General features: G+C 41.5%; 1 long non-coding RNA gene across 1 annotated transcript; it reads right to left on the minus strand.

The window, feature by feature from the left end:
• Nucleotides 1-23782: 23782 nt before the first annotated feature.
• On the minus strand, nt 23783-37015 carry LOC117520772. The gene is made up of 3 exons (XR_004563758.1): nt 37005-37015; nt 33210-33218; nt 23783-23862 (listed from the first exon to the last, which is right to left on the minus strand). It is a non-coding gene; the product is annotated as an uncharacterized LOC117520772 (long non-coding RNA).
• Nucleotides 37016-72089: the final 35074 nt, after the last annotated feature.

The following is a 72089-nucleotide window of genomic DNA, read 5'->3' on the forward strand; positions in this document are numbered from 1 at the left end:
TGATACAACGCTGTTTTACTCTGGATCAGATATACAGGAAGTAGCACAAGTGATAAAAACAGAATTGGAAAAGGTTAAGCATTGGTTTGATATAAACAGACTGTCACTAAATATTAATAAGACAAATTTCATATTGTTTAATGACAGAGCAAAAAAAAAAATAACGTGTCATTACAAATAGATGGAATGGATATACAAAGGGTAAAAGAAATGAAATTTTTAGGAGTCATAATTGATGAAGATCTTACATGGAAGTCACACATAAATTACATAAAAGGAAAAATAGCGAAAGCCATTGCTGTTTTGCATAAAGTAAAATATTCATTAAATAGTTATGGTTTATTAACATTGTACAATTCATTGATTTTCCCATATTTAACTTATTGTGTAGAAATCTGGGGATCAACATATACAACTTATATACAACCTTTGTTTATTCTGCAGAAAAGGGCTTTAAGGGTGATTAGCAACAGTGGTTTTAGAGATCCATCTAATCCATTGTTCATTAAGTACAGGGTACTTAAATTTCGTGATTTGGTCAATTTGAAAATATTACAAACAATGTACCAAGCTAATAAAAATGCTTTACCAACAAACATTCAAAATATGTTTGAGAAAAGAGTAAGTAGTTATAAACTGAAAGGAATAGAAGTCTTTAGAAAACCAAGATACAGAACCAAAGTAAAAGAACGGGGTATTGCAGTAAATGGTGTAAAATTATGGAACAATCTCAACAAAGAAATTAAAGAATTAAGGTCGCTTAAATTATTTAAAAAACGTATTAAACTAGATGTATTAAGTAAGTATGAAACTATAAAATAAGTAAAATGTAATTTGTTAATAATGTATAAAATGTTTTAAGTTTAAAAATGTAACCTGTCAGAGATGTAATCTATTTAATAATGGTCATAATTATGAAATAAGTCAGTGGTATGTGACAAGTTAAAGAAATACAATCTGTTAAATAATGTTGAAAAATGACGCTGGATATTGAAAGATTGTATTGTAAAAAGGGCAGAAAATATAAGACTTGTTCTTCTCTCTGCTCCTTTTCATTCTGGTAATGGAGATGCTTTATTTCTGCTTTTCTGTTTTTTTTCTTTTCTTTTAAATGAATGAAATAAATAAATAAATGAAATGAATGAAGTTGCAATAAACTGTGATGCCAAGTGCTAAGGATACATGCTATCCAGTCACAGCAGATGAAACTTTTTTACTACTGAGCAAACATCATTGTTAGACGTTTTTAGGTTCAATGATTCCACGGCGTGTAGATGTTATGGCGTCAGTGACCCCATGGCCTTGGTGGAGGTTTGCACTCTCTGAGTGCTTCTAGTTGATAACTGATTCCTAGTCAAATACATATTTTTGTTTTTTCATTTTTGAAGGTCAGTTGAAAACCGAATGAAAGATGACACAAGGATTCATTTGGCCCTCAATGTTTTGTACTTCTCAATAAGATAACTGTTCACATGTTTTGAATTTAGAAGTTCACAGTGAGAATTTATTAGTGAATGTAGTGTAATGTTTCAAATGAACCTAGATATGTTTAATCTTCCCAAAAGCTTTTTTTTTCCAAAACAGACCTTTTCTTAATTTTATGTGGGCTTCAAATGTGAAAGGCAGAGTGATTTAGGTTCAGAATTATTTGTGTTCTGTGTGAAGAAATGAAAAGCATGCCGTCTGCACATTTTCACCTCACCAAATCTGGCCCTCTTTGCACAAAGTTTGAACACCCCTGATCTATGGAGTATTCTCAAGATGAAACAGGTGAGCTGCAGGCCACGATCAAAGCAAAGTAACGTGCCATGACACCTCAGCAGTGCCACGGGCTGATCGCCGCCACGCCATGACGCACTGATGCAATTCATGCAAAAGGAGCTCCAAGTACTGAGTGCATAAATAAACACACTTTTCAGACATTTGGCATTTTTGTATATAAAATCTTCTTTTTAAATTGATCTTATGAAATATTCTAATATTTTGAGATATGGGGTTTTTTGTTTTTGTTTTTTGGAGTTGTAGAGGCCATAATGATAAAAATTCTAAAAATACTTGAAACATTTATATGTAATGTGTCTAGAACCAGTGTTGCCATAGTTACTTTGAAAAAGTAATCCAATTACTGATTACTCCTTGAAAAAGTAACTTAGTTACTTTACTGATTATTCAGTTGTAAAGGTAACTAAGTTAGATTACTAGTTACTTTTTAGTTACTTTCCCCAGCTGCCGACAACAACCCTCTGCCACCTCAACATGACAGTGATACCTGTTTTGCTAAAACTCACTTTATATAGTCATATAGGCTTGCCTCTACTGGTGGTTGGCTCTCACTGCGGTATTGTATCACTTCCTGTTCCGGAGCACAGCGGTGTTTTTCTGTATCTGTTAGCTGTTTAATCTGCGCAGTTAGATTGATCTAGTTATCTAGATTACGATTTGTTTCCCAGTGTAATCTTTACGTGCCTTAACTAAGCACTCCTTCTGCTGAATCACCTCTAAATTATTTACACATTATTCACTTTGCGTGTTTTTAGGAATCCGCTAGCTTAGCGTAGCTACTAGCTCTTAGCCGATTTAGCATGGCGGCTTCTCCTGTCTCTCCCGCACTTTTCTGCTCTGGGTGTGAAATGTTTAGTTATTCCTCGGCCTCCTTTAGCAGTAATGGTACTTGTAATAATTGTAGCTTATTCGTAGCTTTGGAGGCCAGGCTGGGCGAATTGGAGACTCGGCTCCGCACCGTGGAAAATTCTACAGCTAGCCAGGCCCCTGTAGTCGGTGCGGACCAAGGTAGCTTAGCCGCCGTTAGTTCCCCCCTGGCAGATCCCGAGCAGCCGGGAAAGCAGGCCGACTGGGTGACTGTGAGGAGGAAGCGTAGCCCTAAACAGAAGCCCCGTGTACACCGCCAACCCGTTCACATCTCTAACCGTTTTTTCCCACTCGACGACACACCCGCCGAGGATCAAACTCTGGTTATTGGCGACTCTGTTTTGAGAAATGTGAAGTTAGCGACACCAGCAACCATAGTCAATTGTCTTCCGGGGGCCAGAGCAGGCGACATTGAAGAAATTTGAAACTGCTGGCTAAGGCTAAGCGTAAATTTGGTAAGATTGTAATTCACGTCGGCAGTAATGACACCCGGTTACGCCAATCGGAGGTCACTAAAATTAACATTAAATCGGTGTGTAACTTTGCAAAAACAATGTCGGACTCTGTAGTTTTCTCTGGGCCCCTCCCCAATCGGACCGGGAGTGACATGTTTAGCCGCATGTTCTCCTTGAATTGCTGGCTGTCTGAGTGGTGTCCAAAAAATGAGGTGGGCTTCATAGATAATTGACAAAGCTTCTGGGGAAAACCTGGTCTTGTTAGGAGAGACGGCATCCATCCCACTTTGGATGGAGCAGCTCTCATTTCTAGAAATCTGGCCAATTTTCTTAAATCCTCCAAACCGTGACTATCCAGGGTTGGGACCAGGAAGCAGAGTTGTAGTCTTACACACCTCTCTGCAGCTTCTCTCCCCCTGCCATCCCTCATTACCCCATCCCCGTAGAGACGGTGCCTGCTCCCAGACTACCAATAACCAGCAAAAATCTATTTAAGCATAAAAATTCAAAAGAAAAAATAATATAGCACCTTCAACTGCACCACAGACTAAAACAGTTAAATGTGGTCTATTAAACATTAGGTCTCTCTCTTCTAAGTCCCTGTTGGTAAATGATATAATAATTGATCAACATATTGATTTATTCTGCCTAACAGAAACCTGGTTACAGCAGGATGAATATGTTAGTTAAATGAGTCAACACCCCCGAGTCACACTAACTGTCAGAATGCTCGTAGCACGGGCCGGGGTGGAGGATTAGCAGCAATCTTCCATTCCAGCTTATTAATTAATCCAAAACCCAGACAGAGCTTTAATTCATTTGAAAGCTTGTCTCTTAGTCTTGTCCATCCAAATTGGAAGTCCCAAAAACCAGTTTTATTTGTTATTATCTATCGTCCACCTGGTCGTTACTGTGAGTTTCTCTGTGAATTTTCAGACCTTTTGTCTGACTTAGTGCTTAGCTCAGATAAGATAATTATAGTGGGCGATTTTAACATCCACACAGATGCTGAGAATGACAGCCTCAACACTGCATTTAATCTATTATTAGACTCTATTGGCTTTGCTCAAAAGTAAATGAGTCCACCCACCACTTTAATCATATCTTAGATCTTGTTCTGACTTATGGTATGGAAATAGAAGACTTAACAGTATTCCCTGAAAACTCCCTTCTGTCTGATCATTTCTTAATAACATTTACATTTACTCTGATGGACTACCCAGCAGTGGGGAATAAGTTTCATTACACTAGAAGTCTTTCAGAAAGCGCTGTAACTAGGTTTAAGGATATGATTCCTTCTTTATGTTCTCTAATGCCATATACCAACACAGTGCAGAGTAGCTACCTAAACTCTGTAAGGGAGATAGAGTATCTCGTCAATAGTTTTACATCCTCATTGAAGACAACTTTGGATGCTGTAGCTCCTCTGAAAAAGAGAGCTTTAAATCAGAAGTGTCTGACTCCGTGGTATAACTCACAAACTCGTAGCTTAAAGCAGATAACCCGTAAGTTGGAGAGGAAATGGCGTCTCACTAATTTAGAAGATCTTCACTTAGCCTGGAAAAAGAGTCTGTTGCTCTATAAAAAAGCCCTCCGTAAAGCTAGGACATCTTTCTACTCATCACTAATTGAAGAAAATAAGAACAACCCCAGGTTTCTTTTCAGCACTGTAGCCAGGCTGACAAAGAGTCAGAGCTCTATTGAGCTGAGTATTCCATTAACTTTAACTAGTAATGACTTCATGACTTTCTTTGCTAACAAAATTTTAACTATTAGAGAAAAAATTACTCATAACCATCCCAAAGACGTATCGTTATCTTTGGCTGCTTTCAGTGATGCCGGTATTTGGTTAGACTCTTTCTCTCCGATTGTTCTGTCTGAGTTATTCTCATTAGTTACTTCATCCAAACCATCAACATGTTTATTAGACCCCATTCCTACCAGGCTGCTCAAGGAAGCCCTACCATTATTTAATGCTTCGATCTTAAATATGATCAATCTATCTTTGTTAGTTGGCTATGTACCACAGGCTTTTAAGGTGGCAGTAATTAAACCATTACTTAAAAAGCCATCACTTGACCCAGCTATCTTAGCTAATTATAGGCCAATCTCCAACCTTCCTTTTCTCTCAAAAATTCTTGAAAGGGTAGTTGTAAAACAGCTAACTGATCATCTGCAGAGGAATGGTCTATTTGAAGAGTTTCAGTCAGGTTTTAGAATTCATCATAGTACAGAAACAGCATTAGTGAAGGTTACAAATGATCTTCTTATGGCCTCGGACAGTGGACTCATCTCTGTGCTTGTTCTGTTAGACCTCAGTGCTGCTTTGATACTGTTGACCATAAAATTTTATTACAGAGATTAGAGCATGCCATAGGTATTAAAGGCACTGCGCTGCGGTGGTTTGAATCATATTTGTCTAATAGATTACAATTTGTTCATGTAAATGGGGAATCTTCTTCACAGACTAAAGTTAATTATGGAGTTCCACAAGGTTCTGTGCTAGGACCAATTTTATTTACTTTATACATGCTTCCCTTAGGCAGTATTATTAGACGGTATTGCTTAAATTTTCATTGTTACGCAGATGATACCCAGCTTTATCTATCCATGAAGCCAGAGGACACACACCAATTAGCTAAACTGCAGGATTGTCTTACAGACATAAAGACATGGATGACCTCTAATTTCCTGCTTTTAAACTCAGATAAAACTGAAGTTATTGTACTTGGCCCCACAAATCTTAGAAACATGGTGTCTAACCAGATCCTTACTCTGGATGGCATTACCCTGACCTCTAGTAATACTGTGAGAAATCTTGGAGTCATTTTTGATCAGGATATGTCATTCAAAGCGCATATTAAACAAATATGTAGGACTGCTTTTTTGCATTTACGCAATATCTCTAAAATCAGAAAGGTCTTGTCTCAGAGTGATGCTGAAAAACTAATTCATGCATTTATTTCCTCTAGGCTGGACTATTGTAATTCATTATTATCAGGTTGTCCTAAAAGTTCCCTAAAAGCCTTCAGTTAATTCAAAATGCTGCAGCTAGAGTACTGACGGGGACTAGAAGGAGAGAGCATATCTCACCATATTGGCCTCTCTTCATTGGCTTCCTGTTAATTCTAGAATAGAATTTAAAATTCTTCTTCTTACTTATAAGGTTTTGAATAATCAGGTCCCATCTTATCTTAGGGACCTCGTAGTACCATATCACCCCAATAGAGCGCTTCGCTCTCAGACTGCAGGCTTACTTGTAGTTCCTAGGGTTTGTAAGAGTAGAATGGGAGGCAGAGCCTTCAGCTTTCAGGCTCCTCTCCTGTGGAACCAGCTCCCAATTCAGATCAGGGAGACAGACACCCTCTCTACTTTTAAGATTAGGCTTAAAACTTTCCTTTTTGCTAAAGCTTATAGTTAGGGCTGGATCAGGTGACCCTGAACCATCCCTTAGTTATGCTGCTATAGACGTAGACTGCTGGGGGGTTCCCATGATGCACTGTTTCTTTCTCTTTTTGCTCTGTATGCACCACTCTGCATTTAATCATTAGTGATCGATCTCTGCTCCCCTCCACAGCATGTCTTTTTCTTGGTTCTCTCCCTCAGCCCCAACCAGTCCCAGCAGAAGACTGCCCCTCCCTGAGCCTGGTTCTGCTGGAGGTTTCTTCCTGTTAAAAGGGAGTTTTTCCTTCCCACTGTAGCCAAGTGCTTGCTCACAGGGGGTCGTTTTGACCGTTGGGGTTTTACATAATTATTGTATGGCCTTGCCTTACAATATAAAGCGCCTTGGGGCAACTGTTTGTTGTGATTTGGCGCTATATAAAAAAATTGATTGATTGATTGATTGACCCTTTCTTGACTTCAATGAAAATAAATACTTGTTTTATAAAAAGTAAAATAAAGACCTCTTTCTTGACCTCATATTTAACTGTTGACAGCACTGTAACAGTAAAACAGTAAAACTTGCAATTTGTAACCTACATTGTTTATAAATGTAACTATTAAATTCTTTTTTACATTTTTCTAACGTTTAAATTCTATGTAAACATTTTACTTGTCAAAATTATTAAAATTATTATTATAAGTAGTATTAGTAGTTGTAGTAAAAAAAAAAAAAAAAACAGCTTCAAAACTGGACCTTTAATCTAGGGGTGTTGTGGGGGGGGGGGGGCACATCCCTGCCCCATGCCCCCATTCCATCTGAATTCGCCCCTGCTTTGGCGTTTGAGCACAAAGAATGGATAACATTTATTTACACAGAAAACATGACCAGATTTACAGGAAAGAAATTTTTATTGTGTTTTCACATCATGTGGTCCTCAGAAAGAGAGTTTAGGTGCATTTGAGTGGAAAATAGTGTTAGTTGTTGGCGCGTCATGGAGGATCAGCTGTTTTTAGTGAGCAGATACGGAGCGGCTCAGCTCAGAATTCTAAATAAAGGAGAAAAAAAAGCATAAAATGTCTTTGTAAAGCTCAGTGCAGGTGTGCTGTTGTCACCGCGCTTTAAGAGGTGAGGACGAGCTGCTGCAGAAAACTGCGGCTGAAAAGCTCACAGCTCATTTAAAGTGGGCAGGTCAGTCAAACCCCGACCTCCTGCCCACGGACCAAGTTTAATGCTGTTGTCGACCCACAATGCAAAAATAATAGTAACACACAGTGACTTGGAGAAGTAACTTTAATCTGATTACTGATTTAAAAAGATTAACGCATTTGTTTGTTACTAAAAACGTGGTCAGATTAGAGTAAGGTGTAAGTAACGCGTTACCGGCATCACTGTCTCGAACATATAAAATGTTCACTTTCTGACATAGCTGATAAAAACATCGAAGGATTCATGACATTGTAATTTCTTATATCCAGCACACTCAGAGTTCCTGGTGTTTGGAAGCAGTCGTCCGGCCAAGTACTGTCAGGACTCTGCTCCAATTCTGAGGTGTGATGGGATTTGCTGAGCGCAGCGGTCGCAGAACACTTCTCTCCCTTTTATTAATCGTAAATTCTTCAGTTTCAGTGTGTGTCGTCGTCCTGGTCCACTGACTGTCGCGGTTTGATCATCACACACTATTTGTTTAATGGATTGGGTTTTGTGCTGACTCACTTCTGATTCATCACCTGTGGCATTCACATAACGTAGTGCCCTGCTGAAGGCAGCTGCCAACAATGATTTTGTTGTGTTTTTTTTGTTTTTTTTTCTGGAGATGGGTATGCCAAAGGTAGCATTTGTTTAGGGCGCGGTGCCTGGATGTTTTGACCGTCTCACTCAACGGCTGTTACCAGCTGTTGCAGTGAAACAGGTGTTTTGCTCTGTTTCAGTACACTGTGATTTTTATATGCAGATTAAACTAATTTTGCAGCACAACATCAATCTCTAAGATGGGGGATTAATTGCACATATCATTTATGAGCTCTGACACTGTAATTGGACAAACACCTGAATGCTTTTCTGAAAAGATATTTTTGGATGATATTAGTGGCTGTGATGCCTCTTGCACATTAACCATGACATCATAATGACTGCGGATCTAATTATCAGCGCTGCCTTCAAACAGAGACGTCTTGACCTGATCGACGACCTGGAATCCATCTCATTTCTCCAAGTCACGATGCAAAAGCTGCCTGAGTTCCATCTGTTGTGCTCAAAACAAGTGCAGTAGAGTGATGGAAGCAATTAAGATCAAACATTCAGAGAGGAAAAAAATGAAACCAAACCAAAAGGGACGACTGCAGCTGAGTTATTACGTCTGCCAAGGATGTAATAAAATCATCAGTGTTTATTCATTTATTTATTTGTCTGTCTGTTTGCCGGATTCCGTCAAAACTACTGCACGGATTTTGATAAAAATTTTCACCAAGGAAGACTCCATTAAAATTTGATGAATTTGGTGATGTTTCATCTTTGCCAGCTGATAACTGTGAGTATAACTTGTACAGTACATTTACATTTAATGTCAAGGTCTAATGTACATTTAATGTCAAGGTCTAATGCCAAGTTTCTGTTTTTTTCTTCTTCTTTTTATAATTATTGAATTATTATTGAATTATTATTATTGAAATGGTGAAAAATTCATGTGTTTGTAACTTCACTATTTGTAACTTGTGAAAAAAAACTCTATACTATTTACAATTAGTTGGTGATTTATTAAAATAACGAAAAACCAAATTTGGTGAATTTCTGTTGCGGGGGGGCAGTGAATTTCTGCTTGGAGCCCCAACAGACCCTAGAATCGCCTCTGGTCGCAGCCCAGTGAGATTCTACCTAAGAAGGCACCTGGAAGACTTGAGCCAAGATTTGATTTGTTTTCCTTCTCTGCTCCAGTGAATCATGGACTGATGATACAACAGGCAACAGTTTAGCTGCACCATCCACAAACATGAGCCGAAGCCTAGAACTCCTTCAGAGTTGTCCTGATTGTCTTGATGGCTTTCCTCAGCAGCGTCTTCTTGCATGTTCAACTCAGTTGTACCTCCTCCAGACTGACTTATCATACAGGTCCATAATGTTTGCATTTTGGTAGCATGGTGACTTAGTGCTTAGCACTGTTGCCTTACACCAAGAAGGTCTGGGGTTTGATTCCACCCATGTCCAGTTGCTTTTTTTGTGTGGACTTTTCCATGTTATCATTGTGTCTGCATGGGTTTCCTCTTTCTGCAAGGATGCGCTGTGAGCACAGCACAAAGTCAGGTGGGAAATATAACCTCATGCTCTCAGATCATGCCAAACTCTGCTCCAAAGCTTCCCCCAGCAGGAGGAAAGCAGGTCTGCATCTGTTTTTCACACTTCTTTATCTTTCAGCTCTGCTATTTCAAGAAAGCCAGGCTAGCGAGGTGTGTGACCCCTCGTTCTGTCAGCCTGTTTTTCCCATCCTCTCTTCTTCTGACAGCAGTTTTGTTTGTTTTTTCTTGTTTGTTTGTTTTTGTTTTATTTTTACTGGGTCTGCCATGATTATGAACATATAAGAAATAAAGTCAGTGGCTTGTTCTTATAGCCACTAGCTACAGGGGTGTGTGTATGCTCTGTTGTGCTATAAAGCAGTTTGTATTTCTTATGAGACCCGAGATTCTCGTTCACATGACACTAGGTCAGTGTCTCTGTTGCAAGGCTGGTTTTTTGCTATGAGACACCTGGTGGGGCAAAAAGAGTCCCCAGTCTCCCCAAAACAAGTCATTTACCCATTACAATTACTTCCGAACTGTAAAATTAAGGTGAAAACTTAGTTCCCCTTTCAAGCCAAATCGTAAACAATACGTTTTCTTCCCTCAAAATATTCACATGAAATATGACAGTTGTCACTCTGTCACTTTCAAAAAATGAGCTGAAAATATGTGAGCTGAATTTCTACCTGACATGGCTGAAACTGTTAACTAGCCTTATTTTCCACAGGATAAGTCACACCTTTTATCTGTATGTGCAACTCTCTTTGTGATTTTTAGTGCAGCATTTCCCTGAGTTTAACAATAGACAGGAACTCAGTGCAGCTAATGTGCACATCTCAGTGTGTGTTGTTACTTAACACAATCACTTTTAAACTAAAAAATAAATGAGATGGACAAATAAAAGTGTGATAGAAAACATATTAGATGTTACTTTCTTGTTACTTACTTGTTAAGATCACAGAACAGCTAATCATGGAGCTGCTCTTCGCAGATGACTGCGCCCTCGTCGCCCATACGGAGCAAGCCTTGCAGCACACTGTCAACTGTTTTGCTGAAGCAGCAAGAGCCTTCGGCCTCACCATCAGCCTGAGAAAGACAGAAGTGCTATATAAACCGGTCCCCCATACAGCATATACCCCATCCCAAATCAACATCGAGGGTACCAGCCTGAATGTAGTAGAGCACTTCACGTATCTCGGTAGTGTTATCTCAAACGACGCATCTGTTGCCAAGGACCTAGACAGTCGCTTGCCAAGGCCAGCAGTTCTTTTGGTCGACTCTCAAAGAAAGTCTGGCAGAATCATGCACTGCGCCTTTCCACAAAAGTGCAGGTCTACAGAGCCATTTGTGGTCCCTATCCTCCTGTATGGAGCTGAAACCTGGGTTCTGTATCGCCAGCAGATCAGATTACTGGAACGCTTTCATCAGCGTTGTCTCCGAAACATCTTCGGGATCAAGTGGCAGGACTACGTCTCAAATGAGGACATCCTTACCAGAGCCAAATTGCCAGCATGGAGTCTATTATACTCAAAACAACAGCTTCGTTGGGCAGGCCACGTAGCCAGGATGGATGATACACGCATGCCGAATTAATTCTCTTTGGCGAGCTCAAGGAAGGGAGACGAAACCAAGGGGCCCCCAAAAGCGCTATAAGGACCAGCTGAAGAAACAGCTCTCTCCCTTGCAGGCATTCAGCATCAGTCATGGCAGCATCTAGCTACAGATAGACTCAGCTGGCGTTCCAGCATCAAATCCGCCAGCCTGAAGTTTGAGGCAGAAAAGAAGTGAGGCCTCACGCCAGAAGCGTCAAAAGACAGAAAGAGCAGGCAGCAGCACAAGCCCAGCCTACTCAAGTGTTCATTTGCCCCAAGTGTAACAGGTCTTGTGCATCCCGCAACTGGACTTTTTTCAGCCACCAGAGGGCTTGTAGAAAATAAACTAAAAAAAAAAAGAAAGAAAAAAAAAGAAAAAGGCCTTCCCACTATCCTCACAAGCGAGGAAACTGCCAACAACAGATGTTACTTGATGCACTTTGTACTACAGAAAATGTCAGATGGATTGCAGTCAGAGAAGTGACCAGTGGATGCATGCATTAAGCTCTCAACCTGTGGTGTGTGCCATAAGGACTTTTAATTCCAAAAATTTGGCAAGATATACAAAAACATATGATGACAACATAATGGGTGTCACTTCATGTAGATGACTTGGATTGCTGACCCACAGAGTTGAAAACAGTACAATGTAAACGTGATTTTTTTTAATCAGCTGTTTAATTTGAAATTTTTTGTGCATGGTTGTAGTGTACTTTTATTGTTGCCATTAGCTGTTTTTTTGTTTTGTTGTTGTTGTTGTTGTGTTTTTTGTTTTTTAATATTGCAGTTTCTTTAGTGTGTTGATTCCTGGAAATGCCCTATAAAAAGTTATTATTCTTTGTCTATAACTACTTAATCAATCAAGGGTCACGGGGGGTTGGAGTCTATCCCAGCAGTCATAGAGCAAGTGGCAGGGTACACCTGGACAGGACACCCAGTGTATCACAAGACAGACAAACTCATTCACACACATGCAGCAATTTAAAGTTCACCTAACTGAAGGTCTTTGGAAGGGGGAAGTAGCCAGAGGATACAGAGATAATCCAAGCAAAACCCTAGAACACTCGAAGTCCACACAGAAAGGACCAGATGTAAGCGATCGCAGATCCTTCTTGCTTGTGAGCAGTGGTGGGCACAGCTAACCAAAAAGTTTGCTTCGATAACAGATAATCAGCTAACTGGAAGGTTATCTTTATAAAGCTAAATCCGATATTATAACCACCCAAAAATTATCGGAAGCTATAGCTAACCGATAACTGCTCACCTGCCCACTGCTGGAAGCTCCTGTTTACTACATAGTTTCCAGCAGTGAACCAGTTGAAAGGAGCCACAAGTTCAACTCTCTACTTTAGTGGTGTTGCCATAAGGCGGAGGTCTTGGAAAATAAAGCAGTGCTGACTTATGATTTTGATTTATAAATAAAATTAATACAGATAGATAACTCCATTAATGTAAATTCTGTCATTTGTCCAAAGTTAAAAATATAACACATATCTTTAATTTTAAATAATGCACTAATTCTGAAGTTTGTAACAAACACAGACAGATGCCAAAAGGATTATGGGTAAATGAGCCTCCGCTAACACTGATTGGTTTCACTCATTCATTCTATGTAAAACCAACATGTTAATGTGAGGTGTGTGTGTCGGTGTTTACATATAAATGTGATTTGTAAAATATGCCTTTTTTAATTGTAAAAAAAAAAAAGCCATTTGCAACAGCCAAAAAGTCAAGTTTTATTTGACAACCATCTGATATAACCGGGGTCAAATAAATAGAACACTGCCATCTACTGCAGTCTAGACGCTCATACTGCCATGAACACTACTGGCCAGTAGATGGCAGTAGAGACTGTGAAAACTTGCCAAAACAAAATTCCAGATATCCGTGTCTGCTACGTTTAAGATGCGTGGAATTTACTAAATGCAAACTGAATTTCAGACATCTATATATATTACTCTGGAACAAAGACGACATACAGTGTTGACATACGCAGGACTCTAAAAAGCAAACAGGAATCGATTGCAATGACTCCAATTTAAAATAATGGAGAAGCAACCTGGGCTTCTTCTGACATTTTCACATAAAACAAACACAATAACAACGTCTGTAAACCCAAAGAATATATTCACGAGAGTTTTAGGCACAATATACAAAACGTTTAATATACAAAGACCTGGGCTTCCTTCTGGCATTTTTACATAAAACAAACACAATAACAACGTCTGTAAACCCAAAGATATATTCACGAGAGTTTTAGGCACAATATACAAACGTTTAATGCTGTTGTCCGTGTGGAGCCTGATCAGAGCATCTCAAATGCATTCTTCTGTCAGATGTACTGAGAATTCCATAATGCACCTGGACATCGCAGGTCCACACTAAAACCTTCAAATTAGTGCATTACTTTAAAACTAAAACATATAACTGATTTTTTCACTTTATACAACTTCAGACATGACATTAATTTAAATAACTTGTCAAAAATTAGTTTGGTTAAAATTTTAACCGTAAGTTAAAACTGTATGCCTCTGGATGACTTGGGTCATATTGCCAGTGTATCAGTATGGTGTCAAAAGAAATTGTTTTTTTTCTTTTCTGTGACCAGTTCTCCTTTGCCTGCAGAGGATAGAGCAGTTTCTTTTGGAACCAGCTCTCCTCTGTTTGCAGAGGATAGAACTGCACATCTACTACAAAACATTTAACAAGTAGGTACTCAACTGGTTTTAGACTTAATAAATGTTTGTAACTGTTAACCTTTGTTCACTATGCCTGCAAAAATATGTTAGTGGTCTAAAAATTATCGGACCAAAACCTATCGGAATATAATTGGTCCAATGATGGTTTTCAAAGTTATCTGAAAAGCTAATCCGATAATGAAAACATTAGCTTTGATAATTAGTGGTTAGCAGAACTGTGCCCATCACTGCTAACAATGAAGCCACCATGCCAGCTAAACAATTATTGTAGTTTTTTTTAGAGTGCTGATTCCTGCAAAAGCACTATGTTAATAGTTATTAACACATGCATGACTGTTTTAGATATAAGCTGCGCTGCAGTATATGACACAAGACATCCCAAACTGTGACTTATACTCTGGACAATATGGCCAACATTAGTTTACACACAGAAAGAGATTCACAAATCAATTCAACATTAACCAAAAGCAGCTGTTGGGGTTTGGGGCATGCCATGGCTTTTTTGAGTTAGCCCAGTGTCCTTCTATGTCTTTGTTCACCTGTCTTGGTTGTGGGTGTGTGTGAGTGGAGGTGTGTGAATGTGTGGGCATGGGTAGCATGCCGCTCTTACCCACGGTGTGTGCTTGTGCATGTGGGCGGGTGTGGTATCACCTGTCTTTGGGGGTGTGTGTGCATGTGCATGTGCGTGTGTGTGTGTGTGTGTGTGTTGGTGGACTTGTGGATATGTGTGGGAAGCATGCCTCTCTCCCTCAAATATCTTGCATGTGTGTGTCTTGGTGTGGCTATGAGTGTGGTGAGAATTCCACCTGTCTCATCTCCCTTTTCCAAGCAACGTATGGCTGACATTGTAATCCCGGTCAGCCGTGCGTGGCAACCGTCTCCTATTTTGGGACTGTGGGGCCCTGCATTATGTTTCCCTGGTGCATGTTTTTGGTTTTGTCATCTTAGGGGTCTTGGGATATGTTTGTATCGTTTATGTTTCAGGATTATTAGGGTTTACTGTCTGTTCCTGGTCCGTTGTTGTGCTTTTCTGTCTATGCCTTTAGTCTTGGTGTTATGATCATAGTTTTCTGGATAGTTGTTTCACTTGTGATTTCCTTGTGTCACCTTATGTTTTCCCGTGCTCTCCCTTGCCCTCACATAATCCTCACCCCTGTGTGCTACCAGTTAGTTTGCATTTAAGTCACACCTTTATATTATTTGCCGGTTGATTGTCAACCCTTCTGTTCATGATCCTCGTTTCACCTCTGTGCCTCTGTGTCATCTTGCTGTCAGTCACGTTATGCTCACTATCATTTTGGACAGCTGGTTATGGGTAGTGGTTGTCTGTCTTTTTCATCATTTTGGGTTTTTGCCACCTTGAAGAGTTTTTTGGTTACATTCACACTGTCACTTTTTAACAGCTGCTTTTTGTCAGTTGTGGCTGCATTTTGGATTTACCACTAAGGAGATTCTTGATACTGTTGTACTTATCACTATCACTGGAACATTAAAACACCTTGTTTTTGCATGAACCTCCTGTGCCTGGCTATCTGCATCCTATGGTCCAATCCTCATCCTTTAGTGGTTCCAACCACAACAGTGGCAGGATTGTGTCATGTTGTTTCGAGACAGAGTGAGCGTGCACAGCCATGAGAGGACAAGCACATAGGCGTCCCTCAGTTTACCGTGGTAGGCAGTTCCTATTAGAACTGTATCAGTGCTGCAGGAAGCAGTACACTGTGCATGCTGCATAATGCTCCTCTTGCTGGTAGAAATACATCCCACCAAATTTACTCAGCATGTAGACCGATGTAATTATCAGACACACAAATAATGTTTATGAAAGTCCTTGATAAGATGCTCATCCTGCATGGGTATGATAGCGGGACTACCCAAAAGCAACATGAGTGTTAGCTGGGATGGAGACTGTTCAGCTTGACATCAGTAATCCTCTATGGCATTCAAATTATTTGTTAAACAATTCTTCACATAAATAACACTGCAGCTAAGCAATGTACCAGCCGCCACATCCTAGTCCATGTCAAAAGTCAAAGTTTTCGTGAATCTGCAGCATGATTAATACACATAGTTTGGATGTTTATTACTGCAGAGCATCAGTCCTGTCCTGATTGAAAATTCAGCTCTGCATTGATTTGGGAGAATCTCTTTCATTAGAACACTACGAGCTGCAAGATTCCTCAACTCATTAAATGCTTTGGTGATTTAGTTTGAAGTGGCATTTACAGCCGCATGCAGACATAATATGTAAAATGTTTGACAAATGGAATGAGTAAGTGTGGGAAGTTTTGACCCGTTAGTTCTTTAAACCACAGCACCACTGTGTAATTGGATGCTCTGTGAGATTTCTCACCGTAATGGTGTTAGTACCTACAGAGCTGCTGATTTCAAACCCTTACTTTTAAAGTTGATGTGTTGGCTTCTTCTGACAAAATGATCCACATGTCACCTACCAGCTCATCACTTTAACCCCCCCCACACACACACACACCAGAAAACTGCTAATGCAAATCTCTGGCTTTCACTGTAAGAATAAAGTGGTAAACAGTCTCAATTACTGAATGACAAATATAGTTAATTATTGGAATGTTATTTACCCATCAATGATAAATAACATGTTGGATATTGCAATAATAATTCTATCTAATTCTGTCTATAATATCTAATTTGCCCAGAACAACAAATCAAGAAGCTGATTCATAGTGGATATGTTGTGGAGACCTCCAATAAACCAAGGCTGCCAAAACACACACACACACACACACACACACACACACACAGACTAAAATGACACATTAATTCTTATACTGTCGTATCAATAAAACTAACATAGAGCAGGAATAGAGAGCAGAAAGCTCAGTGGATAAGGAGCTGCCTTGCCAATATGTAGACCTGGGTTCTAGTCCCACTCATAGTACCTGTCTATGTCCTGACTCCATCCAGGTACCTGAGCCTTGGCTTGGAAATACTACTAGTCGGACTGGAGTCCCATCCATCAGGAGTTGTAGATTCTCATCCGCTTTGCACTTATATACAAAGATGAAATGGTTACAAATTGCAGGTTTGGGTTTTGTATTGCTTTTGTGTTCATGTTTGGGTTTGTTTTGCTTGGTGTTCATGTTTGGATTTTGTATTGATTTGTGTTCAGGTTTGGGTTTTGTATTGCTTTGTGTTCATGTTTGGATTTTGTATTGCTTTGTGTTCACGTTTGGGTTTTGTATTGCTTCGTGTTCAGGTTTGGGTTTTGTATTGTTTCATGTTCAGGTTTGGGTTTTGTACTGATTTGTGTTCACTTTTGGGTTTTGTATTGCTTCATGTTCAGGTTTGGGTTTTGTATTGCTTCATGTTCAGGTTTGGGTTTTGTACTGATTTGTGTTCACTTTTGGGTTTTGTATTGCTTCATGTTCAGGTTTGGGTTTTGTACTGATTTGTGTTCAAGTTTGGATTTTGTATTGCTTTGTGTTCAAGTTTGGGTTTTGTATTGCTTTGTGTTCATGTTTGGGTTTTGTATTGCTTCGTGTTCAGGTTTGGGTTTTGGATTGTTCCATGTTCAGGTTTGGGTTTTATATTGCTTTGTGTTCATGTTTGGGTTTTGTATTGATTTGTGTTCAGGTTTGGATTTTGTATTGCTTCATGTTCAGGTTTGGGTTTTGTACTGATTTGTGTTCATGTTTGGGTTTTGCATTGCTTCGTGTTCAGGTTTGGGTTTTAGATTGTTTCATGTTCATGTTTGGGTTTTGTATTGATTTGTGTTCATGTTTGGGTTTTGTATTGGTTTGTGTTCAGGTTTGGGTTTTGTATTGCTTTGTGTTCAGGTTTGGGTTTTGTATTGATTTGTGTTCATATTTGGGTTTTGTTTTGCTTTGTGTTCATGTTTGGATTTTGTATTGCTTTGTTTAGCTTTGTGTTCTGGTTACTGCACTCTGTTGTCTTGTGTCTGGGGATGGGATCCACACCAGAAAACTGCTAATGCAAATCTCTGGCTTTCACTATAAGAATAAAGTGGTAAACAGTCTCAATTACTGAATGATAAATATAGTTAATTATTGGAATGTTATTTACCATCAATGATAAATATTAACATGTTGGATATTGCAATAATAATTCTATCTAATTCTGTCTATAATATCTAATTTGCCCAGAACAACAAATCAAGAAGCTGATTCATAGTGGATATGTTGTGGAGACCTCCAATAAACCAAGGCTGGCAAAACACACACACACACACACACACACACACACACACACACACACACACACACACACACACACACACACACACACACACACACACACACACACAGACTAAAATGACACATTAATTCTTATACTGTCGTATCAATAAAACTAACATAGAGCAGGAATAGAGAGCAGAAAGCTCAGTGGATAAGGAGCTGCCTTGCCAATATGTAGACCTGGGTTCTAGTCCCACTCATAGTACCTGTCTATGTCCTGACTCCATCCAGGTACCTGAGCCTTGGCTTGGAAATACTACTAGTCGGACTGGAGTCCCATCCATCAGGAGTTGTAGATTCTCATCCGCTTTGCACTTATATACAAAGATGAAATGGTTACAAATTGCAGGTTTGGGTTTTGTATTGCTTTTGTGTTCATGTTTGGGTTTTGTTTTGCTTGGTGTTCATGTTTGGATTTTGTATTGATTTGTGTTCAGGTTTGGGTTTTGTATTGCTTTGTGTTCATGTTTGGATTTTGTATTGCTTTGTGTTCACGTTTGGGTTTTGTATTGCTTCGTGTTCAGGTTTGGGTTTTGTATTGTTTCATGTTCAGGTTTGGGTTTTGTACTGATTTGTGTTCACTTTTGGGTTTTGTATTGCTTCATGTTCAGGTTTGGGTTTTGTATTGCTTCATGTTCAGGTTTGGGTTTTGTACTGATTTGTGTTCACTTTTGGGTTTTGTATTGCTTCATGTTCAGGTTTGGGTTTTGTACTGATTTGTGTTCAAGTTTGGATTTTGTATTGCTTTGTGTTCAAGTTTGGGTTTTGTATTGCTTTGTGTTCATGTTTGGGTTTTGTATTGCTTCGTGTTCAGGTTTGGGTTTTGGATTGTTCCATGTTCAGGTTTGGGTTTTATATTGCTTTGTGTTCATGTTTGGGTTTTGTATTGATTTGTGTTCAGGTTTGGATTTTGTATTGCTTCATGTTCAGGTTTGGGTTTTGTGCTGATTTGTGTTCATGTTTGGGTTTTGCATTGCTTCGTGTTCAGGTTTGGGTTTTAGATTGTTTCATGTTCATGTTTGGGTTTTGTATTGATTTGTGTTCATGTTTGGGTTTTGTATTGGTTTGTGTTCAGGTTTGGGTTTTGTATTGATTTGTGTTCATATTTGGGTTTTGTTTTGCTTTGTGTTCATGTTTGGATTTTGTATTGCTTTGTTTAGCTTTGTGTTCTGGTTACTGCACTCTGTTGTCTTGTGTCTGGGGATGGGATCTGAGTGTGTTTTCCTTTTGTTTGCCACGCCTCTTTCCTGAATGTTCCATCACACCTGTTCCTCATTTCTCCCTCATTACCTTTGCTATTTTAGCCCTTTATTTTCTCTCTTGTTTTCACCACTTCATCGTACCTTTGTATCATTACTCATAGTCCTTGCTTGTTGTTATTGCCAAGCCATGTTTTTGAATCATTTGCTTTCTTTTTGACCTTGAGTACAGTCTCATAATTTGGATACCACTGCTGATTTTTACCTACCTGCCTGTGTATTGACCTCTGCCTCTTTTTTTTTTTTTTTTTTGAGTAAACCCTTTTTCTCATCCCACCCTGCTGTGTCCTGCATTTGTATCCTGCCTTTTGTGCCCAAGTTCATGACAGACAGCACTTTGGACTAAATTCATTTTTCCCTAAAATTTCTACTCACAACACCCCTAATGACAACATGATTAGTTTTTTTAAATTTACCAAATTTATTCAAAAATTAAAAAAAAATCATGTATACGTAAGTATTCACACCCTTTGCTCAATACTTTGTTGATGTATCTTTGGCCGCAATTACATCCTCAAGGCTTTTTAAATATGATGCCACAAGCTTGGTGCAGCTATCTTTGAGCAGTTTTGTCCATACCTCATTGCAGCTCCTCTCAAGCTCCATCAGGTTGAGTGGGGAGCGCCGGTGCACAGCCATTTTCAGATCTCTCCAGAGATGTTCAATTGGATTCAGGTCTGGGCTCTGGCTGGGCCAGTCAAGGGCATTCACAGAGTTGTTCTGAAGCCACTCCCTATCTTGGCTATGTGTTTAGGGTCATTGTTCTGCTGAAAGATGAACCGTCATCCCAGTCTGAGGTCAAGAATGCTGCGGAGCAGGTTTTCATGCAGGATGTCTCTGTACATTGGTGCAGAGATGGTTGACCTTCTGGAAGGTTCTCCTCTCTCCACAGGGGAATGCTGTAGCTCTGCCAGAGTGATCATCAAGTTCTTGGTCACCTCCCTGGTTAAGGTCCTTCTTCCTGATCACTCAGATTAAATGGGTGGCAGCTCTAGGAAGAGTCCTGGTGGATCTGAACTTCTTCCATTTACAGATGACAGAGGCCACGGTGCTCACTGGACCTTCAAAGCAGTAGAAATGTTTCTGTACCCTTCCCCAGATTTGAGCCTCGAGACAATCCTATCTCAGAGGTCTACAAAAAATTCCTTGGACTTCGTGCTTGGTTTGTACTCTGACAGGTACTGTCAACTGTGGGACCTAATATGTAGACAGGCGTGTGCCTTTCCAAATAATGTCCAGTTAACTGAATATACCCCAGGTGGACTCCAGTTAAGCTGTAGAAACATCTCAAAGAAGATCAGTGGAAACAGGATGCACCTGAGCTCAGTTTTGAGTTTCCCGGTCCACTTTAACCACCTCTGACTGGGGGATAGTGAGGCATTCCCAGGCCAGTGGGGAGATAAAATCTCTCCACCTTGTCCTGGGTGGTCCCCAGGGTCTCCTCCCAGCTGGATGTGCCTGGGACATCTCTCTAGGGAGGTGCCCAGGGGACATCCTTATCAGATCTCCGAATCACTTCAGCTGGCTCCTCTCAACACAAATGAGCAGTGGCACTACTCCAAACTCCTCACGGATGACCGAGCTTCTCACCTCATGTCTAAGGGAGACACCAGCCACCCTCCTGAAGAAACACATTTTGGCCGCTTGTACCCACAATCTAGTTCTTTCGTTCATGACCCAACCATCATGAACATAGGTGAGAGTAGGAATGAAGATTGACCAGTAGATCTAGAGCTTCGACTTTTGACTTAGCTCCTTTTTCGTCACAAAAATACGGTAGAGCGAATGCAACACCGTCCCTGCTGCGCTGAGTCTCCGGCCAATCTCACTTCCCATTATCCCCTCACTCATGAACAAGATTCTCAGGTACTTGAACTCCTTAACTTGGGGCAAGACCTCATTCGCTACCCGGAGTAGGCAATCCATTGTTTTCCTGCTGAGAACCATGGCCTCAGATTTAGAGGTGCTGCTTCTCATCCCAACCGCTTCACACTCAGCTGCAAACCAATCCAGTTAGTGCTGGAGGTCACAGGCCGATGAAGCCAACAGGACCACATCATCTGCAAAAAGCAGCAATGAGACCCTGAGCCCACCAAACTGAAGATCCTCCTCCCCCAACTACGCCTCAATATCCTGTCCATTAATATCACAAACAGAATTGGTGACAATTCTGTAGATCAGGACACTCTACACCAGCCGCTGCCTTAGACGAGTGTACAACGTCCTTCGGGGCAGTTACCATCCTGCACATGACCTATTCCACCTGTTACCTTCAGGGAGAAGATACAGGTCCACACGTGCTAGAACCTCTAGAATGGCCCGCAGTCTGTATTCCCAGGCCGTAAGGCTGCTAAACCTGCAGTCTCTCCCTCCCCTTCCTTCTCTGTCATCGCCCGCCATCACTACACGTCACATTCTACCATTACAATAACTGTGAATTGGTCTTCGTATTGCTGCAGCAGCCACTCGACACTCCCCAACATCCCTGTTTACTGGGACCCCCCCCCCCCGTTACATATACGCACTTTACTCTGTTCTACTGTGCACTAAGATGCTGAACTGTCTCTCTGTGCCTTACTTAATAATGAAGGTTTACAAACATATTCATACCCACAAATAAGTTATTATGTCATGAATAAGCTACTATGCCATTGTTTGAGCCTCCATCGAAATTTCGTGTCATTTATAACTGTTGTTATTATGGCAATGACAATAAAGTATTGAACTGAATTGAATTGACAAGGTGTATCCCTGGTAGAGGCCAATCCCCACTGGAAACGAGTCCGACTTACTGCCGAGAACCCAAACACAGCTCTCGCCTTGTGAGTACAGAGATTGGATGGCCCTGAGAAGGTACCCCCTCACTCCATACTCCAGTAGTACCTCCCACAGTATCTCCTGGGGTACCTGATCATCCCCTTCTCCAAGTCCACAAAACACATGTAGACTGGATGGGGATACTCCCAGGCCCCCTCCAGGATCCTTGTGAGAGTGAAGAGCTGGTCAGTTGTTCCACGGCCAGAACGGAACTCCCATTGTTCCTCTTCAATCCTAGGTTCGACTATCGGACAAACCCTCCTTTCCAGCACCCTGGAGTAGACTTTACCAGGGAGGCTGAGTGGCGTGATGTCCTGGAATTGGCACACACTCTCTGTTCCTCCTTTTTCGATATGGGGACCACCACCCCAGTTTGCCACTTCTTAGGCACTGTCCCAGACCTTAACACATGAAGAGACATCTCATCCCTGACAATCCCTCTACACAACTGATCACCACACCTCTGCCTCTCTACTCATCTGAGTGTCCAGAACATGCAACCTCAAATGAATGATATGATCACAAAATCAATCATAAACCTTCAGCCTAGGGTGCGCTTGTGCCATGTACACTTATAAGCATCCTTATCTTCGAGCATTGTGTTTGTTATGGACAGTCCATGACTAGCACAAACACCCAGCAACAAATTACCACTCAGGATTAGATCAGGGAGGCAGTTCCTCCCAATCATGCCTCTCCAGGTGTCTCTGACATTGCCCACGTGTGCAAGTCCCCCAGCAGAACAATGGAGCCCCCCATTGGAGCTCTATACAGGACTCCATTCAGGGACTCCAAACAGGCTGAACACACCAAACTGCTGTTTGTGCATATGTGCAAACAACAGTCAGAGTTATCCGCCCCGCCACTTGAAGGCGCAGAGAGGTGACCCTCTCATCTACCGAGATAAACTCCAGTGTAGCGACATTCAGCAAGGGGCTCATGAGTATCCTCACACTCGTCCGGCACATCACCCCCTGAGCAACTCCAGAGAACAAAATCCAACCCCTATAAAGGAGCATGGTTCTGGAGCCAAGGTTGTGCGTGGAGGCAAGGCCCACCAGATGTAACTGGTAGTGCTCCACCTCCTACACAAGCTCCAGCTCCTTCCCCAACAGGGAGGTGACATTCCATGCCCCAGAGCTAGCCTCTGCCACCCAGGTTTGATCAGTCGAGGCCCTCAACTTTCACTGCCACCCATGGGACAGCATACCTGACCCCAGCAATTCCCCCTGTGGGTGGTGAACCCACAGGGTGGAGATGGAAAATACACATTGCCTTTTTGGGCTGTGCCCAACTGGGCTCTGTGGCAAGCCTGGCCACAGGGCACTCACTGATGGGCTCTCCATCTAGGCCTGGCTCCATATGGTGGCCCTGGGCTTCCTCTGGGCCTGATCACCTTTCCTTTGCCTCGAAGGTTCCAGACAACACAGTTCTCAGGTTCATAGGGACACACAAACCTCTCTACCACAATAAGGTGATGGTTCCCGGAGAGGCAAAATCATCTATTTTGGAATTAGGCTGTAACATAACAAAATGTGGAAAAAGTGAATCGCTGTGAATACTTTCTGGATGCACTGTATGTAGCGCACACATAGAAGGCTGGCCACCACTGGCATGCGATAATCGCCACCAATACTGGCAAGTGTCAATGTGTTTGCACAGTGTGACTAGGGATGGGTATTGATAAGAATTTATTGATATCGATAGCATTATTCATTCTGCTTATCAATCCGATTCCTTATTGATTCCCTTATCGATACCTCTTGTAAATTTCTGTGTACTAAAAGTAGGCTTTACAGGTTTTCTATGTCAACAACATTTTATTGAGTCTTAAAGTAAATAAATATGAAATTGGTCACTGGATCCTTAAACTCTGGACATAATAAAGACTACATGGTGGATCCTTGATCTCTGGACATAAGTAGAAATAAACAAAATCTGTAGTTTTTGTCAAAAGCATTTCCTTTCAGGCATTATTGGCATGAATGTCTTTCCATGAATGTCTGAGCCGAACTCTTACAGCCGGCTGTGCTGCATGTCAGGATTTAATTCATAAAGAAAGAGGGACGTCTCATTTTGGGAGGAAAAAAACATTTATTCGATTGTAGTTTATTGTCTGTATTACAACGTGTGGAAAGAGGTGTCATTTTATTTAAAGCGGTAATTCATTTTGAAGTTATTAATTCCGACCGGACTCTGTCTCAGCAGAGAGCCATGCAGTGTTTGGGGCTGTGCCAATGGAACGGAGGACGATTCTCATTTCTTGACTGCAACAAGAGTCCCAGTTAGTCACTTTAATCCACACAAAAGTGACTCACGATTGACATATTTTAATGGCTCTGAGAGGGGTTAAGAAGCGGACTTAACACTTCTAAAGAGCAGCGAATCAAAGAACCAATGAGCCAGCGGATCGAAGCACTGCTTCATTGGTTCGCGCTTCAAAGTGGAGTCGCGCTGCAGAAGCAGTTGATTACAGACCCACTGCAGGGTCTGTAATCAATGTAGAGAAATGATCATTTTCCCAACAAACACTCTCAAAAACAACAGTCGCTCTGAAGGACTGATAAGGGAATCCTTAAGCAAAAAGACTATTGATATTGGTGGACTGAATCATTTCTTAACGATACCCGAAAAGAACCGGTTCTCGATACCCAACCCTACATATGACCACTTCAGGTGTGGTGTATGTGGTGTTCAGTGGCGTTTAATGTCGTGTTAGCATTCTCTGCTGCTTCCTGGACATTGCTTTATCAGCTTTGTCTCAGTTTATTTCTATTTTACTATGGATTTAGAGTTTCTGAGCAACCTGGTGCTCTTCGGCCTCTCACGCAGATGCCTGAGAGTGACTTGTAAGGGGTGACCACATGGCACGTGATGCTGAGTGGTGAGTGTTTTTAAAATGGGTGCCAGCTGTGTAGTGTTATGTAACGTATTTGTGGTGGATAGTGGTGAGTTGGGCGGTGAGTGCTACATGCATCAAACACCACAAATGTGCTGTCTGTGTGAGAGGGGTGTTTCTGCACAGGAGGCCATTGATCTGATCTTCCAAGATGAGAAAACAAATTGTGAGGAGGGACATGTCAGAACAGGAAGACAACATAGAGGGAAACTCTGATTACAGCCCCTCTGATGAATATTCTACATAGTTATATAATAAGTTCAAACAGTTCCAGAATGCTCTTGCCATTTTCACTTCAGAAATTAAGTATAAAACCTAAAAAATACAGTCTTCCTGCTCTCTGAAAAATTAATTAGGCATAACCCATCCATTTATTAATGTGAGATGGTTATTTATATGTTGTAAATAGCTCTGTAGTTCAGTTTTCAGTATAGAGACTTGCTTTGATGGAATTCTTGGCCCAGGTCCATACTGTGCAAGCATGAAAAATTAGGATGTAAGTGTTAAAAGCTTGGATCTTAGTCTTGATCCATGACCATCACAAACCCACACACTCTGATTATTCATTCAGATCCTCAAGTGCCACAATCAGGTTGTCCATTGATTCCAAAAAAGATCACAGCACCGTCCGTAAATTCAAGGTCAGTAAACCTCAACCAAAAAAATCAACTAAGTCGCTGGTTTCCACAAATCTACCCCAAGCCCAGTCCATTATTCTAGTGAGTTCATAATATAACACCTAATGGATTATTCATAACTTGCTAATGACTTTAAAGGTGGTGAAACAACTGAGGGTTGAGAAAGTTCCGGTATCAGAGTTGAAGTGCAGGCAGGTGGAAATGCTGTTTTTTTTTTTCTGCCACAGAAAACCATCTCTGTTTCCATTTGGGAGACAAGCATCAAACTGAAAGAAAGGACATGTTTTCCCTCTGGAAACAGTGACGTGTTGTTGGTGATGGTGTTGTTATGTTGAGAAGGAGGACAAGATGGCACTGTGTATGTGACAAACCATCAACTCCACCGTCTACTCTGGTTCAGTGCCCTCAAAAAGTATTGGAACACTTGGATTTTCTTTCACTCATACATGAAATCTAGGCTTGCATCTCACATGTACCTTCTGCAAATTGTAGCTGAACTTTCAGGTCTTCTTTTTAAGAAAATCTTCCTCTATGCCACTTCATTATGAAGTTGTATAACTGGGGATACAAAATGCAAAACATGCTCTAGGCACAATTTCTCTTTTTTTTTTCCTTTTCCCCTGTCTGCATATATAGCAATGGTAAGTGCCACACTGGCAGAACCATTTATGTACATTAATACACATATATGCAATTTATTCTTGCAAAACAGAAGGTATGTAGTGTGGAGTGAACGTGGTGTGCGTGTGTGACTCCCATCTGCCCTTCCCAATCAGCCTACACCATCCTACTCAAAGGCCAACTGACACCTTCTATCAGGAAGGACTGACCACCAAAACAACACGAAGACAGACAAGAACAAAAGACAAGTGGTGACGGCAATAACTGTGAAGTGATGAGAAGTGAGACACCGAGGAGACGGGGCCCCAACAGTACAACCTACAAGGACAAACAACCACACATGAACAAGTAGTGACAGCAACAGTCTGTTGTCTAGTTAGTGAGCATCCATACCTTAATCTAGGACACCAGAGTCTTGATCCCCTTGAGAGCACCCAAAACCGAATTGTGACGGCAACAAACACACAGCCATCCACACACAGAGACCCAGATCACAGCTAAATATCCGATCACTACTGTGGCTGGTGTGTTTGGCCAAGACAAAAGTACAGAACCTTACCATATGACGTGGACCACTCTGGCATGTCAGAAACCATACGGCTGGGTGCACGCAATGACACAAATGGGTCCAGGATGCAGGGCCCCAGGAGAAACCAGGAGAAAAAGGGCAGCGGAAGGCCATGGGAGCCAGGAAGGGCAGCCACTAGAGCCACCGGGGCAGCACGACAAACCATCAGGGGAATGTCCCAACGGCACCGGTTGGCGCAAGAAGCAACCCCACTCCCAAGGGAGGCACATAGGGTGCCAGCAAGGGCCCACAAAAGGGGTGGCCCCAGAACCACACCACCCGTGCCACAGACACCAAAGGGAGAAGCGAGCTGCAGCGGGGATGGGGGTCAAGGAGCCATTGCAATTGAACCCAAAGCACATGCAAACACCGCCGAGCCAACTGAGGATGGGGTACGGCCCCACAGACAAGCAGCGGGACCCATCCCCCAGGCCCGGAAGCACGCGAGACCCCCAACACCCAAGACTCCTCCAGCACAGCCAGCAGGACCCCCCCAAACCCCCCCCGCCCCCAATCCACCCCCACCACCCACGGACCCTACACCAGACACCAAAGCCCAAGATCGGGAGACCATCCAAATGAAAGCGGGGCAACACCCCACCCCACGGAGACCATGACCCTCATCCCCCCAGCAGCCGTCCACCCCCCAGCATCTACACCCCCCCACCCCCCAATGAGCCACGTGACCCTGATTGTTGGCAGTTTGACTGGTAAAGAGAGACACAGCTGGCTGACATGATGGAGAGAAGAAAGATAGACATATTGTGTGTTCAAAAAACCAAGTGGAAGTGGAGTAAGGCCAAGAGCATAGCTGGTCGTTCAAGATATTGTATCATGGTCTGACAGTGTCTGACAGGGTGATGAGCATTAAGACAGAAATTAAAAGGGTGATGATGAATATTATCAGTCCATATGCAAAACAGGTAGGTTGGGAGATGAAAGAGAAAGATTTCTGGAGTGAGTTAAAAGAAGTTTTGGAGAGTGTACCTTGAATGGCCATGTTGGCAAAGGGAACAGATAGATTTGAATCAAGCGTGCTTGCATGAGCCAACCTTGAACCTTCATGCGCATGCATGAATTTTTTCACGCCTGTCAATTGCGTCAGTTGCTGGTAAGCAGCATTTGTGTGAGGTGGTGTGTAGTGCTCTCGGCAGATTTTCATTGCAAGGAAAATGACGGAACGACTGGAGCAGCGCTACTGCATCAAATTTTGCCAGAAACTGGGCGACAGCCAGGTGAGTACCTGATTTTGGCTTTTGCACTCATTATATGACTGTTTGAGTTTACCTTTTTCCTTTTTATCCTCACCTAACCAGATTCCCCTCACCCTTAGTGAGTTGAGTGTATTTTTGTTCTTCGTGGACTACCCTCACATTGTGTAAGTGGAAAATATTATTTTGTGGAATCCAGTCACCACATTGATTCTGTGTTTGAACATCCCTTTGCTGAATAGAAGACAATCTATTTGTTGCATCCAGTCACCACATTAGACTCTGTTTAAACTCACCCCCTTCTGAATAAACTGTTGTACTTTTTGAATCCACACTCATGTCTGGGCAGACCTGCTTTGGGGAATCTATTAGTCTTTGTCTCGCACCAAATTGTGACAATGTAAAACCGAAAAGTGTCACTTATCTGGAGTCCTAAAAATGTTCTGATACAGATGGTGCTATACAAACAATGTCCAAAAAGGTCCCGAAACCAAGTGACAATGTCAATCTTCTGGGTGGGTCCTAGTGTTCTTCCAGAAGAGTCCACACAGTTGACATAGGGTGATTCCAATGAAGCTCAAAGGAGCCAGTCATTCCACACACAGTTGCCCATAGGTGGAAGAGAAACCCAGTCTCATGGCAAGTCGTGATTCAGCAGCACGAAATATACATTAATCTATTGGTTTGTGATACTGTGACGAAAAGTGCCTCATTTTCATCTTGCCAGCACAAATTCATTCTAATTCATTCCGTGATGGCTGCACGAAATTAAAAGTGAAGCAGGGGGGTCGGGGTGGTTACGGTTAGGGTGGGGGGAAGGAGTAAGATTAGGTTATGGTTAAGGTTAGGGTTGGGGTGGGGTCGGGTTAGTAATAGTGAGTTAAAAAAAAAAACCCCGTCACGAAAAATTTGACTCATTTCATCACGGGAGCACAAAAAAAGAAAAAAAAACGTGAGACTGGACTGGGAAGAGGCAGCCAAAAGTAGTTCACAGCTCCAACGATGAACAACCCACGACTAAGAAGTACCACAGCACAGTTGTTGGAACACTCAGAACCACCCTGTGTGTTTGTTGTTAGACACAAAATGTGGTCACAGACAGTTCAATTTCTCTGACAATAGTGACATTGATTAGTCAGATGGACACAAGTTAAACACCAGTTTCATCATGTTCACAGTGTTGGGCTCATTTACTCATGGAAGTGTGTTCTATCTCTCTCATGTGAGGTTCACACAGACTCCTCCCTCTCTTCTCAGTGTTGCTCGTTGGGACCATTTCTGTATGTACGACCCAAAACGGGAGCAGAAGAAATGACAACACACACACACACACACACACACACACACACACACACACACACACACACACACAAAATATCTTTATGAACAGATTAGTTGCTTGAAAACAGGGAAACCTTTACTGGGTTGATATTGTCAGATATGGAAGGTCTGAGATATGAGTAGTTTCATCCCTAGTCTTTGTAATACTGCACTGCCAGTAGGTCCAGCTTTGAAAGTGTTGTCTGTTGTCATTGACCTCAACCTACAGGTTCATGTGAGAGAGCAAAATGAGCTTTTCCAGTACAAGGGTGAATGTAGCAGAGCATCTTATCCACACAGACACACATGACCTGACTTATCTGCACTGTTTAGTCACAAAAGCCATTAGGACGGGCGCCAGCAACAACGCGCAACACCATTAAGGCAACATTAAAAGCATTTCAGGTGCGTCACTACTGTCAGAGTGGATGAAGTGAAAAATCGAATCAGCTGAACAAATGATACTGATGCTGTTGGAGCGGGTGTTTGCTGTCTCTGCACTCAGACACCACGGCTCTCTGGGGACAAAGAGATGCCTAAACGGTGAAAAGAAATCAAAACAGAGATGAACTGTTCAGCTCCTGCTGTTAGTAGAAAGAGAGAGAGAATATTGAAGTAATATGAAGATTGAGAGATGCACATGATAAACAGCTCATCATCGCTCCCACAGGAGGCACGTGAGGAGGAGACATGGTGCACTGAGGAGCTCACCGTCATGGAAGTTCCTTTTCTCTCATGAATTCGTTCCCCATTTTTTGTGACGTCCTTCTTATGTCATTGCCCTGTTGTACTGACTTTGGTCTCTGCTTACTTGCAATAAAAGGCAGAAACCAGCTTGTTAAAATCCAGCCAGCAGATGACAGTTGCTGCTGAGAATGCAGTCCATGCTTGTATCAACAAATTGTTTACGAGTGCAAGATGAACAGCGAGTGAGTCATCCTCAACTTATCTTTACTGTGAAGTCAAAATTCTAATTGCAGTTTCTTTGCATCCTATTATAATGTAACGTTTGAAAAAAAGGCAAATGAGGCAACATGATTCTGTGAATTTCTAATTAAATGTCAGCTTTGCTTGTGTTTCAAGTTCTTTATTTCCAGTAGTATTGTTAAAATAAGAAAGTTGTGATGCTAGAAAAATATTGGTCACAGTTCCACAGTCTTCTTGGGTTTGTCCACCTTAATCTTGATACATTGTGACTGCAATTATACTGTGTATAATATGTTGTGGCAAAAACCTAGTGGCATACTCTGTGTGTGTGTGTGTGTGTGTGTGTGTGTGTGTGTGTGTGTGTGTGTGTGTGTGTGTGTGTGTGTGTGTGTGTGTGTGTGTGTGTGTGTGTGTGTGTGTGTGTGTGTGTGTGTGTGTGTGTGTGTGTATCACAATGTGATTAGATGGTGTTATCAAAAAATGTGTATTTTCTAAGTGTGGGTCCACATCTAAACAGCGAACACAAATACAAACTGAAAATCCATTTCAGGCGTTGACTTTGCTTTTTCAGCAGTGGGAATATTGGGCCACAATCTAGTGACACTCGGCACAAAGGAGTTGGATTCAGGGGTGGATCTAGATTTATTGGGGGGGAGGTGTGTGAAAGTGGACGCAAGTGAAAGGACTTCAGGTGTGTTAATGGATTTGGTACCACCCAGCCAGAGTGCACAGCATCAGGAGCCACCAAAGCTCCCTGAGGCGAAGCAGTGCAGCAGCAAGGTGAAGTGTTAAGATTCAGATGGATTGTTTTGTCACAACAACACATCACAGACACTGATGGAAAATGTGCAGGTTTGTAAGGTGCAACAGCTTCAATGATATCTGAATGTAGTGATGGTCAATGTAGGCATCATGAAGCATATGGTGTTTTTTTTTCTGATATCACTAGATGGCACTTTTTTTTTGAAAAATGTGGTCAAAGTAAACTTAAGTGCATTATGTTTTGAACTTCTTTTTTAAGATCAACATCAAGCAGACTCAGACAAAAAGCAAATGCTTTATGAGGCCACATTAGGTCATCGTTAGCTGCATTACGACTGCCAAATTATTTATGTAAGTGTTACCTGCACCAGTAGATTTGTAGGTGGGTGGGGGGCAGGGACAAGGAACGAGAGTGAGAAACAGCTTTCTCAGTGCAGGACTAAGAAAATGAAACCTCAAAATTTTACTTTTCCCCACCTTCTGTTGTGGTTAAAGGTCTGGATGGGACTGGACCGGTTCAGGCTATGTACCCAAATGCTGGGAGCAAGGAAACAGCTGGTTGTGAATGAAAAAATATTTATTTATAATGAAGAAATAATAATGCTATGCTGGGGGTGCCTGCAGAGTGGAGAGTCAGCACGCATGTGGAGGTGGAAAATAGGGAGCTGGAGGTTCCCGAGCTAGTCTTGAAAATCTTGGAGTGATCTTGGAGTGTTCAGAGCCGGGACCACATGGGACCCACAGAGCCGAGACCAGGAACTGGGAGAACGGAGGAGAGAGATGGTGAGTGACTGCACTCGTAACACTGCAAACCTTTAACAGTTCACTGAAGGCTTAACAAAGAAATGTCCACAGTTCTTGAAATAAGGTTTGCTGTTCAGGAATCATTCACTGTTCATGCATTATCTTCAGAGGTCAGAGGTCAAGTGCTGTGCATCTGTGATGCAGTTCCTGTTAAACAAGACTTGACAATGGAAAGAGCCCAGTAGGTAATTATCAGAGTTCATACAGTTCTAGGAAACAGTTTTTGGGGCCCCTTCACACATAGTGCGAATAAGTACAACTCAGGGTGACTCACGGCAAAACAGCTCGTATGAGCGAACCACGAAACATCGCGCCGACGGGCAGGCGTGCATGATCCCAGTGTGACGGTTCATACACGCATTGGTGTCTTTCGAGCAGGAACACTGCGAACAGCTGCTGCTGCTGCCCGCACTGTGGGACGAGGTACACCACAGTGCGCCACTGCTGTGGAATAAATAAAAAATAAAAACCAGGCAGTTGTTAGTCCATGTCCGTCCAAACACAGTACGTGTTGTCCAGTCGTGACATAACATTTTCATGTAGAATCTTACTGAATTGGTCCTCCCAACATGTGCCACAAGGAAAAATAGAACAATAGATCAGTGTTGCCAACTCCTCAGTAAGAACAGTAGCTATTGACTGTCGTAAAAGTCGCTAGAAGTCGCTAAATGATGTCATCATCTAATTTGCATATTATTTGCGCAGTATGATGTCATAACAGATGCTGTAGGAATCACAAACTTTGTGGGAGAGACCACTGAATACATTTTCAACCTTTAATATTGTTTGGTAAATTCCACATTCATAAATGCAGAGTATTCAAAAGGAATTTACACAGACTTCTGGCTGCGCTGCAAGTCAGCATCAGTGTAATTCATAAAGAATGCAGGACTTCTCATTTTGGGAGGAATAAAATATTTTGGTTGATTGTAGTTTGTTTGTATTACAATGTTCCGAAAGCGGTGTCATTTGATTTAAAATGGTGATTCCCTTTGAAGTTATTAATTCCGGCCAGACTCTAACTTGACTTGGCAGAGAGCGGCGCAGCCATGTCATGATTGACATATTGAAGTGGCTTTGAGAGGGTTAAGAAGCGGACTTGCTGCTTCTGAAAAGCAGTGAAGCAGAGAACCAAAGAAAAGCTTCATTGGTTCAAGCATCAAAGCAGAGCCGTTACAGAAGAGGTTGATTACAGACCCACTGCAATCAAGAGAAATTTTCCTGACAAACACCCTCAAAAATGATCTGAAGGACTGATAAGGGAATCATTAAGCAAAAAGGCTATTGATGCCGGATGATCAAATTATTTCTTAACAATTCCCAAAAAGAACCGGTTCTCGATATCCAACCCGATACACAACTATGAACAATGCTTATCATGCCATTCCCCAGGCCACACTGGGACACCTGATTCCTACCTACAGGCAGAAATTAAAACTCTGCAAACCTGCAGTGAGGACATCTAAACTGTGGAGCAGTGAGGCTGTGGAGGATCTTCAGGCATGTTTAGAAAAAAATGGACTAGGGTGTGTTCAAGACTGCCACCAACAGTCTGGAGTACACACATGCTGTGACTTCATATATCAGCTTTTGTGAGGACTGCTGCATTCCATCATGAACCACAGTGAGGTATAACAATGACAAACCCTGGTTCAGTCCTAAACTCAGACAGATGAGGAGGCAAAAGGAGGAGGCTTTCAAGAGCAGGGACAAGATCAGGTTTAAAAGGCAAAGTATACATTTGGGAAGGAAGTCAGGGAGGGCTATACTCTGAGAAAATCCAGCTTCAGTTCTCACTCCATCATTCCTATCCCCAAAAAGAAACTTCCAAAAAGAAAAGAACTTTGGAACTTAATGACTACAGACCCATTGCCCTGACCTCTGTGGTGATGAAGACCTTTGACCGCATTGTCCTCACACACCTCAAGGCTATGTCCAACACCCACCTGGATCCCCTTCAGTTTATCTACAGAACAGAACAGGTCGGTAGATGTTGCAGTCAACACTGCCCTCCACCTCATCCTCCAGCATCTTGACTTCCCAGGAACCTATGCCAAGATTCTGTTTGTGGACTTCAGCTCTGCTTCCAACACAATCATCCCTGCCCTGCTGCAGGACAAGCTCTCTCAGCTTGGAGTGCCCAACTCCACCTGCAGGTGGATCACTGACTTCCTGTCCAGCAGAAGGCAGCACATGAAGCTGGGGGGACATGTCTCCAACATGTGGTCCATCAGTACCAGATTCCCCCCCAAGGCTGCATTCTTTCCCCTCTACTCTTCCTCCTGTACACCAACAGCTGCACCTCTAGCCACCAGTCTGCAAAGCTCCAGACGTTTGAGGATGATGCAACCTTCATCGGACTCATCTCTGATATGGAAGAGTCTGCCTGCAGATGGGAGGTTGATTACCTGGTGTCCTGGTGCAAACAGAACAATCTGGAGCTCAACGCCCTCAAGACAGTGGAGATAGTTGTTGACTTTAGAAAGAACCCAGTTCTAGCCAACCCCATCACCCTGTGTGACTCCCCAGTTGCCATTGTAGAGTCCTTCCACTACCTGGGGATCACCATCACCCAGGACCTTAAGTGGGACCTCACCAAGGGAGCACAACAGAAGATGTACTTTCTGCAGCAGCTAAGAAAGTTTAACCTGCCAAAAACAATGATGGTGAATTTCTACACTGCCATCATTGAGTCCATTATCTCCTCCTCCATCACCCTCTGGTATACTGCTGCCACTGCTAAGGACAGGAGCAGACTTCAGCGTATCGTCCATACAGCTGAGAAGGTGATCGACTGCAATCTGCCATCCCTTCAGGATCTGTACACCTCCAGGGCCCTGAGGTGAGCAAGGAAGATAGTGGCCAATCCCTCTCAACCAGGACACAAACTTTTACCTCCACTCTGGCAGATAGCTGAGGTCCATCAGGACTAAAAACTCAAGACACAAAAACAGCTTATGTCCATCCGCAGCTAGACTAATAAGTAATACCAAAGACCCCATTTACCCTGCCTCCCCCACTCCCATAAAGTACAGACTGATCATCCCTGTACTGTTCATCTGCATGCCCGCACAACACCTTTGTGTGTTCAGTACTTATTGCCTGTATCATTTCACATTATTAATTTCGGTACTTATTTATTTCTTTATTGGTATCTTTATAAGTGTGGATTACCTGGGTTGCTTTTGATGTCTGGTGAAAATGTCATGCCAGAAGTAACTTTAGAAAAATATTTACAGAGAAAAATGGTAACGTGTTAAATATTTATTTTATCCACTGTATTTACGAAAGTTTTAAGAACCATCAATAAGGAATAAACACTCACATAAAAACTTTGTCATTAAAGCCCATAAACACATTTGAAATGTGGCTCACTCCAACTTCCAGCAAAGTGTAGGTGGAACATTTCAGAACAGTGATTAATGATGGTTACTCAGAATGGATCAAACAATTATAAAATAAAGATTAAACCCTCATGTGCCCTTTGTTTGTTCTGAAAAACAACTATTTTTAAATTTGCAAGTGGGAGTAAAAGTGAAGCATATTACATTTAAAATGTTAACAGCTGAATAAATACACAACCTGTTTTGAAGACTGTCATCAAATGTATGAGAAGAAAACTAAATAGATCTAGGTTATCAGAGGTCATACTATTTTTCTATAAAATCCTGAAATCTCGTTTGCATTAATATTATCATCATTACTGTTGATTTTATATGATGATATTTTGTATCCCCAGTTATACAGCTTCATGATTAAGAGGTATAGAGGAAAACAACTTACTCAGGCACACAAACAAAACCCAAGCAGCAATTAAACGCATCAGAAACAACATCTTCTTCCTTGTATTAATTTCCAAAACAACATATTTTCTTCATGAAAGCAGAACAAAATGTCTTTCACAAATCAAGCCTCTGAACAGGTTTAACAATCCTGCTGGACCTGGTCTCAGACAGATCACTAGGTTTCACTATTGAGCCAGGAGGAGTACAGCCCTTGTCCTCAGCAGAGTTTTCTGAAGATGACCCCTTTGGCAGTGTTTGGAGATGGCGATGGTTTCACCCATACTTAAACCTCGGTCCCACCGAATAATGAAGGATGAAGAGGGAGCCACGCATGGGTGTGTCAGCGATTATTCGAAGAATGACTCAGGTTTTCATCTATCACGTATCCGCTATGAAGGTGCCTCTATGTGCCTTTCTGTATCCCGCATGTGCCACGTAGCAGCCTCTAGTGAGCCACAACTGACCAGTCATTAGAGCCTCGAATGGCTTGCATCAGCCACACTAAGCCATGTAGTGCCGTGATAGCGCCAGTGGTGGGCAAAGTTCCGATAATTATCGAAGATAATGTTTTCATTATCAGATTATCTTTTTAGATAACTTTAAAAACCATTATCGGACTAATTATCTTGCAATAAATTTTTGTCCGATAATTTTTAGACCGATAACGTGGTAAATAAAGCTGAACAGCTACAAATATTTATAAAACTTAAAATCAGTTGAGCACCTACCTGTTAAATGTTTTGTAGCTGATGTGTAGTTCTACCCTCTGCAAAACAGAGAAGAGCTGCTTTAAGAAGAAACCGCTCTATCCTCTAGAGACAAAGGAGAACTGGTTCCCCCCCCCAAAAAACTAATTTCTTTTAACCCCATACTGAAATGTGGGCAGTATCACCCAAATCATCCAGAGGCATACATTTTTAACTTATGGTTCAACTTTTAACCAAACTAATTTTGACAAGTTATTTAAATTAATGTCATGTCTGAAGTTTTATAAAGTGAAAATATCAGATATATGTTTTAGTTTTAAAGTAATACGCTGATTTTTAAGGTTTAGTGTGGATATATGCTGTGCCCAGCAGTGCATTATGGGTAGGATAGGGTAATAGTACGTTCATGACATGAGAAATGCATTTGAAACACTCTGATCAGGCTCTACAGACACCAGCATTAAACTCTAGTCCCTAAAACTCTCGTAAATATATTCTCTGGGTTTATAGACGTTGTTATTGTGTCTGCGTTTATTAAATTCCATGCATCTTAAATGTACCAATCATGGATTATGTGGAATTTTGTTTTGGCAAGTTTAGAAGGTCTCTACTGCCATCTACTGGCCAGTAGTATTCATTTGCCCTATTGACGTATCCCATAATCCCTTGCGTACCAGACAGTCACTGCAGTCAAACAACATATAGAGAATCAACACGATAATAGTTGTAAATTAATATTATACTATAAAAATGTCATTTTTTTATGCTTTGCATCACGTTAATAAGAGACTGCTGCATGATACCCTGAAAACTTGCTAAAACAATTATAACAAATAATCCGTGTCTGTTACGCTTAATCTGCATGGAATTTAATAAATGCAAACCGAATTTCTAGTCCCTGTCAGTACTCTAGCTGCAGCATTTTGAATTAACTGAAGGCTTTTCAGGGAACTTTTAGGACAACCTGATAATAATGAATTACAATAGTCCAGCCTAGAAGAAATAAATGCATGAATTAGTTTTTCAGCATCACTCTGAGACAAGACCTTTCTAATTTTAGAGGTATTGCGCAAATGCAAAAAAGCAGTCCTAATGAGTATTCCCTGAAAACTCCCTTCTGTCTGATCATTTCTTAATAACATTTACATTTACTCTGATGGACTACCCAGCAGTAGGGAATAAGTTTCATTACACTAGAAGTCTTTCAGAAAGTGCTGTAACTAGGTTTAAGGATATGATTCCTTCTTTATGTTCTCTAATGCCATATAACAACACAGTGCAGAGTAGCTACCTAAACTCTGTAAGGGAGATAGAGTATCTCGTCAATAGTTTTACATCCTCATTGAAGACACTTTGGATGCTGTAGCTCCTCTGAAAAAGAGAGCTTTAAATCAGAAGTGTCTGACTCCGTGGTATAACTCACAACTCGTAGCTTAAAGCAGATAACCCGTAAGTTGGAGAGGAAATGGTGTCTCACTAATTTAGAAGATCTTCACTTAGCCTGGAAAAAGAGTCTGTTGCTCTATAAAAAAGCCCTCCGTAAAGCTAGGACATCTTTCTACTCATCACTAATTGGAGAAAATAAGAACAACCCAGGTTTCTTTTCAGCACTGTAGCCAGGCTGACAAAGAGTCAGAGCTCTATTGAGCTGAGTATTCCATTAACTTTAACTAGTAATGACTTCATGACTTTCTTTGCTAACAAAATTTTAACTATTAGAGAAAAAATTACTCATAACCATCCCAAAGACGTATCGTTATCTTGGCTGCTTTCAGTGATGCCGGTATTTGGTTAGACTCTTTCTCTCCGATTGTTCTGTCTGAGTTATTTTCATTAGTTACTTCATCCAAACCATCAACATGTTTATTAGACCCCATTCCTACCAGGCTGCTCAAGGAAGCCCTACCATTATTTAATGCTTCGATCTTAAATATGATCAATCTATCTTTGTTAGTTGGCTATGTACACAGGCTTTTAAGGTGGCAGTAATTAAACCATTACTTAAAAAGCCATCACTTGACCCAGCTATCTTAGCTAATTATAGGCCAATCTCCAACCTTCCTTTTCTCTCAAAAATTCTTGAAAGGGTAGTTGTAAAACAGCTAACTGATCATCTGCAGAGGAATGGTCTATTTGAAGAGTTTCAGTCAGGTTTTAGAATTCATCATAGTACAGAAACAGCATTAGTGAAGGTTACAAATGATCTTCTTATGGCCTCGGACAGTGGACTCATCTCTGTGCTTGTTCTGTTAGACCTCAGTGCTGCTTTTGATACTGTTGACCATAAAATTTTATTACAGAGATTAGAGCATGCCATAGGTATTAAAGGCACTGCGCTGCGGTGGTTTGAATCATATTTGTCTAATAGATTACAATTTGTTCATGTAATGGGGAATCTTCTTCACAGACTAAAGTTAATTATGGAGTTCCACAAGGTTCTGTGCTAGGACCAATTTTATTCACTTTATATATGCTTCCCTTAGGCAGTATTATTAGACGGTATTGCTTAAATTTTCATTGTTACGCAGATGATACCCAGCTTATCTATCCATGAAGCCAGAGGACACACACCAATTAGCTAAACTGCAGGATTGTCTTACAGACATAAAGACATGGATGACCTCTAATTTCCTGCTTTTAAACTCAGATAAAACTGAAGTTATTGTACTTGGCCCCACAAATCTTAGAAACATGATGTCTAACCAGATCCTTACTCTGGATGGCATTACCCTGACCTCTAGTAATACTGTGAGAAATCTTGGAGTCATTTTTGATCAGGATATGTCATTCAAAGCGCATATTAAACAAATATGTAGGACTGCTTTTTTGCATTTACGCAATATCTCTAAAATCAGAAAGGTCTTGTCTCAGAGTGATGCTGAAAAACTAATTCATGCATTTATTTCCTCTAGGCTGGACTATTGTAATTCATTATTATCAGGTTGTCCTAAAAGTTCCCTAAAAAGCCTTCAGTTAATTCAAAATGCTGCAGCTAGAGTACTGACGGGGACTAGAAGGAGAGAGCATATCTCACCCATATTGGCCTCTCTTCATTGGCTTCCTGTTAATTCTAGAATAGAATTTAAAATTCTTCTTCTTACTTATAAGGTTTTGAATAATCAGGTCCCATCTTATCTTAGGGACCTCGTAGTACCATATCACCCCAATAGAGCGCTTCGCTCTCAGACTGCAGGCTTACTTGTAGTTCCTAGGGTTTGTAAGAGTAGAATGGGAGGCAGAGCCTTCAGCTTTCAGGCTCCTCTCCTGTGGAACCAGCTCCCAATTCAGATCAGGGAGACAGACACCCTCTCTACTTTTAAGATTAGGCTTAAAACTTTCCTTTTTGCTAAAGCTTATAGTTAGGGCTGGATCAGGTGACCCTGAACCATCCCTTAGTTATGCTGCTATAGATGTAGACTGCTGGGGGTTCCCATGATGCACTGTTTCTTTCCTCTTTTTGCTCTGTATGCACCACTCTGCATTTAATCATTAGTGATCGATCTCTGCTCCCCTCCACAGCATGTCTTTTTCCTGGTTCTCTCCCTCAGCCCCAACCAGTCCCAGCAGAAGACTGCCCCTCCCTGAGCCTGGTTTCTGCTGGAGGTTTCTTCCTGTTAAAAGGGAGTTTTTCCTTCCCACTGTAGCCAAGTGCTTGCTCACAGGGGGTCGTTTTGACCGTTGGGGGTTTTACATAATTATTGTATGGCCTTGCCTTACAATATAAAGCGCCTTGGGGGCAACTGTTGTTGTGATTTGGCGCTATATAAAAAAAAATTGATTGAATTGATTGATTGATAATGAGCGCACATTCTCTCCACATGCAAAACATTTTGCGATGACACTTCCAGGGCTCCGTAAAAATGCCTGTTTTTACAAATAAAAAAATTGAATGTTTTACAAAAGGGCATTTATCTGTAAATACCAACACATGACACACGTCACATTAACGTGTTGGTTTACATAATGAATGACTGAACCAATCAGTGTTTAGCAGAAGAGGCACATTTTACCCAGAATCCTTTGCGATCTGTCTGTGTTTTTTACAAAACTTCAGAATTAGTGCAATATTCAACATTAAAAAACATGTTATATTTTAACTTTGTACAAATGACAGAATTTACATTAATGAAGTTATTCTATCAGTATTGATTTTATTTTTACACCAAAACATAACTCAGCAGGGCTTTATTTTCCGAGACCTCCGCCTGACTGGAGCGTTGTGATTGGGTAGAGAGCTGGGCTGTGCGACTGCTCTCAGCTTACTGCTGTGCTGGAAGCCATGTAGTAAACAAGAGCTTCCAGCAGGGGGCAAGATGATCAAAGACAGAAGTGCTGACTCATTGTTTGGGTCTGTTGTCGCTTTTAATACTACCATAAGCGATGGTGGTGTTAAAACTCAAGTTCAGTTTGTTAGTAGTTGCAAATGTACCAGAGACAATACTGGAATTTATCGGTTATCTGTAACTTCGGATACATTTTTGGGTGGTTTATCGTTTTATCTTTATCAAAGATAACTTTTCAGTTATCTGATTATCTGTTATCAAAGTTAATTGTTTGGTTATCTGTGCCTTCCACTGGATATTGAAAACCCACACTTTAAAGTGTGGGTTTTCAATTCACAGATTCACAGCAGCATTTAAAGATGTCCTATTTTTTAAACGCAGTCCAAAATAGACACTCTAGCACGGTTCTACGGTTGTGCGCTGTAATGCACCTGTAATGCACCAGGCCAGCTAGAACCGAACCTCCTGGAGAGCCGCCTCTGTGCTCTTCACTGGCTGGGCGGCTCACTGGCTTTTCTTCTGTGGATTTAAACACACAAAACTTTGTTTGTCCGTTTATTTCTGCAAAATCGCTCTTTGCGAGCTCGCTGCTGTTGTCCTTTCATGGACAGCTGCCTCTGTGCTCTTTCTAAGTGGCTTCCTTTCCATCTGTGGCTTGCTGACTTTATTTTTTCCCTGGCTTTAAACACAGTCATTTTTACACCTTGATTCCACTTTTAACTTTGTGTTCGTGTGATTATTTGTGCAAAAGTGCTATTTTGCACGTGGTGCCGTTCTGCATACAGAATAAGGTGGCTGCTTTAATTATATACACCTGTGGATCATTTTCAATATATACAGTAGTGTTCAGAATAATAGTAGTGCTATGTGACTAAAAAGATTAATCCAGGTTTTGAGTATATTTCTTATTGTTACATGGAAACAAGGAACCAGTAGATTCAGTAGATTCTCATAAATCCAACAAGATCTTTTTAGTCACATAGCACTACTATTATTCTGAACACTACTGTTAGAATCAGAATTTTGGCTCTCTGTTGGGACTGTTTACACAGAGACTGCTACCTGCTGCTTTGGACTTGAACTAACAGTCTTTTTCAAGACTTTTTTACCTTTTTACTTTTTTTAACTTTTTTACTGTGCTCCAACGCCTAAGGAAGACCTCTAACGGTCGAAACATCGCGACGGAGCACTTTTATCAGCTAACTTTCATTAGCGTTGGCAAGCTAACTAGCTTGCTAACGCTTTCGTTTTTATTTTTTTATTTTTTTATTTTATTTATTTTAGCACCGTTGTCGTGCGTTCGCTGTTGTCGTGCGTTGCCTGTGCTGCTTCATGGCCTGTTTGGTGCCTTGATTGGGGCACTCCTTCTGCTGAATCACCTCTGGATTATTTGCACATTATTCACTTTGTGTGTTTTTGGGAATCCGCTAGCTTAGCGCAGCTACTAGCTCTTAGCCGATTTAGCATGGCGGCTTCTCCTGTCTCTCCCGTACTTTTCTGCTCTGGGTGTGAAATGTTTAGTTATTCTTCGGCCTCCTTAGCAGTAACGGTACTTGTAATAAGTGCAGCTTATTCGTAGCTTTGGAGGCCAGGCTGGGCGAATTGGAGGCTCGGCTTCCGCACCGTGGAAAATTCTACAGCTAGCCAGGCCCCTGTAGTCGGTGCGGACCAAGGTAGCTTAGCCGCCGTTAGTTCCCCCCCTGGCAGATCCCGTGCAGTCGGGAAAGCAGGCTGACTGGGTGACTGTGAGGAGGAAGCGTAGCCCTAAACAGAAGCCCCGTGTACACCGTCAACCCGTTCACATCTCTAACCGTTTTTCCCCACTCGACGATACACTCGCCGAGGATCAAACTCTGGTTATTGGCGACTCTGTTTTGAGAAATGTGAAGTTAGCGACAACCAGCAACCATTGTCAATTGTCTTCCGGGGGCCAGAGCAGGCGACATCGAAGGACATTTGAAATTGCTGGCTAAGGCTAAGCGTAATTTGGTAAGATTGTAATTCACGTCGGCAGTAATGACACTCGGTTACGCCAATCGGAGGTCACTAAAATTAACATTAAATCGGTGTGTAACTTTGCAAAAACAATGTCGGACTCTGTTGTTTTCTCTGGGCCCCTCCCCAATCAGACCGGGAGTGACATGTTTAGCCGCATGTTGTCCTTGAATTGCTGGCTGTCTGAGTGGTGTCCAAAAAATGAGGTGGGCTTCATTGATAATTGGCAAAGCTTCTGGGGAAAACCTGGTCTTGTTAGGAGAGACGGCATCCATCCCACTTTAGATGGAGCAGCTCTCATTTCTAGAAATCTGGCCAATTTTTTTGGATCCTCCAAACTGTGACTGTCTAGCGTTGGGACCAGGAGGCAGAGCTGTGGTCTTATACCCCTCTCTGCAGCTTCTCTCCCCCTGCCATCCCCTCATTACCCCATCCCCGTAGAGACGGTGCCTGCTCCCAGACCACCAATAACCAGCAAAAATCTATTTAAGCATAAAAATTCAAAAAGAAAAAATAATATAGCACCTTCAATTGCACCACCAGACTAAAACAGTTAAATGTGGTCTATTAACAATTAGGTCTCTCTCTTCTAAGTCCCTGTTGGTAAATGATATAATAATTGATCAACGTATTGATTTATTCTGCCTAACAGAACCTGGTTTACAGCAGGATGAATATGTTAGTTTAAATGAGTCAACACCCCCGAGTCACACTAACTGTCAGAATGCTCGTAGCACGGGCCGGGGCGGAGGATTAGCAGCAATCTTCCATTCCAGCTTATTAATTAATCAAAAACCTAGACAGAGCTTTAATTCATTTGAAAGCTTGTCTCTTAGTCTTGTCCATCCAAATTGGAAGTCCCAAAAACCAGTTTATTTGTTATTATCTATCGTCCACCTGGTCGTTACTGTGAGTTTCTCTGTGAATTTTCAGACCTTTTGTCTGACTTAGTGCTTAGCTCAGATAGATAATTATAGTGGGCGATTTTAACATCCACACAGATGCTGAGAATGACAGCCTCAACACTGCATTTAATCTATTATTAGACTCTATCGGCTTTGCTCAAAATGTAAATGAGTCCACCCACCACTTTAATCATATTTTAGATCTTGTTCTGACTTATGGTATGGAAATAGAAGACTTAACAGTATTCCCTGAAAACTCCCTTCTGTCTGATCATTTTTTAATAACATTACATTTACCCTGATGGACTACCCTGCAGTGGGGAATAAGTTTCATTACACTAGAAGTCTTTCAGAAAGCGCTGTAACTAGGTTTAAGGATATGATTCCTTCTTTATGTTCTCTAATGTCATATACCAACACAGAGCAGAGTAGCTACCTAAACTCTGTAAGGGAGTTAGAGTATCTCGTCAATAGTTTTACATCCTCATTGAAGACAACTTTGGATGCTGTAGCTCCTCTGAAAAAGAGAGCTTTAAATCAGAAGTGTCTGACTCCGTGGTATAACTCACAAACTCGTAGCTTAAAGCAGATAACCCGTAAGTTGGAGAGGAAATGGCGTCTCACTAATTTAGAAGATCTTCACTTAGCCTGGAAAAAGAGTTTGTTGCTCTATAAAAAAGCCCTCCGTAAAGCTAGGACATCTTTCTACTCATCACTAATTGAAGAAAATAAGAACAACCCCAGGTTTCTTTCAGCACTGTAGCCAGGCTGACAAAGAGTCAGAGCTCTATTGAGCTGAGTATTCCATTAACTTTAACTAGTAATGACTTCATGACTTTCTTTGCTAACAAAATTTTGACTATTAGAGAAAAAATTACTCATAACCATCCCAAAGATGTATCGTTATCTTTGGCTGCTTTCAGTGATGCCGGTATTTGGTTAGACTCTTTCTCTCCGATTGTTCTGTCTGAGTATTTTCATTAGTTACTTCATCCAAACCATCAACATGTTTATTAGACCCCATTCCTGCCAGGCTGCTCAAGGAAGTCCTACCCATTATTTAATGCTTCAATCTTAAATATGATCAATCTATCTTTGTTAGTTGGTTATGTACCACAGGCCTTTAAGGTGGCAGTAATTAAACCATTACTTAAAAAGCCATCACTTGACCCAGCTATCTTAGCTAATTATAGGCCAATCTCCAACCTTCCTTTTCTCTCAAAGATTCTTGAGAGGGTAGTTGTAAAACAGCTAACTGATCACCTGCAGAGGAATGGTCTATTTGAAGAGTTTCAGTCAGGTTTTAGAATTCATCATAGTACAGAAACAGCATTAGTGAAGGTTACAAATGATCTTCTTATGGCTTCGGACAGTGGACTTATCTCTGTGCTTGTTCTGTTGGACCTCAGTGCTGCTTTTGATACTGTTGACCATAAAATTTTATTACAGAGATTAGAGCATGTCATAGGTATTAAAGGCACTGCGCTGCGGTGGTTTGAATCATATTTATCTAATAGATTACAGTTTGTTCATGTAAATGGGGAATCTTCTTCCCAGACTAAAGTTAATTATGGAGTTCCACAAGGTTCTGTGCTAGGACCAATTTTATTCACTTTATACATGCTTCCCTTAGGCAGTATTATTAGACGGTATTGCTTAAATTTTCATTGTTACGCAGATGATACCCAGCTTTATCTATCCATGAAGCCAGAGGATACACACCAATTAGCTAAACTGCAGGATTGTCTTACAGACATAAAGACATGGATGACCTCTAATTTCCTGCTTTTAAACTCAGATAAAACTGAAGTTATTGTACTTGGCCCACAAATCTTAGAAGCATGGTGTCTAACCAGATCGTTACTCTGGATGGCATTTCCCTGATCTCTAGTAATACTGTGAGAAATCTTGGAGTCATTTTTGATCAGGATATGTCATTCAAAGCGCATATTAAACAAATATGTAGGACTGCCTTTTTGCATTTACGCAATATCTCTAAAATCAGAAAGGTCTTGTCTCAGAGTGATGCTGAAAAACTAATTCATGCATTTATTTCCTCTAGGCCGGACTATTGTAATTCATTATTATCAGGTTGTCCTAAAAGTTCCCTAAAAAGCCTTCAGTTGGTTCAGAATGCTGCAGCTAGAGTACTGACGGGGACTAGCAGGAGAGAGCATATCTCACCCGTGTTGGCCTCTCTTCATTGTCTTCCTGTTAATTCTAGAATAGAATTTAAAATTCTTCTTCTTATAAGGTTTTGAATAATCAGGTCCCATCTTATCTTAGGGACCTCGTAGTACCATATTACCCCATTAGAGCGCTTCGCTCTCAGACTGCGGGCTTACTTGTAGTTCCTAGGGTTTGTAAGAGTAGAATGGGAGGCAGAGCCTTCAGCTTTCAGGCTCCTCTCCTGTGGAACCAGCTCCCAATTCAGATCAGGGAGACAGATACCCTCTCTACTTTTAAGATTAGGCTTAAAACTTTCCTTTTCGCTAAGGCTTATAGTTAGGGCTGGATCGGGTGACCCTGGACCATCCCTTGGTTATGTTGCTTTAGACGTAGACTGTGGGGGGGTTCCCATGATGCACTGTTTCTTTCTCTTTTTGCTCCATATGCATCACTCTGCATTTAATCATTAGTGATCGATCTCTGCCCCCCTTCTCGGCATGTCTTTTTCCTGGTTCTTTCCCTCAGCCCCAACCAGTCTCAGCAGAAGACTGCCCCTCCCTGAGCCTGGTTCTGCTGGAGGTTTCTTCCTGTTAAAAGGGAGTTTTTCCTTCCCACTGAGGCCAAGTGCTTGCTCATAGGGGGTCGTTTTGACCGTTGGGGTTTTTCATAATTATTGTATGGCCTTGCCTTAGAATATGGAGCGCCTTGGGGCAACTGTTTGTTGTGATTTGGCGCTATATAAGAAAAAAGTTGATTGATTGATTGATTGATACCACTTTTAACTGTGTTATGTCTTCAAAATCAGTCTTGTGCACGCTCTCCTTCTGTGTTGCCTCACAGCGTCTGCTCTGCTTTTAGTGGCTTCACTGGAGTTATTTCGTCCGTGGCTACACATCCACTTTCACGCAGTCACCCAAAATTTAACTGTGTGTTCGTCCAATATTGACTGAAAAATCACTCTTTTGTGAGCTGGTGTTCTGCCTAAATGCTCGTTTGAAGCGTGATGATGAGTCACTGCCTCAGTGCGTCAGTGCGCACACACAGCGGAGCTCATGTGATCCATTAACAAGATATTAAATCAACACACGTTTACATACAACAGACATCAACATACAACAGAAAGACTTTTACAGCTAGGAACTGTTTCATCAAGCTATAAAAAACATTAAAAATAGTTACCTTAAGCTGTTCCACATGGAGCAGGAAAGAGGAAAAAAGCGTGCAGATGAAACAGTCCTCTGTGATTCCAGAAGTAATTAGAGGTGTTTTCAGCATCCAAGGTTTGGCAGAAAATGATTAATCCACTACAAAATAATTATATAATAATTAGATTATTATATAGAGTCCAGCGCACAGAGCAGGTGGAACTGTGTGCGCAAGAGGAGAGCCGCTCCAAAAATAGCCTCTCAGGTCCTGCGTAGCTGCCAGGCGCACGGATAATGGGCTTTTAGCAGACTCGTAAGCACCACGCAAATGCCTCTAAGCCGTCGCAGTAACTCGTACACAAACTGCGCCACGCTGTTGTTGCTAAATTTTGAACTTCTTGAAATTAGCGCAACGCTCAGAGAGGAGCCTCGTTAACTGAAGATAATACCTCTAAGAGCCACTCAGAGCCACGAAACTCCCACAATAGTTGAAGAAACCCTCTCAAAGCAAAGAAAACATGCTGCGTGTCTCATTATTCATCCTTCATTATTTGGTGGGACCCAGGCTTTAGTGAGAACAAGGACCCCAGACTGCATTGGTGTGAACTGTCTCACTCCATGTCACTTATTACAGTGGAAGGCCTGTTTATTTTTCTCCACAGCGTCCTTCACTCTGATGTGCTGATGATTTGGCCATTTTGGTTGTTGGTTTTCAGCCAGACTCGGTAAAGTTGTTCTGATTTTCTGAACCATTAACAATTCTGCTGAACTGACACCAGTACTGCTGTGCAGTGAAGATCTGTAAACAAGGGTGAATTGGCCATTGGGAGTACTGGGATTTTTCCCCGTGGCCCGATCAATAATGGGCCGATGGCTGCCCTTTTTTTTGTTTGTTTGTTTTGTTTGGGGTTTTTTTGCTGCACCTTCCTGTGGTAACTCTCCCAGCGCAGGGAGAGAGACATGCACCAGCCCACAGAGCTCAGCTGCAGCCTGCAGACACAGCATAGGCCCAGTGGCTTGTCTGCCAAAAGAATGACCCAATTGTGGCCGTACAATAGGCTAGAGAGGCCCTGGAGTCCCACCCATGCAAGTTGTAGACACCTCTTGTCCAGTCAACTTTAATGATGAACAATTATGATGAGAGAGAAACAACACAGCAGAACATGAAAAACACAGTCACAAACCGGAGAAAAAATGGAAAGGCAGTGCAGAAAAACTGAGGGAAATAAAGAAAAAATAGCTCTTGCAAGTGATGCTGCTAAGAGCAGAGAGATTTCTGAGATGTTTGGTATGGGGGCCGACCTGGCAGGGGTGCCTGCGGGTCCCTCTCAACAGCAGCAGGTGGTGTTGGAATTGAACATTGAAAGTGATAGTGAGGCTTCTGCTGCCATGGAGGTGGGACGGGAGCAGGAGCAGACTGGTGGTGGTGGGTGATGATAGCACATGTGTGCCAGCATGGTGTGGATAAACACTCATTCATATAAATATTTAGATTCATTTAAATAAAACAACAACATGGGCCACCACTACTGACAATGCACTCAGACAGTCGTTATTGGAGCAAAAGAAAGCAGTCGACAAAATGAACAATCAAGAAGCAAGAGCAAGACGAAATAATATACGCATCTATGGAGTCCCAGAGGGAGAGGAGGGCACTTCTACAATACAGTTTGTTGAAAACTTGATCCGGAAAGAAAAACTTTCTGATGAAGGGATAGACATTTGAATACAGCGAGCTCACCGCTCACTCAGGCCGAAGCCTCCCGCAGATGCGCCTCCTCGATCCCTTGTTGTCAACTTTCTCCAGTTTAATATCAAGGAGACAGTCCTGAAAAATGCATGGCGAAAGATTATATCCATCCGAAGTTTGCCCGTGGCATTTGACCATGATTACACGGCAGTGGTGGTGCAGCTGCGCAGAGCGTACAAAGACGTAAAGAGTGCACTTAAAGCTAAAGGCATCATATTTGATGCCTTTAGCATTAAATATGCTATGCTAAAAATGCTGTAATGACACCCGGTTATGCCAATCGGAGGTCACTAAAATTAATATTGAATCGGTGTGTAACTTTGCAAAAACAATGTCGGACTCTGTAGTTTTCTCTGGGCCCCTCCCCAATCGGACCGGGAGTGACATGTTTAACCGCATGTTCTCCTTGAATTGCTGGCTGTCTGAGTGGTGTCCAAAAAATGAGGTGGGCTTCATAGATAATTGGCAAAGCTTCTGGGGAAAACCTGGTTTTGTTAGGAGAGACGGCATCCATCCCACTTTGGATGGAGAACCTCTCATCTCTAGAAATCTGGCCAATTTTATTAAACCCTCCAAATCATGACTATCCAGGGTTGGGACCAGGAAGCAGAGTTGTAGTCTTACACACCTCTCTGCAGCTTCTCTCCCCCTGCCATCCCCCCAATACCCCATCCCCGTAGAGACGGTGCCTGCTCCCAGACCACCAATAACCAGTAAAAATCTATTTAAGCATAAAAATTCAAAAAGAAAAAAAATATAGCACCTTCAACTGCACCACAGACTAAAACAGTTAAATGTGGTCTATTAAACATTAGGTCTCTCTCTTCTAAGTCCCTGTTAGTAAATGATATAATAATTGATCAACATATTGATTATTCTGCCTTACAGAAACCTGGTTACAGCAGGATGAATATGTTAGTTTAAATGAGTCAACACCCCAGAGTCACACTAACTGCCAGAATGCTCATAGCACGGGCCGAGGCGGAGGATTAGCAGCAATCTTCCATTCCAGATTATTAATTAATCAAAAACCCAGACAGAGCTTTAATTCATTTGAAAGTTTGACTCTTAGTCTTGTCCATCCAAATTGGAAGTCTCAAAAACCAGTTTTATTTGTTATTATCTATCGTCCACCTGGTCATTACTGTGAGTTTCTCTGTGAATTTTCAGACCATTTGTCTGACTTAGTGCTTAGCTCAGATAAGATAATTACAGCCCCAACCAGTCCCAGCAGAAGACTGCCCCTCCCTGAGCCTGGTTCTGCTGGAGGTTTCTTCCTGTTAAAAGGGAGTTTTTCCTTCCCACTGTAGCCAAGTGCTTGCTCACAGGGGGTCGTTTTGACCGTTGGGGTTTTACATAATTATTGTATGGCCTTGCCTTACAATATAAAGTGCCTTGGGACAACTGTTTGTTGTGATTTGGCACTATATAAAAAAATTGATTGATTGATTGATAGTGGGTGATTTTAACATCCACATAGATGCTGAGAATGACAGCCCCAACACTGCATTTAATCTATTGTTCGATTCAGTTGGCTTCGCTCAAAATGTAAATGAGCCCACCCACCATTTTAACCGCACTTTAGATCTTGTTCTGACATATGGCATAGAAATTGAAGACTTAACAGTATTCCATGAAAACCCCCTGTTGTCTGATCATTTCTTAATAACATTTATATTTACTTTAATGGACTACGCAGCAGTGGGGAATAAGTTTCATTACAGTAGAAGTCTTTCTGAAAGCGCTGTAGCTAGCTTTAAGGATATGATTCCTTCTTTGTTATGTTCTTCAATGCCATATACCAACACAGTGCAGAGTAGCTACCTAAACTCTGTGAGTGAGATAGATTATCTCGTCAATAGCTTTACATCCTCATTGAGCACAACTTTGGATGCTGCACCTCCTCTGAAAAAGAGAGCCTTAAATCAGAAATGCTTGACTCCATGGTATAACCCACAAACTCGCAGCTTAAAGCAGATAACCCGTAAGCTGGAGAGGAAATGACGTCTCACTAATTTAGAAGATCTTCATTTAGCCTGGAAAAAGAGTCTGTTGCTCTATAAAAAGCCCTCCATAAAGCTAGGACATCTTACTATTCATCAATAATTGAAGAAAATAAGAACAACCCCAGGTTTCTTTTCAGCACTGTAGCCAGGCTGACAAAGAGTCAGAGCTCTATTGAGCCGAGTATTCCTTTAACTTTAACTAGTAATGACTTCATGACTTTCTTTGCAAATAAAATTTTAACTATTAGAGAAAAAATTATTCATAACCATCCCAAAGACATATCTTTATGTTCGGCTGCCTTCAGTAATGCTGGTATTTGGCTAGACTCTTTCTCTCCGATTGTTCTGAGTTATTTTCATTAGTTACTTCCTCCAAACCATCAACATGTCTATTAGACCCCATTCCTACCAGGCTGCTCAAGGAAGCCCTACCATTAGTTAATGCTTTGATCTTAAATATGATCAATCTATCTTTATTAGTTGGCTATGTACCACAGGCTTTTAAGGTGGCAGTAATTAAACCATTACTTAAAAAGCCATCACTTGACCCAGCTATCTTAGCTAATTATAGGCCAATCTCCAACCTTTCTTTTCTCTCAAAATTCTTGAAAGGGCAATTGTAAAACAGATAACTGATCATCTGCAGAGGAATGGTCTATTTGAAGAGTTTCAGTCAGGTTTCAGAATTCATCATAGTACAGAAACAGCATTAGTGAAGGTTACAAATTATCTTCTTATGGCCTCAGACAGTGGACTCATCTCTGTGCTTGTCCTGTTAGACCTCAGTGCAGCTTTTGATACTGTTAACCATAAAATTTTATTACAGAGATTAGAGCATGACATAGGTATTAAAGGCACTGCGCTGCAGTGGTTTGAATCATATTTATCTAATAGATTACAATTTGTTCATGTAAATGGGGAGGCTTTTTCACAGACTAAAGTTTATTATGGAGTTCCAAAAGGTTCTGTGCTAGGACCAATTTTATTCACTTTATACATGCTTCCTTTAGGCAGTGTTATTAGAAAGCATTGCTTAAATTTTCATTGTTACGCAGATGATACCCAGCTTTATCTATCCATGAAGCCAGAGGACACATACCAATTAGTTAAACTGCAGGAATGTCTTTCAGACATAAAGACATGAATGACCTCTAATTTCCTGCTTTTAAATTCAGATAAAACTGAAGTTATTCTACTTGGCCCCACAAATCTCAGAAATATGGTGTCTAACCACCAACACAATATCCAACCCCGCCCCCCAACACACAACATATGTCCTTCAATGCGTATATTAAGCAAATATGTAGGACTGCTTTTTTGCATTTGCGCAATATCTCTAAAATTAGAAAGGTCTTGTCTCAGAGTGATGCTGAAAAGCTAATTCATGCATTTATTTCTTCTAGGCTGGACTAATGTAATTCATTATTATCAGGTTGTCCTAAAAGTTCCCTGAAAAGCCTTCAGTTAATTCAAAATGATGCAGCTAGAGTGCTGACAGGGACCAGAAGGAGAGAGCATATTGCACCCATATTGGCTTCTCTTCATTGGCTCCCTGTTAATTCCAGCATAGAATTTAAAATTCTTCTTCTTACTTATAAGGTTTTGAATAATCAGGTCCCATCTTATCTTAGGGACCTCTTAGTACCATATCACCCCAATAGAGCGCAATGGTTCATGGTTTCAAAGTGGAGCCGCGCTGCAGAAATAGTTTATTACAGACCAAAACCTTAATATCCGACTTTATTTGACTCTGAAACTCGGAAAAATCTGTATAATTTACGGACTATAGGTTGACATGAAAACCACCGAAAAGCTGTGTTCACCGCGGGGACACGTTCGAGATTATTCAAGATTTTTTTTTTACCGATGACGAACGATGCGTAAAAAAAAATTTGACCAATGCAGCTGCATCGGTCCAAACTGGTCTGTATCCGGGCCTGATCCTGTAGAACTTTGTACCGAAAATGTCCATTCAAAAGTTCGGCGTCTTTCTGCATTTTGTTTTGTTGTGCATTGTGTAGCCTGTACTTTTCTCGATCCTCTTGTCATTTTCTGTGTGAACTCAGCTATCAGCAGGAAGCAGCAGCATAAGCTCGCTCCCGACTGACGCTTTCAAAATAAAAGGCAACGAGCAACAGTCACAAAAGGCTAAAAAAAAAACAAAAAAATGCAGCGTTAAGGGGAGGAACAAAATTGTCGGTGATAATGACCTCAATAATTAACGCAACATTAGCGCGTTAACGTTGCCCAGCCCTAATATATATATATATATATATATATATATATATATATATATATATATATATATATATATATATATATATACATATATGGCTTGGGTGTGTGTGGATCGGGAGGTCTGGGCGGCTTTGCTTGAGCTGCTGCCCCCGCGACCCGACTCCGGATAAAGCGGAAGAAAATGGATGGATGGATGGATGGATGGATGGACACATATATATATATATATATATATATATATATATATATACGAGGTCTATTAGAAAAGTATCCGACCTTATTATTTTTTCAAAAACCATATGGATTTGAATCACGTGTGATTACATCAGACATGCTTGAACCCTCGTGGGCATGCAAGAGTTTTTTCACACCTGTCGGTTACGTCATTCGCCTGTGGGCAGTCTTTGAGTGAGGAGTCGTCCACCCGCTCGGCGATTTTTTTCATTGTTTAGGAATGGCTCAGAGACTGTTGCTTTGTTTGATAAAAATTTTTTCAAAACTGTAAGGCACAACTGAGTGGACACCATTCAATAAATTCAGCTGGTTTTCGGTAAAAATTTTAACGGCTGATGAGAGATTTTGGTCTGGTAGTGTCGCTTTAAGGACGGTCCACGGCGCCTGACGGCGATCTGCGCTTCGAGGTGGCAGCGTCTCGCCGTTTCAAGTTGAAAACTTCCACATTTCAGGCTCTGTTGACGCAGTAAGTCGTCAGAGAACAGAGAACTTTCAGAAGAAGTCGGCATGAGGAGTTTATTCGGACATTCCATTGTTAATGGTCATTTTGTAATGAAAGAACGTGCGGGCAGAGTCGCATGTCGGGCTGGACCCGACCGCGGGGGGTCGTGGCAGGAAAAACACCTCCGTTGGAAATCTTAACGGGCAAGTTGGAACATGCCCAAGCTGTTAAACAATTTCTCAGTTACTCACTTGTTGAAAGCCATTAAAAGCCGCCTGAATTCTACAAATGGTTTTCAACACGGAGGTGTTTTTCCTGTCGCGGCGCACACAGATTTGCCGAGTCGTCACGGAAACGACTCGGCGAATTTGCGCGTACGTCTTTCATTAAAAAAATGTCCTTAAACAGTGGAATGTCCGCATAAATTCCTCATGCCGGCCTCTTCTGAATCTTCTCTGTTCTCTCACGATGTCCTGGGTGAATTAAGCCTTAAATTAGGATGTTTTAAGATCAAAACAGGCCGACGACAGCGCCTGGAAGCGCTGCAGGACGTCCCGCTCCGTGGGAAGTCCTTACACCGACAGAAACACCCCATAATCTCTCATCAGCCGTTAAACTTTTCACAGAAAACCATCTTAATTTCTCGAATAGTGTCCACTCGGATATTCCTCACAGGTCCAGAAAAATTTTTGATAAAGCAACGCGCGCCGTCTCGAGCAGCGTGTGAAACAAAGGAATTCAGCCGAGAGGGCGGGACCACATCTCACTCAAGGCCTGCCCACAGGGAAATGACGTCACCGACACGCGTGAAAAAACTCACGCATGCGCACGAGGGTTCAAGCATGATTGGTGTAATCGCATGTCATTCAAATCCATATAGTTAAAAAAAAAAATAAAATGGTCGGTTTATTATCTAAGAGACCTCGTATATATATATATATATATATATATATATATATATATATATATATATATATATATATATATATATATACACAAGGTCTGTCAATAAAGTATTTTTTTTCAAAAACTATATGGATTTCATTCATAGCAGGGGTGGTGACCAAGTGGTTAATGCGCTTGGTTTCAGTTCAGAAGGTTCCGGGTTCAAATCCCACCCCTGACACATTTCTCCATGTAATGTGGAGTTGCGTCAGGAAGGGCATCTGGCGTAAAACTTATGCCAATTCAACATGCAGATCCACCTTGGATTTGCTGTGGCGACCCCAAGTGCAAACAAGGGAGCAGCCGAAGGGACTTACTTACTATATGGATTTCATTCATATGTTTTTACGTCAGACATGCTTGAACCCTCGTCAGCAATGCGTGAGTTTTTCCAGGCCTGTCGGTGACGTCATTCCCCTGTGAGCACTCCTTGTGGGAGTAGTCGTCCAGCCCCTCGTCGGAATTCCTTTGTCTGAGAAGTTGCTGAGAGACTGGCACTTTGATCCAAATTTTTTCTAAACCTGTGAGACACATCGAAGTGGACACGGTTCAAAAAATTAAGCTGGTTTTCGGTGAAAATTTTAACGGCTGATGAGAGATTTTGAGGTGATACTGTTGCTTTAAGGACTTCCCACGGAGCAAGACGTTGCGCTGCACTCTCAGGCGCCGTCGTCAGCCTGTTTCAAGCTGAAAACCTCCACATTTCAGGCTCTATTGATCCAGGACGTCGTGAGAGAACAGAGAAGTTTCAGAAGAGGTCGGTTACAGCATTTTATCCGCACGTCTTTCATTAAAAAAATCTCCTTTAACAGTGGAATATCCGGATAAAATGCTGAAACCGACTTCTGAAACTTCTCTGTTCTCTCACGACGTGCTGGATCAATAGAGCCTGAAATGTGGAGGTTTTCAGCTTGAAACAGGCTGATGACGGCGCCTGGGACCTCTGCCAAAGACATTTAAAGATGTCAGTCATGATGACCGGGACTCTTGTTTGCTGTTTAATTCACATTGTAGTGTTTTTCTTTCTTTCATTCCTGACATGCCTTTTCCAGCGCACAAAGGTCTCTGGTGTGGACTGAAATTTCTGTCAGTCTTTTCCACCAGCACTTGCTGAATGGCTGTGGGAGCAGTTCTGCTGCAGCGTGCAGACAAGAGTGTTTGTACGGGAGACCGGGACCGTTTGCCACCAGAAAAAATTCCTGCATTTTCAGGGCCAAATTTTGTGAAGCAAAGCCATAGTTTGTTTGTTTGTTTTTTATCTTTGTTGCAGCCTAATGGCCCAGTCACACAGCACACGATGATTCCTGAACGAAGGGAAAAAGTAAAAAAAATGTCACAATTCATTGAGAAAAGGTGGACGAAAGAGCTTTATCACAGAACAGTCTGCAAAGCAAGAGCGCAAAAGGGACGAAAGAGGAACTTAACAAAACCGAAGCTCACGATCTCAACGAAACGCGTCTGGAGACACACTCTGCTCCAGCACTCGGCGCTGGAACGGAGCTCATAGCGCCTGAGTCCTGGAGAAACTGCAAACTGCTGCAAACTAGAATGTGTGGAGATGTCGATGACCACCTGCTCTGGTTCTTTGTCCAGAACAAAAGAGGGACCATCTCCATCATTATCAGAATCCACACTGTCTGTCGACACGCTGCGCCTCCGTCGTGCTCCAATTAAAAAAAAAAAGTGTTCCGTGGTCACTGCTGTATCACAGTATTATGTTCTAAGACATATATATTGATTTATAACAGAAAACTGTCAAAAGGGAGAATAAATATAAATATAAGTGTAAAGATGATTGAATATATCAGAGCAGTAAATTAATCAGTGCGTGTGAACGCGCGCATTGACTCACATGCGGTTATTTCCACCAGCTGATCACTGATCCACAACGTGAATTCTTCCTTCCAGAACAGCTCTTTATATCATCATCATCATTCATCTTCCTGTTGCCACATGTACAGAAGGACTGGATTGTCATTCCTACACTCATATTGTTAATAGTTAATACAAAATAATAAGCGCACGCAGGAGCTCCTGCTGCCGCTGATGCTGCATTCAAGTACCGTCGTAAATTACACAGCTGTTTCGTTGTTTCAAATTCAACAGATGCTTGTGGCAAAATAATTATTTATATCCACACAAAAGATTAATTCTGGCCTATGTGAGGTGCCTGAGCCCATTGAAGCTGCCCCCCCCCCCCCCCCCACACACACACACACAGATAAAAAAAAATCCAAGCAAGCAGGCTGAGTTTGCCCTGTAATTTTCGAAGGTACATGAACGCAGCAGCAGCAGCCTCCGTGCTCACAAACTGGCTTCTGCAGTGTGAAAACGTTCAGCTGCTCCAACGAAGACAAATTAAACAATAACGTTACAAAAACTACACAAACGATTAAAAAACGTCAAGAACGACAGCAAAACAAAACACAGACCAACTGAGGTTTTTGTTGCCCTTCGTTCAAATTTTTCAACAGTTTAAAAATCCTGACGAAGCGCCCGCTGTAACGAAGCTGCGCTAAGGTTAAACGATGTGAACGACAGTCAACGAAAGTCCAGAATTCTTGTTTTGTCAGGGCTTCGTCACCCTTCGTTAAGTGCCGTGTGACTGGGCCATTACATTAAAGGCAAAACAAATGAGGCATCAGGCCAAAATATGGAAGCCTGTAGAAATGTACCTGTGCCAGGGCCAATGAACCAGGTACCTCTGGTGCCCTCTTTTGGCTGCCCTGGATCTGTTCAGTAATTCTGCCCTTCAGTATGTTTGTAAAATAAAAATACTACTCTATCGTTCTTGGAGGGAGATGGTCCATGTCATCAGTCTTCAAGTGATCTTCAATCATTAACTACCAATACTTCATTAATTTGCTGTCAAATGTCAATATAATACCAATATTTTGTTGCATAACTAGACAATTAGGTAACAGCTCAAAAATGGTTTTAATAACACTAACCCAAATCAATATCGGCTCGAATCGAAATAATCGATTCTGAATGTTAAGAATCGGAATCGAATCGATTCTTGAAATTTGAATCGATACCCAGCTCTAGTAAGGAGGGCAAGCAAGAGGAAGAAGGAGTTCATCAGAGCAGCAGAGGCTGTGCACCCGTTGTGCTGGTCAAGTGGTGCAGTCATGTGTTTGTAACATGTCACTCTCCAGCCTTCAGTAAAGTTCAGTTGAAACTTATCTGTTGTGGAAATTCGGCTCATCTCAAGATATAACATACATTATTATTGTTTGTTGAGATGATGTTAGAGATAAAGTCCCGTCTTGCATTTCTCGGTTCTAAATTATACGAGGTCTGTCCATAAAGTATCGTACCTTTTTATTTTTTTTTTTAAATATATGGATTTGATTCATATGTTTTCACGTCAGACAAGCTTGAACCCTTGTGCGCATGCATGAGTTTTTCCACGCCTGTCGGTGATGTCATTCGCCTGTGAGCACGCCTTGTGGAAGGAGTGGTCCCGCCCCGTCGTCGGATTTTCATTGTCTGGAAATGGCGGAATGATTTGGGTTTTTTTTCGCTTTGGAAGCGAGACAAAGGAACACCTCCGTTTCGGCGTGCCAGAGGACAAGTTTGGACATGTCTATCTCGGCTTTCAATGCTTACCAGTCCAGTAAGTATCAGTGAAATTGTGGAGAGCTGGACATGTCCAAACTTGTCCTCTGACACGCCGAAACGGAGGTGTTCCTTTGTCTCGCTTCCAAAGCGAATCGGTCTTGACGCGCGAAGCCTCCGTGCGGCTTTCCATGACAAAATCTCTTGTTAAAAGTGAAATCTGCCGGAAAATGGCTGATGTCCAGCTTTTGTGATAACCAGAGAAAGAGCACACGACGGTCTCGTATCCACAGAGCCATCAGCTCAGAAATGGTCCAGTGGCTTGTGCTGCGTCATCGCAGCTCGGCGCGCGGCACGCTGAGTGTCCTTAAAGGGGTCCTTAAAGCTGTACTACCAGACCTTATTCTCTGTGAAGCCCGTAAAATTTTCACCGAAAGCCAGATACATTTTTCAAATAGTTTCCAGCTGCCAGTCTCTAACAGCTTCTGAAAAGATTCTGATGGAAAAAAAAACCAAATCATTCCGCCATTTCCAGACAATGAAAATCCGACGACAGGGCGGGACCACTCCTTCCACAAGGCGTGCTCACAGGCGAATGACGTCACCGACAGGCGTGGAAAAACTCACGCATGCGCACAAGGGTTCAAGCTTGTCTGACATGAAAACATATGAATCAAATCCATATATTAAAAAAAAAATAAAAAGGTACGATACTTTATGGACAGACCTTGTAAATGAGAAATCTCTTTTTATTACCTGCGTGTTAGTGAAGTGCCAATAGCAGGGTATTGGGGGAAGTGATGGTCTAGTGGTTAAACATTAGGCTTTAGGCCAGAGGATCTTCAGTTCAAACCCCTATCTGGCCAGAAAATGATTACGTCCTTTGGGCAAGGTCCTGAATCCCCCAGTTGCTCCTGGTGTGTAGTGAGCCCCTTGCATGGCAGCACCCTGACATCAGTGTGTGAGTGTGTTTGTGTGAATGCACTCAAAAAATGGCTCTTTGGATGAACTCATTTCAGTTATGTGCAGCATTTCCATCTAATAAATATATGTAGCCACAACTCAAATAAAACACATCCATGCAAGACAATGTAATTTAATTTAGTTGGGATTACATATATTTATTAGGTGGAATCCAGTCCAATGAGTCAGGTACTGAGTGTATCACTCAAACAAATGGCTCATTGGATGAATTCAATTAAATTATGGGCAGGAGTTTGTTCGGAACAAATCCTGAAGTTAATGACGTATTGATGAGTTCCAGCACAGTCAGCCCAAGAGTGGGCCACAGGTCCTTAAACAGTTTAGGATCAAATAAGCAGGCTGTGCTTTAAGCGGACGTTACAAGTTTTGTCAGCACGCCTAGTGAGACACTATAAAAATCTGTAAATCTGGGGTGCCATCACTGAAGTGATCAAGGTTATCGAGGCCACTACACCCTCGATAACAGGGTGTAGTGGCTGGATTAAGGCATGCTGGGATATGTTTAATCTAATGTCATCTATTTTCTTCTCAAAGTAATCTAAAAAATGTTGGGCTGCAAAGGGAGAGTGACTTACAGGTGGTTGTCCATGAATAAGTGTTGCCACTGTGTTGACCAAGAACTTTGAATTATGCTTGTTTTTGTTGAATAAATCAGTGTAATAGGTCCGCTTTGTAGCCAGTAGTGCATGCTTATAGTCTGAGATAGTATCACATCACACAAGGTGGAATACTTTGAGTTTTGATCTACGCCATTTTCATTCTAGAGCTCTAGCCTTATGCTTGAGACCACACAAGTAGTCACTGAACCAAGGCGAGTGTGTAAGGAGAGACTTAAACTTACAGGATGACTCGGTGTCACGTATCATTTTATTCACAGGCCAGTTTAGTGCCATAACACTTGTACATCAATATTGGGGTTTGTAGCGCACACAGGGGATGGATCAGTCCTCTGTCTTTCATAATGTTGCAGTGAACCTGGAGATTTGTTTTTCACCACCTATGTTCAGATTTTCTTCTATAAAGATTATTGTGAATTCAAATTATCAGATTTACAGCCAGCATTGCCCGAGCAGAGGGTCACCCTTTTAAGTCTGGTCTGCTTGAGGTTTCTTCCTCAAATCATCAGAGGGAGTTTGTGTGCTTGCTCTAGGGTTTGGTAAGGTTAGACCTTACTTGTGTGAAGCACCTTGAGGCAACTTTGCTGTGATTTAGTGCTATATAAATGAAATTGAAATAATTGAAATTGGCTTTTTTTTTAAAGACAAGTCAGGGGGTGGCTACATAAACATTTCCAAGTGACTGAATAAGTGTTGTACTTCATTTGTTCCTTCCTTTAAATTTGGTGGTGTTGATACAGTGCCTGAATAATATTAATTTGTCATGGTTACGTTCATATTACATGGCAATAACTAGGAATTAAGTATAAAGTTAAAGTGCATAAGTAATTGACATAGGAAAAGGTATTTTTTTACGTTGAAAAAAGGAAAAAAATAATTTCATTAATTTTGTAATAAGGCTGCAACATAACAAAATGCGAAAAAAAAGTGAAGCGCTGTGAATACTTTCAGGATGCACAGTATATACAATTGACATACTGTTTTGCTAAACACATTCAAATGTGTAATTTTTCCTGCTGCACGTTTCATTTCATGAATTTTGATTTCATGGCTTCACTTTTGATCAGCTGTCTTAAGCCCTGGTCAGACTGAATAATAAAACCATGAATAATGAGCCACGCATGGATTTGTCAGAAAATTCAGTGATTATTCGAACAATGAGCCACGTATATGATGTTCTTCTGAAGGAACTGCAGGAAACAGATGTTAAAAAAGGCTACAAGGGCTTTCTCAAGGTGGAACCTGCTCTGTCCTGTCCTCGTCGCTGCCAGGTATTCACATAATGGGCTTCTAACATCCTCATACTAATCACTAAAGCCATGGTCCCAACAATGTTAAAAAAGGCTACAAGGGCTTTCTCAAGGTGGAACCTGCTCTGTCCTGTCCTCGTCGCTGCCAGGTATTCACATAATGGGCTTCTAACATCCTCATACTAATCACTAAAGCCATGGTCCCAACAAATAATGAAGCCATGAATAATGAGCCACGTATGGATTTGTCAGAAATTTCAGTGATTATTCAAATAATGATCCACGTATAAATCTATCATGTATCTGCTACGAAGAAGCCTCTATGTACCTTGCATGTGACAGGTATCAGCCTCTAATGAGCCATGACTGACCTGTCATTTGAGCTCCATCCAGCTTCGAATGGCTCGTGTTGCCACATATGATCCACATCAAGCCACATATGAGGCATGTTGCACCATGTAATGTGACGGTGCACGTTTAGATATGGGTTTGGTCCAAACCTCCAGCCCTCCCACACATGGTCCCTTTAAAATCTGGATTTTCGATTCACAGCATCCATTCAAGATGTTGTCACATTTTTTAAACGCAGTCCAAAAAAAGACAATCCTGCACAGTCCGGCCGGTGCGCATCTGTGCATCAAGCTGCAGTTCACCTGTGTTCCAGAGTCATTAAATGTAGCAGTTCTGCGTGTGTACCCAGTGCAAGGTTGAAAAAATGATGAAGGAAAAAGAACTACTGTGGAGAGGTTTCTCTGTGACCAAAAAAAAAAGACATCACAATGAGGTGGCCGCTTTAATTATATACACTGGCACCTGTAATCCACACAGGTGCGGGACAGTCGACTGCGCTTCTTCTCGCTGGCTTTATTTCTTCCTTTACAGTCATTTTGACGCCGGTGAGCCAACTTTTAACTTTGTGTTCGTCCGTTATTGTCTGCAAAAATGCTCTTTTGCATGCTCATGTTCATGTGCATAAATGCTCATCTTGAGTGCAAGTCATTGCACCAGTGTGCACACAGGGAGCTCATCTGATCCATTATAACAAGATGTTAAATCGATCATAAACATACTTTTACAGCTTCTTATAAAGAAGGAATGAATGTGCAACTGTTTCACTAAGCTATTACAATATAAACGTTACAAATAATTACCTTTTAGGCTGTTCCAAATATGTTCTCCACCTCATGCAGCACACAAGAGAGAGCAAAAGAGAGAGAGAGGAAAAAAAGGTGATCGGATAATGGGCTTCTAATAGCCTCGTCCTCACCGCAAACATGCTTCTAAAATCCTTGTTTGTCATCGTAGTACCTCGTACACAAACTATCCTACACTGTTGTTGCTAAACTTTGAACTTCTTCAAATTAGTGCCACGCTCAGACATGAGCCTCATTAGCTGAATATTCTGCCTCTAAAAGCCACTATTCTCCTACAATTGTTGATTAACTGGACTCATAACAAAAAAAAAATAGCTATGGTGCTCATTATTCATTATTCGGTGGGACCATGGGTTAACATGCCTTTAACATCCTCATTTGTCCTCACAGTATTTCGTACACAAATTGCCCCACGCTATTTCTGCTAAATTTTGAACTTCATGTAATTAGTTCCATGCTCAAAGATGAGCCTTGTTAGCCAAATATTCTGCCTCGAAGAGCCACTATTCTCCCACGTTTCTTAAATAACTTGACTTGCACAAAAAAAAAAAACATTCATGCTACGTGGCTCATTATTCATTGTTCATTATTCGGTGTGACCAGGACTTTATCCATCATGGTGACTGAGTGAGTGTTTATTTTTAAAGGTGGATGATGTCACATTTTGGGGTGGCCTGGTGGATTCCTGGTTCGCATGGATGCCTCACAGCAAGAAGGTCCTGAGGTCGTTTCCCATCTGTTCTTTTCTGTGTGGAGTTTGCATGTTCTCTCGATGGTTTGTGTGGGCTCCTTTTGAGTGCTCTGGTTTCCTCTCACATCCAAAGACATGCAGGTTCATGCAGGAAACTTCAAATTAGGTGTGGGTGAATGTGTTTGTCTGTCTGAATGTGGCCCCTGACAGACTGTCGTCCTCTCCAGAGTGAACCCTGCCTCTTACCCAATGACCCCCAGGATAGACTCCAGCCCCATCAATGTGAACCTTATTTGGAATAAGCAGGTCGAGAAAATTAATGACTGATGTCACATTTCAATCTGATGCCTCAGTGCATTCATAAATTCATTAGTAGTGATCCAGGTTAATTTCTGGGTGTTAATGTGGGGATCCTTCCTCAATGATGCAAAGTCTAGTTGTAAAGCCTGTTACATTTTTGTAAGACTCTCTAGACTGTACAGTTACTTGTGGGTACCATGAATGTTTTTACAATTCCATCTAAAGATTTCTGGAGCTCCAAAATCATTCTACGGAACCTTTAGTTTAATTAATTTATTTCTTTTTTCCCAAGGCACTGGCTCTTCAGTTAGGCTCTTAAATACAGCCAAACATTCTCTAACTAAACCTTAATCATCCCAATTAGTTATTCAAAAAGCTTTTAAAGGTAATTCCATCAGTTTGTGGAATCTTTCTTGCTGTCTGAAGTGGCAGTACTCTGTGACGTCTATGACCTACTGGAACACACATTGTTAAAAAGCTTGAAAGTTTTCCACAAAGGTGTATATAAACTTATGTCTGCAGTTTGCAGTGCACAAGTGCAATGATAAAATATTACCTCTAAAGGGTGTCAAATCTCAACAGTGACTTTGTTTTCATTTTGAAAATGCTTTAAAAATCCACTTGAGATTTGTGCAGATTGACTCACCGAGGCTGCTTGGACGGGGCGATGAGGGTCCACGTTTGTTTGTACACAATAATGAAGCAATAAATTGTTCCTGCAAACTTTGTCCGCTATTGTGATGACAGAACTTTGCTGTGGGCACACGGGAGCAGGCACGGAGAATCTGTGCGATGAGCACAGCAGACATAATCTTGGTCCTGGGGACAGCCTCCTGTTTGCTGTGTAAAAACATACGTCCCTTGACATTACATGTTTTATTCCCACTGCTGCAGGCATGTACTTTGAATTTGGGGCATGATTTCAGTATTCTGAGTTGTGTCACTGTTAAATATCTTATTGTGTACCCTTTGGCAAAGTAAGTGAGACATTAATTTTGAAAGGTTTGAACAGCAGTCACCATAGACGTTTGTAGAAAACATGTTGTTTTTCTATGGAGCTAAATCCAGGCCAAACGTTTTGTAATCTGAAATTAAAAAAGATTGAAAAAATACTTTTTGAAACTGAAAAGTCAATAATCATTTAAAAAGTATTATCAAAATAAAGAGCCAGTCTGCTCTGTGTAAGCCAGATCCCGTCAGATCTCAGAAGCTAAGCAGTGACTAACCTGGTTAGTACTTGGATGGAAGACCTCCATGGAACACCAGCGGCTGTGTGTGTTTCTCCAGGTAACACTGGAGTTGCGTCAGGAAGGGCATCCGGCATAAAAACCTGTGCCAAATATCAATGCTGATCTGGTTGTATCCGCTGTGGCGACCCCGAACACAAAAAACGGGAGCAGCCGAATGGGCAACCATCAAAATAAAAATAAGTGTAATATATTTTTCAGTTTAAATAAATTTTTGATTCAGCTCTGTAATTCTTTTGATCAATAATTTATTTTCATTCATATATCTTTTTTCACCTTCAGATCTTTTTTCACTTTCAGATCTTATTTTTTCAGTTTCAAACTTTCGGCCCTGTTCTGGCGTGGGAGGGCATGGTTTCGATTGAGAGAGGCGTGGAATTGTGAGTGACAGCAGAGCAATCAGTCCTCACATGATGTTGCTTTCAGGAAACGTGTTGCTCCAAAACCTGGATGTACCTTTCAGCATTGATGGTGCCATCACAGATGTGTAGGTTGCCCATGCTATGGGCACTAACACACACCCATACCATCACAGATGCTGGCTTTTGAACTTTGCGCTGGTAACAATCTGGATGGTCTTTTTTCATCCATGATTCCAAAAACAATTTGAAATGTGGACTCATCAGACCACAGCACACTTTTACATCTGTCCATTTCAAATAAGCTCGGGCCCAGAAAAGGTGGCGGCATTTCTGGATGTTGTTGATGTATGGCTTTCTCTTTGCATGGTAGAGTTTTAACTTGCACTTGTAGATGTAGTGATGAACTGTGTTAACTGACAATGGTTTTCTGAAGTGTTCCTGAGCCAACGCAGTAAGACCCTTTACACAATGATGTCAGTTTTTTATGCAGTGCCACCTGAGGGATCAAAGGTCATGGGCATTCAATGTTGTATTTTTTTTTTTTTTTTTTTTTGTCCTTGCCGCTTACGTGTAGAAAGTTCTCCAGATTCTCTGAATCTTCTGATTTTATTATGGACTGTAGATGATGGAATCCCTAAATTCCTTGCAATTGAACGTTGAGAAACATTATTCTTAAACTGTTGGACTATTTTTTCATGCAGTTGTTCACAAAGTGGTGATCCTCACCCCATCTTTGCTTGTGAACGGCATGACATTCACCTGTTTACAATTAGGTGTTCTTTGAGCATTCATCAACTTTCCCAGTCATTTGTTGTCCTGTCCCAACTTTTTTGAAATGTGTTCCAGGCATCAATTTCAAAATGACCAAATATTTGCACAAAAACATAAAGTCTGTCAGTTTGAACATTAAATATCTTGTCTCTGTGGTGTATTCAATTGACTATAGGTTGAACAGGATTTTCAAATAATTGTATTCTGTTTTTATTTGTAGGTTGAAAAGCTTTTTTATCCCATGGGAACTCTCCCTACCCACCTAAGCGGCTCAAGAATATGGACAGCACGTATGTAAGTGACATTTACACAATCAGGGCAGTAAACAACTTATACAAGAAATATAGTTACTGCATAATATTATAGGAGTTAGCTCCTGAAACCTAAGTGTTCATACAGGAGAAGATTGTAGTATACATCTACCTAGTCTGTAGACTTGTTGAAAAACAAAATTATAGCTAGTAGGCTAAGCTATAAATCTGGTTATTATAGAAACATAAGCTATGAAGTAATATGTTTTAAGTTTCTATCTAAAGTTCTCCTTGCTAACTAGGTTATGGATTGCTACTATAGGAAGACAAATTCCGTATTCTACATGCTTTCTAATGGAAACCCCAAACTTAGACAATATCTATTGATATCTATTAAAGAACATGACATTCAAAAACAGACATTATGTCACATGTGGCTGAAGTAAGAGATGAGATGATGCTACAGCATTTTAGTTTGGCTATAGGATTAACAGTTCTTGCCTGAGCCTCTCCTAAATGACAGTTACACCCCCCCCCCCCCACACACACACACACACACACACACACACGCGCGCATCAGTCATGTTCCATTAGTTAATGGAATCTCTGATTGCTCTTGTTTTGGGTGTATGTTGACTGTTTCTTTCACATGGTTTATCTCCACATCTGCCATGGATGGGTGCTAAAATTTCAGGAACACGACGGTCTACCAGCTAAAAAACTGTCTTGCTGTAATTGTTGTTCCCTGCAGTAGAAAACTATGTCAGGAGCCGATGATTCTCATAGAGAAAGCCGTGCACGTTTATGTGATTTTGGAGACGTGACAACAAATAGTTGGAGAGAAAGCAAAGGCAGGTGATGACTCTGTTTGCGATCTCAACGGGAGAGGAGTGATGTCAACACAGGACTTAAAACAGCTACCAACCATTCATTTGTCATCCAAATAATCATACAATGGTCCCGCATCACCACAGCGTTCACTTTGGAAATGATCCGGTCGTTTCAGCATGTTGATGCCGATCGGAGCGCAGCTCGCTCTCCACCATTGTGCGGACGTCTTTAAACCGGTTGTACCGCTCCTTAATCTGTGTGATGCCCATAGGATCGTCACTGAAAGCCATCTGAATAATCCGAATGTTTCCACCTGGCTGTCACCCAGTTTCTAGGAAAATTTGATGCAGTCGCACTGCTCCAGTCGTTCCGCCATTTCCTTGCAAAGAAAAAATGCTGAGAGATTACACCCATCCTCACACAAAGGTTGCTTACAAGCAAATGATGAAACCGACAGGTGTGAAAAAATCACGCATGCGCATGAAGGTTCAAGGTTTGCTCATGCAAGCACACGTGATTCAAATCCATCAGGTTTTTGAAAAAAAAAAAGATCAGATACTTTTCTAACAGACCTCGTATAGGTATAGTGAAGTGTTCATGTCATACTGAAGAGGCCAGAGGAGCCTGTAGAGTAGGGGTGGCCAAGTTCGGTCCTCGAGAGCCACCTTCCTGACAAAGAAAGGCTCATTAAAAGTCTGCTAACGAGTCTTTCATTGGATTCAGGTGTGTTGGAGCAGGGAGACAACTAAGAGTGTCAGGAAGGTGGCTCTCGAGGACCGAACTTGGCCACCCCTGCTGTAGAGGCACTTCAGGACTGCTTTAACACCACAGACTGGGAAGTGTTCAAGCAAGCTGCCTCCCACAACTCCATCATCAACCTCCAGGAGTACATGGACGCCGTCACTGCCGACATCACCAATGCATTGATGATGTAACAGCCCTCAAGACCATTACTGTCTACGTTTACATGCAGCCAATAACCCTTTCATAACTGGCAGTGCGGGTTGGCAGCACATCCAGCGGCATCACCTTGAACCTTGTGGCCCCTCAGGGAAGTGTGCTGAGCCCCCTCCTCTTTACCCTGCTGACCCACAACTGAACACCACTACACCAACCTCTTCATCAAGTCCATGGACGACACAACCGTGATGGGTCTCATCAGCAACAACGATGAGACCGACTACAGGAATGAGGTGAAACATCTGACCTCATGGTGTGAGCACAACAATCTCTCCCTGAATGAGATTGTTGTGGACTTCAGGAGAGCACACACCCAACACCCCCCCTCTGATCATCAATGGTGTTGCTGTGGAGAGGGTGAGCAGCACCAAGTTCCTCGCTGTCCACGTCAAAGAGGATCTCTCCTCAACCACAAACACTATATCACTGGCCAAGAAAGCTCACCAATGCTTCCGCTTCCTCAGCAAACTAAGAAGAGCGAGCCACACCCCCCCCCCCAATCATGTGCACCTGCTACAGGGGCACGATTGAGAGCATCCTATCAAACTGCATCATGGTGTGGTATGGCGCCTGCACCGCATCCTGCCACAGGACCCTTATATAGCACCCAGAGCCATCCCAGCCACCCATTAAACTACCTTGTCAGCTTGTTACCGTCAGGGAGCAGACTGTAGAGCAGGGGTGGGCAACCTGTTCCAGAAAGAGCCATGAGGGTGCAGGTTTTCTTTGCAGCCACTGACTCCACCAGGTGATTTCACTGATTAATATCACTTTGAGCAGATGGAATCAGTTAATCAGTGAAATCACCTGGTGGAGTCAGTGGCTGCAAAGAAAACCTGCACCCTCATGGCTCTTTCTGGAACAGGTTACCCACCCCTGCTGTAGATTCTCAGGGCCAGGATCAGGTGACTGAGGGAGCATTTCACTCACCAGGCCGTCAGAGCGCTCAGCTCCAGACCCGCAGACTCTGTCTTTGTTTGGTTGTCTGAAAATCTGATTTTGTAATGACCTGATTCCAGTAGTTATCTGTAGCAGCTTGCTATCGACACATTTACTGCACAGAAACTGGTTTCAGATGACAACAGAGCAAAAACAGCCATGCCAAGATTAGCTTTAGAGCAAACTGTTGATCTTTCATTGCTACTGTTATCCAGCTTTTTTCCATGCTTTTTCCCCCACAATGCCCTTCTTAAGTGTGTAGTTACTGTGCATTTAAATTAGGCTTCATTCAAATAAATAAGCACTTGGACTTGAGTCATTACGCAGAGCAAATTGATTGTCCCACAGGGCTGCATTGGACCCAGGCTAAATGGAAAAATAGTTCAAGGCTCAGATTGGATTTCAAAATGTAATTTGATCTCTAAATAAGAAAAGCTAGATTTAAATTATTTATTTTATAAACATTTAAAGCTGCTATTCATCACAAGTACAAAGAAAAAGCTGCTGTTGAATGGTTGGCATTGTGTTACTGGGATTTACTGAAATTGACTTTCTAATTTCAGTGGCAATTTCAACAAATTATTTGCTTTAATTGGTGTACAAATTGATGAGCCTCCCCAAAGAAAAATCAACACAAATATAGTGTCCCTTTTAAAAAGAGAGAACACACAAAGTACACACAGAAAGGACCACACAGGACATGATCACAAGACCTTCTTGCTGCAGGACAATGGTGCTAAACACCATCTATCTGTCATTGTTTCTTGTTGTCTGAAGTTTACATACACTCATCATGGGCATGAAGGTCATTGTAACTTTGGCCTTTTAATTCTTTTGCCAGGGTGGAATGATTCTAGATCTGCAGCATACATCATTATTGACTCTAAAAAACAAGAACTGAGTGCAGTTTGCATTTATTTTGGATCTTCTTCAAAATAATACATACTGGCTCAAATATATACATACAGTCCCACTAATATTTGGTGTGCACAGATAACCAAAAAATTAACTTTGATAACAGATAATCAGATAACTGAAAAGTTATCTTCGATAAAGATAAAACAATAAACCACCCAAAAATGTATCGGAAGTTACAGATAACCGATAAATTCCAATATTTTCTCTGATACTTTTACTACTACTAAAACAAATATAATAGCTTCAAGTAATATTAAAAGTAACAACAGACCCAAACAATGAGAGAACACTTTTCTTTCAACATTCTGCCCTTGCTGGAAGCTCTTGTTTACTACAATGCTCCCAGGACAGATGCACCCCGAGAGCAGCCATAAAGCCAGCTCTCTATCATTTACAACACTCCGGTCAGGCGGAGGTCTTGAAAAATAAAGTCATGCTGAGTTATGGTTTTGATTTATAAATAACATTAATACCGATGGAATAACTCCATTAATGTCAATTCTGTCATTTGTACAAAGTTAAAATATAACATATATCTTTTAATGTTGAATAATGCACTAATTCTGAGGTTTTGTAACAAACAGACAGGTCGCAAAGGATTCTGGGTAAAAGTGCCTCTGCTAAACACTGATTGGTTCAGTCATTCATTATGTAAAGCAACACGTTAATGTGACGTATGTTGTGTGTTGGTGCTTAAAGATAAATGTGCTTTTGTAAAATATTCCATTTTTTTATTTTTAAAAACAGGCATTTTTACGGAGCCCTGGAAGTGTCATCGCAAAATGTTTTGCATGTGGAGAGAATGTGCGCACGTTTTATGATGATGTAAAACATGCTTTACACTGTGCAAGATGATTTTTCATGCAGGAATTTTTTGGACCGAGTTTCAGGTTAATCGTGCGTCCTGTATCGTGTAGTGTACAAGGAGTATCAAGCTCCGGTCAACATCTGACGACCACCTCCTGATTACCGATCGTATGGTCGAATGAGAATCAAACCTGTTTGATATATTATTGTGGTCGGCGGCCGTCATGAGGGTTTCCTGCTGCTGAAAGCATCCAAACGCTTGCAATGTGTCTGTGCAAACACTGCAGAGCTGTCTTGTAATGTTATTATTATTATTATTATTATTTTGCTGTTGTTTTGTTTAGTTTTTAAACTTCATTTGTAAAAAAAAAAAAAAAAAAAAAAAAAAGCCATTTGCAAAGCCAAAAAGTTGATTTGACAATCATTTGATATAACCGGGGTCAAAATATTGAGATGCTTTTCATAAAAGCAGTTCTCTTCTGTTAGCAGAGGTTATAACTGTGCATTGGGTACTGAACTAATTTTAAAAATGCTTGTCACTGTTCATCTTTGTTTATTGGTTTAAACGTTACCGGATAAAAATTAATCGGAAGATAATTGGTCCGATAATGGTTTTTAAAGTTATCTAAAAAGATTATCCGATAATGAAAACATTATCTTCGATAATTATCTGTTATCGGATTATCGGAGGTGTGCCCACCACTACTCTATTTGGTTAAATGCCCCTAAGCAAGCTACACCTTGACCAGGCACTTTTGGTAGCAATCAAAAAGCTTCTGGCATAATTCTGCCTGGATCATTCTGGAAAATAATTAACCGTAATAGATCAGTTGACTTTAATCACGGTTGCATATCTATAGCTGTTATATACATGATAATTTGTTTTTACCCGTATTGGGTCATATATATATATATATATATATATATATATATATATATACTCAACAGAAATATAAACTCAACACTTTTGGTTTTGCTCCCATTTTGTATGAGATGAACTCAAAGATCTAAAACCTTTTCCACATACACAATATCACCATTTCCCACAAATATTGTTCACAAACCAGTCTAAATCTGTGATAGTGAGCACTTCTCCTTTGCTGAGATAATCCATCCCACCTCACAGGTGTGCCATATCAAGATGCTGATTAGACACCATGATTAGTGCACAGGTGTGCCTTAGACTGCCCACAATAAAAGGCCACTCTGAAAGGTGCAGTTTTGTTTTATTGGGGGGGGATACCAGTCAGTATCAATATTTGCCTCATGCAGTGCAACACATCTCCTTCGCATAGAGTTGATCAGGTTGTCAGTTGTGGCCTGTGGAATGTTGGTCCACTCCTCTTCAATGGCTGTGCAAAGTTGCTGGATATTGGCAGGAACTGGTACACGCTGTCGTATACGCCAGTCCAGAGCATCCCAAACATGCTCAATGGGTGACATGTCCGGTGAGTATGCCAGCCATGCAAGAACTGGGACATTTTCAGCTTCCAAGAATTGTGTACAGATCAATCAATCAATCAATTTTTTTATATAGCGCCAAATCACAACAAACAGTTGCCCCAAGGCGCTTTATATTGTAAGGCAAGGCCATACAATAATTATGTAAAACCCCAACGGTCAAAACAGATCCTTGCAACATGGGGCCGTACATTATCCTGCTGCAACATGAGGTGATGTTCTTGGATGTATGGCACAACAATGGGCCTCAGGATCTCGTCATGGTATCTCT

This window comes from Thalassophryne amazonica, chromosome 11 (assembly GCF_902500255.1).
Source record: "Thalassophryne amazonica chromosome 11, fThaAma1.1, whole genome shotgun sequence".
Taxonomy (NCBI): domain Eukaryota; kingdom Metazoa; phylum Chordata; class Actinopteri; order Batrachoidiformes; family Batrachoididae; genus Thalassophryne; species Thalassophryne amazonica.